The 72089-nt window shown below is 46.5% G+C and overlaps 2 protein-coding genes across 2 annotated transcripts; one reads left to right on the top strand and one right to left on the bottom strand.

Annotated features, from left to right (window-relative positions):
* Window positions 1-30538: 30538 nt before the first annotated feature.
* On the bottom strand, window positions 30539-31390 carry LOC123059826 (probable glutathione S-transferase GSTU6). The gene has a single exon (XM_044482341.1). It carries the CDS (start codon window positions 31388-31390, stop codon window positions 30671-30673), a length of 720 nt encoding a protein of 239 aa, XP_044338276.1. The 3' UTR covers window positions 30539-30670.
* A 3185-nt stretch (window positions 31391-34575) lies between these two features.
* LOC123059825 (DExH-box ATP-dependent RNA helicase DExH3) lies at window positions 34576-44218 on the top strand. Its single transcript, XM_044482340.1, has 19 exons — window positions 34576-35268; window positions 36138-36295; window positions 36373-36460; window positions 36549-36794; window positions 37532-37627; window positions 38174-38362; window positions 38637-38796; window positions 38875-39005; window positions 39310-39477; window positions 39552-39824; window positions 40563-40757; window positions 40950-41153; window positions 41247-41316; window positions 41426-41574; window positions 41670-41978; window positions 42299-42358; window positions 42479-42631; window positions 42709-42819; window positions 43435-44218. The coding sequence occupies exons 1-19, from the start codon at window positions 34804-34806 to the stop codon at window positions 43942-43944; spliced, it is 3735 nt and encodes a 1244-aa protein (XP_044338275.1). The 5' UTR covers window positions 34576-34803; the 3' UTR covers window positions 43945-44218.
* The last annotated feature ends 27871 nt before the right edge of the window (window positions 44219-72089 follow it).

Consider the following 72089-nt stretch of genomic DNA (forward strand, 5'->3'; position numbering starts at 1 on the left):
AACAAGATGGAGCCAGGCCTCCCAACAATTTCCAACTAGCGTCCGCCGAAAACTAGTATTGAGGGGAGTGGATTGTAAAACAGTTGCAACATAGACTTCTCTACGTCGGACAATGTTGTACAAAGTAGGATATTGAAGTGCAAGGTGGGTCTCCCCAAGCCACGTATCCTCCCAAAACCTCGTAGTGGCACCATTCCCGACAATAAATTTTGTCTTGTTGAAAAAGAGTTGTTTGACTCTCATCAAACCCTTCCAAAAAGGTGAGTCGGAAGGGTTCACATTCACCTGGGCCAAAGCTTTAGCATAAAGATACTTATTATGCAAAATATGTGCCCAAGTAGCCTCCGTCTCAGACGACAGTTTAAATAGCCACTTGCTAAGGAGACATATGTTTTTGACTTCCAGATTTTCAATACCTAGACCTCCTTGGTCCTTCGGCCTACAGATTATATCCCACGTAGCAAGCCTATACTTTCGTTTAAGCTCATCACTCTGCCAAAAGAATCGAGATCGGTAGAAATCTAATCTTTTCCTGACACCCATCGGAACCAGGAAAAAGGATAAGAGAAACATAGGCATACTGGTAAGGACCGAATTAATTAGAATCAATCGTCCTCCGTATGACATGAGCTTCCCTTTTCAACAGCTTAGTTTCTTTTCAAAACGATCCTCAATGCATTTCCACTCAATGTTAGTCAGCTTATGATGATGAATGGGTATACCTAAGTACGTAAACGGTAATGAGCCTAATTCACATCCGAACAATTGTTTATACGTCTCCTGGTCATCATTTGCTCTTCCGAAGCAAAACAATTCGCTCTTGTGGAAGTTGATTTTGAGCCCAGACATGTTCAAATAAGCATAACAACAACTTCATGTTTCTTGCTTTCGCCAAGTCGTGCTCCATAAAGATGATAGTATCATCAGCATACTGAAGAATGGAAATCCCGCCGTCAACTAGATGTGGAACCAGGCCACCTACCTGCCCTGCATCCTTTGCCCGACCTATTAAAATAGTCAGCATATCAGCCACTATGTTAAACAGGATCGGTGACATCGGGTCTCCTTGCCTTAGCCCCTTGTGTGTTTGGAAATAGTGTCCTATGTCGTCATTCACCTTAATCCCGACACTCCCTTTTTGCATAAAGGAATCAATCTGGTTTCTCCAGACCAGATCAAAACCTTTCATACGCAAAGCTTGTTAAAGGAAAGGCCATTTAACTTTATCATATGCTTTTTCAAAATCCACTTTAAAAACTACGCCATCAAGTTTTTTTGAGTGGATCTCATGGAGCGTTTCATGCAAGACAACAACCCCTTCAAGGATGTTTCTATCAGGCATGAAAGCAGTCTGGGACGGATGAACTACAGAGTGCGCAATCTGCGTAAGTCTGATCGTCCCGACCTTGGTGAAGATTTTGAAACTCACATTAAGCAGACATATAGGCCTGAACTGCTCAATGCGAACAACCTCTGTCTTCTTAGGAAGAAGAGTTATCGTCCCAAAATTCAGCTTAAACAATTGAAGCTGTCCCTCAAAAAACTCCTGAAACATGGGCATCAAATTTCCCTTGATAAAATGCCAGCACATTTTGTAGAACTCCGCCGAAAACCCATCCAGTCCTGGAGCCTTATTATTCTCCATTTGTGCAATGGCCTCAAACACCTCTTTCTCCGAGAAAGGAGCAGACAGGAGCTCATTCTAGGCAGTCTCAGGTTGAGGAACATCCTCAACCCTAGACTCATCTAATGACACAAAATTCTATTTCGGGGGACCAAACAACTGCTTATAATAATTGGTAATGTAAACTTTCAGATTGTCTTGACCAACTATCGTCCCTTCGTCTTGTTCTAGTTGGAAAATTCTCTTTTTACGATGCTTCCCATTAACAATCATATGAAAGAATTGAGTATTATCCTCGCCTTGTACTATTTTGTGAACCTTAGCTCGCAACGCCCACTTCAATTCCTCCTCGTGAAGAAGCTTTTAAGTCGCATCTCCGCCTCTATCTTTGTTTCCAACTCACTGGAATCCAAGATAGAAGTTTCTACTTTAACTTCAAGATTTTGAATAAGTAGAAGAAGTCTCTCCTTCTCCGCCTTATAAATTCCATGTGTGTGCTTAGCCCAACCACGAAGGAACCTTCGGAGATGACGAATTTTGCATTGCCATCGCTCGATAGGCGTCCTTCCTTCTGAGTCTTTAGCCCACTCACGAGCTAACAACTCGAGGAACCCTTCTCTTTCAAACCAGGCAAGTTCAAACGAGAAAATGTTCTTGTTGCCCACAAAAGTTTGAACTCCGGAATCGACTAGTAACGGTGTATGATCCGAGACACCTCGTGTCAATGCCTGCACAGTTACTAAAGGAAACTTCTGTTCCCATTCGACACTTGCTAGAACATGGTTAAGCTTCTCAAATGTCGGAACTGGTAACGAATTAGCCCAAGTGAATTTCCTACCCGAGAGCTCTATCTCTCTGAGATCCAAGCTTTCGATAGTAGTGTTGAACATAAACGACCATCGGCCGTCAAAATTGTCATTATTCTTTTCCTCTTTTCTTCGGATAATGTTAAAATCCCCCCCCCACTAAGAGAGGGAGCTGTTCGTTACCACAAATACGAACCAAATCCGCCAAAAAATCTGGCTTGAGCTCTGGTTGCGCAGCTCCGTAAACCGCAACCAATGCCCAATCAAACCCATCTGCCTTAGTTCTAACTCGAAACTTGACAGCAAACTCTTAGACAAAGCAATAAAATCTAAATGATGTTCAAGAGAAGCATCCGCTAGAAATCTTCTTTTAGCCAAGTCTCTAAGACCTCTGCTATTCCAGAAAATGCCTCTCATAATTCATCATGAATTTTTTTGGCAGTACGGATCCTAGCACTCCTACGCGCTGCCGAGACTGGACAGACCTTCCGTTTCCACGTCCGTTTTGGCTTTATGTGACCATCAGCCTGATCACCGCACTCATTCTCTACTTCTAGCACCAAGGGCTCATCTACATGAAGAGACGTCTCAGGATTGGTGTCCTCCTCCGTCTCAGGTAATGCAGGGTCAAGATTGGCACACAAGCCATCAAGAACCTTAACCCCAAGCGCATCTATCTCCGAGTCGTTCATGTTGGGGAACGTAGCATAAATTCAAAATTTTCCTACGTGTTACCAAGATCAATCTATGGAGTCATCTAGCAATGAGGGAGGAGTGGATCTACATACCCTTGTAGATCGCGCGCGGAAGCGTTCAAGAGAACGGGGTTGATGGAGTCGTACTCGTCGTGATCCAAATCACGGATGATCCTAGCGCCGAACGGACGGCACCTCCGCGTTCACCACACATACGGAGCAGCGATGTTTCCTCCTTCTTGATCCAGCAAGGGGGGAGGAGAGGTTGATGGAGATCCAGCAGCACGACGGCGTGGTGGTGGAAGTAGCGGGATTCCAACAGGGCTTCGCCAAGCGCTGCGGGAGGAGGAAGATGTGTCATGGGAGGGAGAGGGAGGCACCAGGGCTTAGGTTGTGCTACCCTCCCTTCCCCCCACTATATATAGGGCCAAGGGAGAGGGGGGAGGCGCAGCCTTGGCCCTTCCTCCAAGGAAGGGTGCGGCCAGGGAGGAGTCCCTCCTCCCCAAGGCACCTCGGAGGTGCCTTCCCCCTTTAGGACTCTTCCTTTCCCTTGATTCTTGGCGCATGGGCCTCTTGGGGCTGGTGCCCTTGGCCCATATAGGCCAAGGCGCACCGCCTACAGCCCATGTGGCCCCCCAGGGCAGGTGGCCCCACCCGGTGGACCCCCGGGACCCTTCCGGTGGTCCCGGTACAATACCGGTGACCCCGAAACTTGTCCCGATGGCCGAAATAGCACTTCCTATATATAATTCTTTACCTCCGGACCATTCTGGAACTCCTCGTGACGTCCGGGATCTCATCCGGGACTCCGAACAACTTTCGGGTTACCGCATACTATTATCTCTATAACCCTAGCGTCACCGAACCTTAAGTGTGTAGACCCTACGGGTTCGGGAGACATGCAGACATGACCGAGATGACTCTCCGGTCAATAACCAACAGCGGGATCTGGATACCCATGTTGGCTCCCACATGTTCCACGATGATCTCATTGGATGAACCACGATGTCAAGGACTTAATCAATCCCATATACAATTTCCTTTGTCTAGCGGTATGATACTTGCCCGAGATTCGATCGTCGGTATTCCGATACCTTGTTCAATCTCGTTACCGGCAAGTCCCTTTACTCATTTCGTAACACATCATCCCGTGATCAACTCCTTGATCACATTGTGCACATTATGATGATGTCCTACCGAGTGGGCCCAGAGATACCTCTCCGTTTACACGGAGTGACAAATCCCAGTCTCGATTCGTGCCAACCCAACAGACACTTTCGGAGATACCCGTAGTGCACCTTTATAGTCACCCAGTTACGTTGTGACGTTTGGCACACCCAAAGCACTCCTACGGTATCCGGGAGTTGCACAATCTCATGGTCTAAGGAAATGATACTTGACATTAGAAAAGCTTTAGCATACGAACTACATGATCTTGTGCTAGGCTTAGGATTGGGTCTTGTCCATCACATCATTCTCCTAATGATGTGATGCCGTTATCAACGACATCCAATGTCCATGGTCAGGAAACCGTAACCATCTATTGATCAACGAGCTAGTCAACTAGAGGCTTACTAGGGACATGGTGTTGTCTATGTATCCACACATGTATCTGAGTTTCCTATCAATACAATTCTAGCATGGATAATAAACGATTATTATGAACAATGAAATATAATAATAACTAATTTATTATTGCCTCTAGGGCATATTTCCAACAGTCTCCCACTTGCACTAGAGTCAATAATCCAGTTCACATCGATATGTGATTAACACTCAAGGTCACATCCCCATGTGAATAACACCCAAAGAGTTTACTAGAGTCAATAATCTAGTTCACATTACCATGTGATTAACACTCGATGAGTTCTGGGTTTGAACATGTTATGCTTGTGAGAGATGTTATAGTCAACGGGTCTGAATCTTTCAGATCCGTATGTACTTCGCAAATTTCTATGTCATCTTGTAGATGCAACTACTATGCTACATTTGGAGCTATTCCAAATAACTGTTCTACTATACGAATCCAGTTTACTACTCAGAATAATCTGGATTAGTGTCAAAGTTTGCATCGGCGTAACCCTTTACGACGAACTCTTTTACCACCTCCATAATCGAGAAAATTCCTTAGTCCACTAGTTACTAAGGATAACTTTGACCGCTGTCTTGTGATCCATTCTTGGATCACTCTTGTACCCCCTTGACGGACTCATGGCAAGGCACATTTCAGGTGCGGTACACAGCATAGCATACTGTAGGGCCTATGTCTTAAGCATAGGGGATGACCTTCGTCCTTTCTCTCTATTCTGCCGTGGTCGAGCTTTAAGTCTTAACTTCATACCTTACAATTCAGGCAAGAACTCCTTCTTTGACTGATTCATCTTGAACACCTTCAAGATCATGTCAAGGTATGTGCTCATTTGAAGGTATGTGCTCATTTTGATCTATCCTTATAGATCTTGATGCTCAATGTTCAAGTAGCTTAATCCAGGCTTTCCATTGAAAAACACTTTCCAAATAACTCTATATGCTTTCCAGAAATTCTACGTCATTTCTGATCAACAATATGTCAACATATATTTATCAGAAATTCTATAGTGCTCCCACTCACTTCTTTGGAAATACAAGTTTCTCATAAACTTTGTATAAACCCAAAATCTTTGATCATCATCAAAGCATACATTCCAACTCCGAGATGCTTACTCCAGTCCCTAGAAGGATTGCTGGAGCTTTGCATACTTATTAGCATCTTTCAGGATTGACAAAACCTTCCGGTTTGTATCACATACAACCTTTCCTCAAAAAAACGTCGAGGAAACAATGTTTTGACATCCTATTTGCAAGATTTCATAAATAATGCAGTAATCGCTAATATAATTCCAACAGACTCTTAGCATCGCTACGAGTGAGAAAGTCTCATCATAGTCAACTCCTTGAACTTGTCGGAAAACATCTTAACGACAAGTCGAGCTTTCTTAATGGTGATACTTACCATCATTGTCCGTCTTCCTTTTAAAATCCATCTGTACTCAACAGCCTCACGACCATCGAGCTGTTCTGTCAAAGTCTACACTTTGTTTCCATACATGGATCCTCTCTCGGATTTTATGGCCTCGAGCCATTTATCGGAATCCGGGCCCACCATCGCTTCTCCATAACTCGTAGGTTCATTGTTGTCTAGCAACATGACTTCCAAGACAGGATTACGTACCACTCTGAAGTAGTACGCATCCTTGTCATCCCACGAGGTTTGGTAGTGACTTGATCTGAAGTTTCATGATCACTATCATAAGCTTCCACTTCAATTGGTGTAGGTGCCACAGGAACAACTCCCTGTGCTCTGCCATACACTAGTTGAAGTGATGGTTCAATAACCTCATCAAGTCTCCCCCATCCTCCCACTCAATTCTTTCGAGAGAAACTTTTCTTCGAGAAAGGACCCGATTCTAGAAACAATCCCTTATTGCTTTCGAATCTGAGACAGGAGGTATACCCAACTGTTTTGGGTGTCCTATGAAGATGCATTTATCCGCTTTGGGTTCGAGCTTATCAGCCTGAAACTTTTTCACATAAGCATCGCAGCCCCAAACTTCTAAGAAATGACAGCTTAGGTTTCTCTAAACCATAGTTCATACGATGTCATCTCATCGGAATTACGTGGTGCCCTATTTAAAGTGAATGTGGTTGTCTCTAATGCCTAACCCATAAACTATCGTGGTAATTCGATAAGAGACATCATGGTATGCATCATATCCAATAGGGTGCAGTTATGATGTTCGGACACACCATCACACTATGGTGTTCCAGGCTGTATTAGTTGTGAAACAATTTCCACAATGTCTTAATTCTGTGCCAAACTCGTAATTCAGATATTCATCTCTATGATCACATCATAGATCTTTTATTCTCTTGTCACGACGATCTTTCAACTTCACCCTGAAATTACTTGAACCTTTCAATAATTCAGACTCGTGATTCATCAAGTAAATATACTCAACATCTACTCAAATCATCTGTGAAGTAAGAACATAACGATATCCACTACATGCCTCAGCACTCATTGGATTGCACACATCAAAATGTATTACTTCCGACAAGTTGCTTTCTAGTTCCATTTTACTGAAAACGAGGCTTTCAGTCATATTGCCCATGTGGTATGATTTGCATGTCTCAAGTGATTCAAAATCAAGTGAGTCCAAACGGTCCATTTGCATGGAGTTTCTTCATGCATATACACCAATAGACATGGTTCGCATGTCTCAAACCTTTCAAAAACGAGTGAGCCCAAAGATCCGTCAACATGGAGCTTCTTCATGCGTTTTATACCGATATGACTTACGTGGCAGTGCCACAAGTAGGTGGTACTATCATTACTATCTTATATCTTTTGGCATGAACATGCCCGTCACCACCACCACCCCCCTCGCCGGACGCCTCCTCGCCTCACCCCGAGTCGCCCCGGCGCCCGTCCACGCGCCGTCCTCGATCTGGAGTTGGGACTCGGTCCCAACGCCACCACCGCTTGGAGTCCCCCCCCACCGGACTGCCTACTCTACGCCGTCGTTGCCGTCTTCCTCCTCAACCCCCCGCTGCCTAGACCCCACCATCCCATGGTGAGCTCCTGTGCCGAGCGCGCCACCCCTCTGTCCCGTGTCCGCCCCGCCCTCACTGTGGCCCTCGCGCCCCCTGGTCGTGCTCCGACCGGCTCCGGCCGCGCCCATGACCGCGCCCCCGCGCTCCCTCTCGTCCTCTCCCCGCACCCGTCGTCCGCCCGATGCTACCCCGTGGCCGCGGCCTTCGCGCCGCGACTGGACCGACGTCCCGCGCGTGCCCACTGTGGCCGCGCCTAGCACGCGCCCCTCCCCGTGCGCGCCCACCGTGGCCGCCTCCCCCCGCTGCTACCCCCGAACGCCTCCACCGCCCCGTCCGCTTTCGCCCCTGCCCCGCTTGCGGTTCCCGCAGTGGCTGCCGCCGCTCGCCGTCCCACCTCCGCCCCTTGGTCACGGTCTGGCGAACACTCGTCGCGCCCTGGGTCTCCCTTCGGGCGCCCACGCCCGAGCGCCCGCACCGCTGCCCGTTTACCCGGGCCACTATGGCCTCTAAGCCAATGACGAAGGGGCCCCACGCCCCCAGAGAACGTGTCTGTTAAAAAAGGAGTAAAAATATATAAAAAAAATAAATCAATAATAAATAATAAAAATAATTAATTAACTTAACTAATTCTGATTAACTTAGCTAATTAAGATTAATTAATCTAATGACTAATTAACCTAATTAACTACTGTTAATTAGCTAACAGAGTATGACAGTGGGGCCCACCCCTATTAACACTAATTAGGTTAATTAAAATGTTTAATTAAAAATGTGTCACTGACCAGTGGGACCCACTGGTCAGGTTGACCAGTCAACCCTGTTGACTGCTGACGTCAGCATGACCTCATGCTGATGTCATAAATCCATTTTCGAATTAAATAAAATAATTAATTAAATTCTAGAAATTAATAAAATCTTTAGAAAATCATATCTTTTAATCCGTAACTCGGCTTAAATTATTTTCAACATGAAAGTTGCTCAGAACGACGAGACGAACCCGGAATCGCAGCCCGTTCGTCCGCCACACGTCCCTAACCTATCGAACTCACAACTTTCCCCCTTCGGCTCCTCTGCCCGAAAACGCGAAACACCGGGGATACTTTCCCGGATGTTTCCCCCCTTCACCGGTATCACCTCATACTGCGTTAGGGCACCCCTAGCACCGATACTTATCATATCATGCATCGCTATGCATCTGTTTGCTTAATATTTATTGTTTCTTCCCCGTCTTCTCTCGCTAGACACCGAGACCGACGTCGCTGCTACCCAGTACGACTACGGTGTTAACGACCCCTCTCTCTTGCCAGAGCAACCAGGCAAGCCCCCCCCCCTTGATCACCAGATATCGCCTATTCTCGTCTATACTGCTTGCATTAGAGTAGTGTAGCATGTTACTGCTTTCCGTTAATCCTATTCTGATGCATAGCCTGTCATTGTTGCTACAGTCATTGATACCCTTCCTGCAATCCTAAATGCTTAGTATAGGATGCTAGTTTATCATCATTGGCCCTACATTCTTGTCAGTATGCCTTGCTATACTATTGGGCCGTGATCACTCGGGAGGTGATCACGGGTATATACTATACATACATACATACTATACAGATGGTGACTAAAGTCGGGTCAGCTCGATGAGTACCCGCAAGTGATTCTGATGAGGGGGCTGAAAGGATAGGTGGCTCCATCCTGGTAGAGGTGGGCCTGGGTTCCCGACGGCCCCCGACTGTTACTTTGTGGCGGAGCGACAGGGCAGGTTGAGACCACCTAGGAGACAGGTGGGCCTGGCCCTGGTCGGCGTTCGCGGATACTTAACACGCTTAACGAGATCTTGGTATTTGATCTGAGTCTGGCCATTTGGTCTATACGCACTAACCATCTACGTGGGAGTAGTTATGGGTATCCCGACGTCGTGGTATCAGCCGAAGCACTTCAGACGTCAGCGACGGAGCGGCGCGCGCCGGATTGGACTGGAACGCCTCCTAGGCTAGGTCTGCTTCCGGTCGCCCTCGCAACGTGCAGGTGTGCTATGGGCGATGGGCCCAGACCCCTGTGCGCTTAGGTTTAGACCGGCGTGCTGGCCTCTCTGTTGTGCCTAGGTGGGGCTGCGACGTGTTGATCTTCCGAGGCCGGGCATGACCCAGGAAAGTGTGTCCGGCCAAATGGGATCAAGCATGTTGGGTTATGTGGTGCACCCCTGCAGGGAAGTTAATCTATTCGAATAGCCGTGATCTTCGGTAACAGGACGACTTGGGGTTGTACCTTGACCTTATGACAACTAGAATCGGATACTTAATAAAACACACCCTTCCAAGTTCCACAGACAACCCGGTGATCGCTTTTCCACAGGGCGACGAGGGGAGGATCGCCGGGTAGGATTATGCTATGCGATGCTACTTGGAGATGCTACATGGAGATGCTACTTGGAGGACTTCAATCTACTCTCTTCTACATGCTGCGAGACGGAGGCTGCCAGAAGCGTAGTCTTTGATAGGACTAGCTATCCCCCTCTTATTCTGGCATTCTGCAGTTCAGTCCACTGATATGGCCTCCTTACACATATACCCATGCATATGTAGTGTAGTTCCTTGCTTGCGAGTACTTTGGATGAGTACTCATGGTTGCTTTCTTCCCCCCTTTCCCCCTTTCCTTTCTTTCTGGTTGTCGCAACCAGATGCTGGAGTCCAGGAGCCAGACGCCACCTTCGACGACGACTCCTACTACGCTGGAGGTGCCTACTACTACGTGCAGCCCGCTGACGACGACCAGGAGTAGTTTAGGAGGATCCCAGGCAGGAGGCATGCGCCTCTTTCGATTTGTATTCCAGTTTGTGCTAGCCTTCTTAAGGCAAACTTGTTTAACTTATGTCTGTACTCAGATATTGTTGCTTCCGCTGACTCGTCTATGATCGAGCATTTGTATTCGAGCCCTCGAGGCCCCTGGCTTGTATTATGATGCTTGTATGACTTATTTATGTTTTAGAGTTGTGTTGTGATATCTTCCCGTGAGTCTCTGATCTTGATCGTACACGTTTGCGTGCATGATTAGTGTACGATTGAATCGGAGGCGTCACAAGTTGGTATCAGAGCCGACTGCCTGTAGGAATCCCCCTTTCCAACTCCTTGGCCGAAGTTGAGTCTAGTCGTTGAAAAACTTTTACTAACATGGATGTGTGGCTTACGGGCCCACGTCGCCATTGGGTGGTATTAGAATCTTTTATTCCTCGACCTATACTCTGGGACTCTAATCTCTCTTCTATTCGGGTTAAATGATTTTTGCTAAATCTAACATTAGGATCTCGTTATCACTTTCACCCGGAGAGCCCCTTATTAATGATGATCGTCTGCGGCACGTGAAGACCCTGAAGATACTCTCCGCTGTTAACCCGAGAACTTATGTTCATCGCATTTGCAATTCCCCTTCCACCGTCAACCCTTATGGATAACTACTTGCAGTTGTTATTCTTACATTCATCCCCAGTTGGTCTTGTTATTACCAGATACCTCGAAACACTCGTCGTTGTTTCGATAATCCTTTGAGCTTACTGCCTTGCTGTTCTTTGTCACCTGAATACCCCTACGGTTGATTCTCGCACTTATCGAGTATCCGCTCATCCCCCAGTTGTTCATGTGTTACACAAAAGTCTTCGAAATACCATTCGAAATTCCAAAAATCCTCAGCAACCTATTGCTCTGGAATTTCTTGTTTGCTTTCATTATGATTAATCCCATAAGTATAGTAATCATATTGGCATCCTTTGTCACCATCATTTTTGAGTCCGTTGATTCAATACGTTGTGAATGTTCGCAATCATCAGTCGAGTCCTAGGATTATCTTTCCGGCTCAGACGTCATTTTGAACATGAGCTGGTTCTCGACCAAACTATCTGTCGTCGAATTGTGCCTCTGGTATATTCAATTGATCCATCCTTGATCAGAACGTCTGCTTCTGATCCTCTGTTTTGGAAATCATAATTCCTTTGCATCTAAGCTTTGGATTATTCAGATGATTCCATAACCTGTTGCATTTGCATTCCTTCCTCTTCTGGTTGAGTATCGTTACTCACATCAGATCCTTTGTGGACCATCAAGTCCTTTGTTGGATTGTTATCCGACAGTGTCCTTCACATTTGATCACTTTGTGAGTTCTTCCCCTGATACATAATGCCTTTGTTAAGTTGTATCCTCTGCTTGGCCAACCATGCTCTGTTTTCGGGCTTGTGTTATTTACTCTTGAAACTTGTGGTATATGTTTCTAAGAAGCCCCTATGGGTTGAACATATGCCTTCTCTAAACCGTGTGAACCCGAAAGTTTTCACGAATCATACTCTTCTGGTGCTTCGCCAGATAAAATTTCAAAACTGCAACTTCATCGAACGTGAGAAGTGAATGAAAGGTTATGCATTGGAGAAGTGGGAGTCGACCTTGAACTTGTGTTCATGCCCATGGACACGATGTAGATCTTATCATTAAAGCTTCTCTTAAATTAATTATTCCTTTGGTATAAGTTCATCTTATATCAGGGATCTGGCCTTTTGCAATCGTGGTTCCGATCATGTTCTCTTTTAAATACCATTTCTCGTGCAAGTTTTAGCACTTGTCTTCTGTAGAGCAATACCCCGGTCCAACCTCTACTTTGATATGTCATCGAGTATTACCCCCTGGTATCTCGAGATTATCATGGAACTGCATAACTTCTCATGAGTTCTTCATCAAGTGCTACCTTCCCACTGATTCCAATTGTTCACGGGCTCTGAGTTATTAAACACTCATAGACACCGATAACTGAACCGAGTCCGCACTGTGGTTCAACAGCTCTTCAGTAAGCTTCTATAAGTACGAGTTTGTACCCGATCACGCCATTCCTAGCCTGTTTGGCTATATCGTTGTTGTGATGATTCTAACTGTGCTACCCGGTCCTTATTCTCAGAGCACCAATTTGCGATGATAGCTAAGCTTACGTTGATTTTCCTCGTCATACCCTTTCACCTTAAACAACAAGCTTGAGTTCGAGTTTGTGTCGTAACTGTGGTTCCAATAACCTCTTGCTTCATCATTCCCTTGACTTGATGTCATCGCTGATCGATTACATGTTCATGAAATCTCTCGACAAATGTGTCGTGATCATCATCAACCTTATGAGCTCTTCCAGAATATCAATCGGAGTCATGATGAGAAATACCATCCTTGCCCTCGATGATTTGTGTTGTCATCGACTACTTTATTGCCTTCCGTTCAACACAAACTTGTTCGTGTTTTGTGTTATACCTTAAGATGCTTGCTATCCAGCATTTGTTCGTCTTTACCTTGGAGTATTACCATCCTTTATGACAAGAATGTCGTGAGAATTTCACCACCTCTTAAGAATTCTTGGTATGGTGATACTTCTCACTATCACCATTCTTCTTGGGTCCTCGTGTTGATTCCAACCAAGGTACCAACAAGTGAGCGGTGCTGTTTGGATTCCGCCCTTTTAGCAACCCTATTGCTTTGAAGTTAATGGTCGGCCGTTCATTCTTAGACTATTGATTATTGAATCACCATTCCAATGTTGGCCGTGCAACCCGGCCCATATTCCGGGTACACCTTTCAACCATCGTTAAATTGTGTATGTTTTCCTCAAGCATACATCAATATATCATTTTGATCGGACAAATGTTATCTCCTTGTTCACATAATTGTGGAAATCCATCCTTTGGAAATTTTGATGAATTGTCGTTGAGTTCATCAGCCACCTCCTTGTCCTCTCCTTGGGTTAATGATGAACTCTTGTTAACGGAAATTACTTCATAGTTCATTTCCTAAGAATCTTACAGTGTCATCTCGTCAATTTGTGTTGCACCTTTCTTCTCAGGCATCCTGAGTCTGAGGTAACCTGACACCAATCAGATCTGAATCTCGGTCAGATATGATGGTTGGAACATGTTACCAAGAGTTATAACATTGGTCTTTTATGACCCGGTAAGGTGGTGTCTTTGCTTAGCACCCCTGGCCAAAGGCCCTACTGTTATAGTTTCCTTATTAGCAAGGTTATCCATTCTTCCACGAGGAAATTGTAAGCCTTATTCCATGAATTGTTCCTGATGGATCCTTTGTGCATCCAGTCTGACCTTTGCTTGAATCCCTTGCCAATGCTACCTTGAAGCATGTCTGTGGTACTCCGGTTTTCAATAAGTACATCTGAAGCACAATGCTAAATTTTCTTTATCAGTTATCCAAACACCGTGGTATGGATAATGTCATGAAAATTCTCTCCCCTCACCTAGAGGCTTTTCTACTTAATATCATGTCATGATTAACATGCTCTGTTTGTCCTTGGGAAGGAAATACCCCTGAAATATGTGTTTTAACACATTTTCCTTTCCGTTGTTGTTTAATCTGATGATCACATTTTCCCTTCCATTGGGCTGTTTAACCTTTCTTGTGATCTATATGATCTAAGCAGTACTATTCTCGTACTTATGTAAACCCCTCAGTGTACAGTTCTGTCAGCAAGACCCTGTTACTATTGTTGATGACATTCTGGTAGCCACCGATGGACGAGAACTTTGCCTATTAGTCTGCCTCGTTCAACGAGCAGGAAAATGGTTCTCTTTGACCCTCGCCCTTGGTACCAACATTGTTGCCGACATAACTGACATGGTACTCTCTGACATGCCTTGCTATCATGACCGTGCAAGATGTCACTGCTCCTATTAAAAAAACCACATGGTGGGCCCATAACCCACAGTTCCACGGGATCGAAACCTGACTCTCCTGTACAACCTGATGTCAAAGTTATTCCTCGTGCTTGACTTTGTATGTAATTCACGGGCCACTTGCCTGTTGATCTATTCTGGTATCAGACACAATACTTATTCCCATTGCTCTGAACCCCTTTCGCACTCTGCTTCAGGCAATGAATGATTGCCTATCCGCTTGAAACTTCTTATTACACCGTCTTACTTTGCTCTCGATGTGTGTCATTTGTTCAACTCGAGAGATACTCATATGTTCATTCTTGGGATACCCCCAGATGAATTTCCCTTATAACATCCTGTCATTGTAGAGCTGCCCCTTACCTATTCGTAAGTACGATGGAGTTCCCCGAAGAAAGGACGACAACTTCATCATGATGCTTTGGAATAAAGAATTGAAGACATCAACGAAAGGGATTAACTTCTTTGAGAAGATCCATTAGAATAACCAGGACTTTCCCCCTTACTCCCCTCTTAAATCTCGGGACGAGATTTCTTGTAGTGGAGGAGAATTGTGACGCCCGGATAAGCAAGCTACAGTAACCTCTGCTAATGACGCCATGTCACCTCCGTTACTGTCGCTAATCTCGCGTTAGTTCAAAACGATTCGAATTCAAATTTGAATTTTTGGCAAACAAACAAAGTTTTCAAACTTTAAAACAAAATGTTCGGACCGTGTCAAATATTGCATAGATAATTATGGTGAAGTAAACACATTTTTAGAAAATGTATAAATATTTTAAATTGAATAAAACAGAAATGAAAATAAATAAAAAGAAACAAATGAAAGGAAAACAAAACAAACCAAAAACAACAGACCCCCCCCCGCTGGGCCAAGTGGCCCAGCTGGCCTCCGCCGCCCGAACGGGCCGGCCCAACCGGCCAAAGGCCCAATCGGCCAACCCCACTCCTCTCCTTATCCCCCCCGCAACCCTAGCCGCCACCCCACTCGTCCACTCCCCCCCCCACTCGCTCCTCCCACGTTCCCCTCTCTCCCTCGTCTGGATCGAGGTAGGGGAGCCAGATCCCGCGTCGCCGGCGTCGCCCGTCACCACCCCCCCCCTCGCCGGACGCCTCCTCGCCTCACTCCGAGTCGCCCCGGCGCCCGTCCACGCGCCGCCCTCGATCTGGAGTTGGGACTCGGTCCCGACGCCACCACTGCTTGGAGTCCCCCTCGCCGGAATCACGTCGCCACGCCGCTTGTCCCCGCCGCCCGTCGCCGGCGCTCCCCCACCGGACTGCCTCCTCTACGCCGTCGTCGCCGTCTTCCTCCTCAACCCCCCGCTGCCTAGACCCCACCATCCCATGGTGAGCTCCTGTGCCGAGCGCGCCACCCCTCTGTCCCGTGTCCGCCCCGCCCTCACTGTGGCCCTCGCGCCCCCTGGCCGTGCTCCGACCGGCTCCGGTCGCGCCCATGGCCGCGCCCCCGCGCTCCCTCTCGTCCTCTCCCCGCACCCATCGTCCGCCCGATGCTACCCCGTGGCCGCGGCCTTCGCGCCGCGACTGGAATGACGTCCCGCGCGTGCCCACTATGGCCGCGCCTAGCACGCGCCCCTCCCCGTGCGCGCCCAGCGTGGCCGCCTCCCCCCGCTGCTACCCCCGGACGCCTCCACCGCCCCGTCCGCTTTCGCCCCTGCCCCGCTTGCGGTTCCCGCAGTGGCTGCCGCCGCTCGCCGTCCCACCTCTGCCCCTTGGTCACGGTCTGGCGAACACTCGTCGCGCCCTGGGTCTCCCTTCGGGCGCCCACGCCCGAGCGCCCGCACCGCTGCCCGTTTACCCGGGCCACTATGGCCTCTAAGCCAATGACGAAGGGGGCCCACGCCCCTAGAGAACGTGTCTGTTAAAAAAAAGGAGTAAAAAATATATAAAAAAATAAATCAATAATAAATAATAAAAATAAATAATTAATTAATTAACTTAATTAATTCTGATTAACTTAGCTAATTAAGATTAATTAATCTAATGACTAATTAACCTAATTAACTACTGTTAATTAGCTAACAGAGTATGACAGTGGGGCCCACCCCTATTAACACTAATTAGGTTAATTAAAATGTTTAATTAAAAATGTGTCACTGACCAGTGGGACCCACTGGTCAGGTTGACCAGTCAACCCTGTTGACTGTTGACGTCAGCATGACCTCATGCTGATGTCATAAATCCATTTTTGAATTAAATAAAATAATTAATTAAATTCCAGAAATTAATAAAATCTTTAGAAAATCATATCTTTTAATCCGTAACTTGGATTAAATTATTTTCAACATGAAAGTTGCTCAGAACGACGAGACGAACCCGGATCCGCAGCCCGTTCGTCCGCCACGCGTCCCTAACCTATCGAACTCGCAACTTTCCCCCTTCGGCTCCTCTGCCCGAAAACGCGAAACACCGGGGATACTTTCCCGGATGTTTCCCCCCTTCACCGGTATCACCTCATACTGCGTTAGGGCACCCCTAGCACCGATACTTATCATATCATGCATCGCTATGCATCTGTTTGCTTAAATATTTATTGTTTCTTCCCCGTCTTCTCTCGCTAGACACCGAGACCGACGCCGCTGCTACCCAGTACGACTACGGTGTTGACGACCCCTCTCTCTTGCCAGAGCAACCAGGCAAGCCCCCCCCCTTGATCACCAGATATCGCCTATTCTCGTCTATACTGCTTGCATTAGAGTAGTGTAGCATGTTACTGCTTTCCGTTAATCCTATTCTGATGCATAGCCTGTCATTGTTGCTACAGTCATTGATACCCTACCCGCAATCCTAAATGCTTAGTATAGGATGCTAGTTTATCATCATTGGCCCTACATTCTTGTCAGTCTGCCTTGCTATACTATTGGGCCGTGATCACTCGGGAGGTGATCACGGGTATATACTATACATACATACATACTATACAGATGGTGACTAAAGTTGGGTCAGCTCGATGAGTACCCGCAAGTGATTCTGATGAGGGGGCTGAAAGGACAGGTGGCTCCATCCTGGTAGAGGTGGGCCTGGGTTCCCGACGGCCCCCGACTGTTACTTTGTGGTGGAGCGGCAGGGCAGGTTGAGACCACCTAGGAGACAGGTGGGCCTGGCCCTGGTCGGCATTCGCGGATACTTAACACGCTTAACGAGATCTTGGTATTTGATCTGAGTCTGGCCATTTGGTCTATACGCACTAACCATCTACGTGGGAGTAGTTATGGGTATCCCGACGTCGTGGTATCAGCCGAAGCACTTCAGACGTCAGCGACGGAGCGGCGCGCGCCGGATTGGACTGGAACGCCTGCTAGGCTAGGTCTGCTTCCGGCCGCCCTCGCAACGTGCAGGTGTGCTATGGGCGATGGGCCCAGACCCCTGTGCGCTTAGGTTTAGACCGGCGTGCTGGCCTCTCTGTTGTGCCTAGGTGGGGCTGCGACGTGTTGATCTTCCGAGGCCGGGCATGACCCAGGAAAGTGTGTCCGGCCAAATGAGATCAAGCGTGTTGGGTTATGTGGTGCACCCCTGCAGGGAAGTTAATCTATTCGAATAGCCGTGATCTTCGGTAACAGGACGACTTGGAGTTATACCTTGACCTTATGACAACTAGAACCGGATACTTAATAAAACACACCCTTCCAAGTTCCACAGACAACCCGGTGATCGCTTTTCCACAGGGCGATGAGGGGAGGATCGCCGGATAGGATTATGCTATGCAATGCTACTTGGAGATGCTACTTGGAGATGCTACTTGGAGGACTTCAATCTACTCTCTTCTACATGTTGCGAGACGGAGGCTGCCAGAAGCGTTGTCTTCGATAGGACTAGCTATCCCCCTCTTATTCTGGCATTCTGCAGTTCAGTCCACTGATATGGCCTCCTTACACATATACCCACGCATATGTAGTGTAGTTCCTTGCTTGCGAGTACTTTGGATGAGTACTCACGGTTGCTTTCTTCCCTCCTTTCCCCCTTTCCTTTCTTTCTGGTTGTCGCAACCAGATGCTGGAGTCCAGGAGCCAGACGCCACCTTTGACGATGACTCCTACTACGCTGGAGGTGCCTACTACTACGTGCAGCCCGCTGACGATGACCAGGAGTAGTTTAGGAGGATCCCAGGCAGGAGGCCTGCGCCTCTTTCGATTTGTATTCCAGTTTGTGCTAGCCTTCTTAAGGCAAACTTGTTTAACTTATGTCTGTACTCAGATATTGTTGCTTCCGCTGACTCGTCTATGATCGAGCATTTGTATTCGAGCCCTCGAGGCCCCTGACTTGTATTATGATGCTTGTATGACTTATTTATGTTTTAGAGTTGTGTTGTGATATCTTCCCGTGAGTCCCTGATCTTGATCGTACACGTTTGCGTGCATGATTAGTGTACGATTGAATCGGGGGCATCACAACATAGTTATCAAGATGTGTATGTCAGGTGTTCGCAACATCCACAGACGACGTTTGAGGTTCAGCACACTGAGCGGTGCATTAAGGACATAAGCCTTCTATGAAGCAATGAGGACAATCCTCAGTTTACGGACCTAGTCCGCATAATTGCTACTATCAACTTTCAACTAAATTTTCTCTAGGAACATATCTAAAACGTAGAACTGAAGCGCGAGCTATGACATAATTTGCGAAGACCTTTTGACTATGTTCAGGATAATTAAGTTCATCTTATGAACTCCCACTCAGATAGACATCCCTCTAGTCATCTAAGTGATTACATGATCCGAGTCAACTAGGCCGTGTCCGATCATCACGTGAGACGGACTAGTCAATATCGGTGAACATCTTCATGTTGATTGTATCTTCTATACGACTCATGCTCGACCTTTCGGTCTCTTGTGTTCCGAGGCCATGTCTGTACATGCTAGGCTCGTCAAGTTAACCTAAGTGTTTCGCATGTATTCCGAGGCCATGTCTGTACATGCTAGGCTCGTCAACACCCATTGTATTCGAACGTAAGAATCTATCACACCCGATCATCACGTGGTGCTTCGAAACAACGAACTTTCGCAACGGTGCACAGTTAGGGGGAACACCTTCTTGAAATTATTATGAGGGATCATCTTATTTACTACCGTCGTTCTAAGTAAACAAGATGCAAAAACATGATAAACATCACATGCAATCAAATAATAGTGACATGATATGGCCAATATCATATAGCTCCTTTGATCTCCATCTTGGGGCTCCATGATCATCTTGTCACCGGCATGACACCATGATCTCCATCATCATGATCTCCATCATCGTGTCTTCTTGAAGTTGTCTCGTCATCTATTACTTCTACTACTATGGCTAACGCTTTAGCAATAAAGTAAAGTAATTCATGACGTTTAAGTTGACACGCGGGTCATAAATAAATAAAGACAACTCCTATGGCTCCTGCCGGTTGTCATACTCATCGACATGCAAGTCGTGATTCCTATTACAAGAACATGATCAATCTCATACATCACATGTATCATTCATCACATCCTTTTGGCCATATCACATCACATAGCATACCCTGCAAAAACAAGTTAGACGTCCTCTAATTGTTGTTTGCATGTTTTACGTGGCTGCTATGGGTTTCTAGCAAGAACGTTTCTTACCTACACAAGAACCACAACATGATATGCCAATTGCTATTTACCCTTCATAAGGACCCTTTTCATCGAATCCGATCCGACTAAAGTGGGAGAGACAGACACCCGCTAGCCACCTTATGCAACTAGTGCATGTCAGTCGGTGGAACCAGTCTCACGTAAGAGTACGTGTAAGGTCGGTCTGGGCCGCTTCATCCCACAATGCCACCGAATCAAGATTGGACTAGTAACGGTAAGCATATTGAACAAAATCAACACCCATAACTACTTTGTGTTCTACTCGTGCATAGAAACTACGCATAGACCTAGCTCATGATGCCACTGTTGGGGAACGTAGCATAAATTCAAAATTTTCCTACGTGTCACCAAGATCAATCTATGGAGTCATCTAGCAACGAGGGAGGAGTGGATCTACATACCCTTGTAGATCGCGCGCGGAAGCGTTCAAGAGAACAGGGTTGATGAAGTCGTACTCGTCGTGATCCAAATCACCGATGATCCTAGCGCCAAACGAACGACACCTCCGCATTCAACACAAGTACAGAGCAACGACGTTTCCTCCTTCTTGATCCAGCAAGGGGGGAGGAGAGGTTGATGGAGATCCAGCAGCACGACGGCGTGGTGGTGGAAGTAGCGGTATTCCAACAGGGCTTCACCAAGCGCTGCGGGAGGAGGGAGATGTGTCATGGGAGGGAGAGGGAGGCGCCAGGGCTTAGGTTGTGCTGCCCTCCCTTCCCCCCACTATATATAGGGCCAAGGGAGAGGGGGGAGGCGCAGCCTTGGCCCTTCCTCCAAGGAAGGGTGCGGCCAGGGAGGAGTCCCTCCTCCCCAAGGCACCTCGGAGGTGCCTTCCCCTTTAGGACTCTTCCTTTCCCTTGATTCTTGGCGCATGGGCCTCTTGGGGCTGTTGCCCTTGGCCCATATAGGCCAAGGCGCACCCCCTACAGCCCATGTGGCCCCCCGGGGCAGGTGGACCCACCCGGTGGACCCCCGGGACCCTTCCGGTGGTCCTGGTACAATACCGGTGACCCCGAAACTTGTCCCGATGGCCGAAATAGCACTTCCTATATATAATTCTTTACCTCCGGACCATTCCGGAACTCCTTGTGACGTCTGGGATCTCGTCCGGGACTCCGAACAACTTTCGGGTTACCGCATACTATTATCTCTATAACCCTAGCGTCACCGAACCTTAAGTGTGTAGACCCTACGGGTTCGGGAGACATGCAGACATGACCAAGATGACTCTCCGGTCAATAACCAACAGCGGGATCTGGATACCCATGTTGGCTCCCACATGTTCCACGATGATCTCATCGGATGAACCACGATGTCAAGGACTTAATCAATCCCGTATACAATTTCCTTTGTCTAGCGGTATGATACTTGCCCGAGATTCGATCGTTGGTATCCCGATACCTTGTTCAATCTCGTTACCGGTAAGTCTCTTTACTCGTTTCGTAACACATCATCCCGTGATCAACTCCTTGATCACATTGTGCACATTATGATGATGTCCTACCGAGTGGGCCCAGAGATACCTCTCCGTTTACACGGAGTGACAAATCCCAGTCTCGATTCGTGCCAACCCAACAGAAACTTTCGGAGATACCTGTAGTGCACCTTTATATTCACCCAGTTACGTTGTGACATTTGGCACACCCAAAGCACTCCTACGGTATCCGGGAGTTGCACAATCTCATGGTCTAAGAAAATGATACTTGACATTAGAAAAGCTTTAGCATACGAACTACATGATCTTGTGCTAGGCTTAGGATTGGGTCTTGTCCATCACATCATTCTCCTAATGATGTGATCCCGTTATCAACGACATCCAATGTCCATGGTCAGGAAACCGTAACCATCTATTGATCAACGAGCTAGTCAACTAGAGGCTTACTAGGGACATGGTGTTGTCTATGTATCCACACATGTATCTGAGTTTCCTATCAATACAATTCTAGCATGGATAATAAACGATTATTATGAACAATGAAATATAATAATAACTAATTTATTATTGCCTCTAGGGCATATTTCCAACAGTTCATTGGTTTAACAGCAGCAATGTGATGAATCATATCTACCGCATGTTCAGCTTCCAAATCAAGAATGTCGTTAACCGACTTGGATATCTCAAAATCATTATTACCAACTAAAATGCAAAATGGAATTCGACTTATTAACAGACATACCAGTGGAGATCTCGACGTCACGCAACTTGGCAGCCCTCAAAGCACACCTCAACTGCATGTCATCAACGTCAGGCTGCTCCTGCAGCCTCCCGCTGACCCGCCTCCCCTGGGAGACAGGATCCGGGATACCGCCAAAGGCGATGACCTCCTTGCGTGAAGCTCTGCTAGGGGAAAGGCCTCCTGCCCGTCCCCCAACAGCGGCGCCCCGGATCATAGCCACCGGGGCAGGAGAATAAAGCGGCGACGTCGCCCGCGGCCTGTCCACGGGCGACCCGCCAACAGCAGGGTCCGGGGAAACCCTCGCGCGGTGCTCCGGGGAGGAAGCCGGTGAGACGGCTGCGTCACCCGGCCCTCCCACCATAACGGGGCCCGATGGGCCGGCGGCCTCCTGCACGGCCACACCCCCGCCCGCGCGCGGTGACGTGGAGATGAACGTCGTGCCCGCCGTGGGTGTTGCCGGCGTCAGCATCCTAGGGGACCGGGCCTCCTGCCCGGCACCTCGATCCATGGCCACAAGCGCAGCGCCATCCACGGTAGTCAAAAGCGGGGTAGGAGACGTGTAAAGGGCCACCTGCCCCTCGGTATCTCCCAACTCAAGAACCGTCGGCGAACGAATGGGAGCCACAGGATCCACGGAACCCGGATAGACACTCCGAAGACGAGGCGGAGCAGAGAACGATCCCAAGGACCCAAGCTGCAAAGTGGACGTCGGAGCCACACCAGATGACCGACCTGGAGCAATGTCACTAGAATCCGACGGACCCGCCGGCTCCTTGGCCACATCATCATCACCCTTAGCCGAATCATCCTGGTTCCCCGGGGCTCCTCCTCCCTCAGACGTGTCCACAAGATCATCATCCTCAAACTCATCAAACAAATTAGGATCCTCATACAGAATGTCTAGCTGATACAGAACACCTTCATACGAAGGCACCACGTTCGGCAAGAACTCAATATTAGCAACACTGACAAGTAAACGCGCCACACCATTAGCCCGAGTGAAGGGCATATCCACCTGCTCAGTCTTGCCAATCAAAGACCTCAAGCTCCACGTCACCAAGAAGCTATCCAGTGGATCAGATGGCGCCCCGGAGAAACGAACCCAAATCTGCCTCAACGGCGTGCCCTGCGGCTCCTTCATTTTCCACTCATCAAACTGTAACACAAAACTAGTGCCTGTGACCCTACTCATACCGAACTTGAGGATTCGCAATTGATCCTCCTTAGATGGGAAATCAACTTTGTAGGATGTATCATTTAGCTTGAGCAACGACCACTGAAAATTACCCGGAGCGAGTTCCTTCAGCTGCTTAATAATTTGCGCCTCGGTCAACGGTCCATGAACTACCTTCACCACCCCGGGGAAAGAAGTCTCTATCGTTGGTGCCACAGGTGCCACACTGGGAGACTCGAAGAACATCAACTCTGAGCAGCAGACCCCGTATATCTGAATAGTAGGCTTAGGCCCAAGCATAAGAGGACACTCGGCAGCAGTATGTTTAGGTTTCCGGCATAGGTCACATAATTCCGCAGTGCATTCAGCCATAAAGTGTCCCGTGTCACCACAGCGGAAACAAGTGAGCTTCTTCTTCTTTGCCGCCCACTTGGACAACTTGTCAGCCTCAAATTTATCCGAACCTTGCTCAGAAGCAGAATCACCAGTCTGCATGGGTTCCGGCAACGTGACTTTGGCGAGGGCCTGAACCATCTTCACCGCCACCTGCGGTAGAACCGATCCTCCGTCGGCCACCACCTCAGTCTCAACTGTAGTCTTCGGATGCCTAGGCGGAAAGTTTCTCCTGTTCCCGCCCCGACCTCCGCGAAAACGGCCCCGGAAAGAGCGGTTATTAGGAGCGACCGCCCCCTCCACGAAGTTACTTGGCGGACCCTGAAAACCCCGGTTGGCATTGTCGTTGTCCGTCCAAGCATATCCACGGCCACCGCCGGAAGACGACGAACCCCGATGCAGCCCAGCACCATAAGCGTCATACCCATCATCGCCCCAATGACCACGCGGAGGATTCCGCTCATCTCCCGCTGACACACCTGCCCCGCGGCCGAGCAAGCCTTGGCCAGGGCCACCGCGGCCGCCCGCCATTTGCCGCGGCCAAGGCCTTTGGGTCGGCTGCGGCTCCGCCCTAGGCGGGGGCGGCGGATCAGCCCTAGGCTGCTGTGGCGGTGGAGGGAGAGCCCTAGCCGGCGGCGGCGCAAGTGCTCCCCGAGGCGGCGGTGGAACCGCCCGTGGCGGATGGGCCGCACACGCGGGGCCCGGTGCAGCAGCACCCGCAGCCGGCGTGGCCGAGCCTCCCGCGACCCCGGTCTGGTTTCTTGCCACTGGGGGCACCCGCTGTGGAGGCGGTTTGGGCGGCATGGCCAGCCGACCCGAGGCAGGAGGCGGGCGCCGGTCAGCTCCGGCAAAGCCCGGGAAAGAACGGCGCGAGGGGGCAGATGGGAATCCAACACGCCCGTGGCGCCGAACCCTAGCAGAGACAGGCGAAGGGAGAGAGGAAGTACGTGCATGTAGAGGCGACCGAACGAGGCCTCCTCATGCACGTCGCCCGCCCCCGCTGCATCGTTTGCCTGGCCAGCCCCCTGGGCCTGAAGCCCAGTACTGCCCAAGCTTACGTCGCAGGCTCCCACAGGCAGCCCAACTGAGCCCAATAAAGCATTCAAACGCTCAGATCTGACCGCCCGAATGTCACACGGCACGGCAACCGCCGGCGATCTCTGTGACACCATAGGACCACCTTTCTTCTTTCGCCGAGTCACTCTCGTCCAACACTCGGGACGGAAAAAATCTGACAAAGTGATGGCCGACGGCCCATCCTTTGGCAACGGTCCCCTCCAAGGTTTCATCTTCAACTTCTGCGAAGGAACCGGAGTACCCAACAAACCCGATTTCGTAGAACTCACCTTAGGTTAAGACCCCGAGGTAGATGTAGTCAGCCCAAGTGTAGATGGTGACCGCACCAGCGCTTCCGGCAGATCATCATCGTCTTCATCTTCATCTTCATCGGCTAGAATCCAAAAACGTCCCCCAACCCGCTGCGCAGGCTTAGGTTCCTCGGCGTCCTTCGTAAGATCCACGACCTCAATATGCTCATCACATTCTATGGGTGCCTGCACACACTCAAGAACCTCGATATGGAATAAATCGATAATAAAAATCTTACCAATTGCAATATCTTCGCCAACGTTGAGATGTCGTCCGGCCAATATGTCTCCTTCTTCGTCATGGATCGTCATCCAACGGGACGGATGCGAATAGATCAGCCCATTGATCCATCGTCCGGCCTCTCTATCGTCCTGAAAACGCACGGACCATTTCGAATGATTCAAGAACCCCCAATCCCGATCTGCCGTCGAGGGATCCGGGCTGGACGACGTGGAAGGGAGAAGATCGGGCTCCGCCATCGACGCCGACCGCCACTCATCAGGTTGGAGCAGATCCGGCGAAAGTCGCCGGGGCGGCGGCGGCGGAAGATCTGCTCCGCGGGACGAGTCAACCGGGTGAAGCGGCGGTGAGGCACTCCCGATCCCATTGGCACCCGATCCCACCCCGTCCGCCGTCCCATTCGATAAATATTGATATGAATATACTCGGACAAAGGTATCTAAATGAACTAAAAGTCTGAAAAGAGATGTGCTCTTAGATGCCACATATAGAAAAGGAAGCAGGTCATTAACTCCAGGTTTCATTTAAATAAAACAAACACTGGTTTGCAGGTCTGATCTGCTTCACAGAGTGTCTGCTTTATGTCTTGTAACATGAACGCAACCAATCCAAACTCTTGGACTCCCGTCGACGACGTCCCCAGGACATCCACATCGCTGCCGCAGATTTAAACGCTCCCAGCTTCAGCGCCGCTGCCAACTCATCTAAGTGTCACCAACCCTAGGCTGAAGAGAACATAATGTTTATTACTCCCAATAATGAATGGAGAAAACACACAAATCATCAACTTCTAAGGCAGATGATAATGATCTTTGGTGCTGAAAGTAAGGAAGTCAGAGGTGACTCTTCACAAAAAAAGGAACACCAGCATTGCGAAAAGGAAAATGAAACAGAAAAAAAAAACTAAGCACACTCAGCCCTCAAGCAAACCATCTACGCCGAAGTAATTGATTCGCCAACGTTGCCGCCGGCGATTCGTCGCCTTGCCCGTGCGTCCGTGGGCTCTTGGTCGTCCGTGTCTTTGCTTGGTTGACGGGACGATGCAAGCTGCTACTCTCTCCGTTCGGAATTACTTGTCGCAGAAATGGATGTATCTAGACATATTTTAGTTCTAGATACATCCATATTCGAGACAACTAATTTCGAACGGAGGGAGTAGGTCGGAGGAAAGCAGGAAAAGGGGCTCGCCATTAGCGATAGTGATGGGCGACCAGGTCACCAGAGCACCAAGAAGCTGGTCGATCGAGGCTGGCAAATTCCCAGCAGCAGCTGCAGCAACACATATTTGATTTCGTCAATCCGTGCACTGCAAATATGGGTTTGATATCTGCCTACCGGAGTTGGAATTCGCTGCTGTGAGTTGCGGCAGGAAGAGCACTGGGAAGGAAGCCGTATGGGGACGCAGCCCTATATACTATGGCGTAGTCCCGCTGGCCGGCCGTTCGACTGCCTCGTCGGTTAATCTTTTGGATTAAACATGTGAGACAGTGGAGGGTGAAACGGAAGGACACAATTGATTGATGGATGGTGGCTTGAAGAAGAAAGGAAGGGACATGTTGGGAAAATCTTTCCGTGCAAAACGACTCCAGCGAGCGATACAACATAGACGGTGCATGCATACACAGATTTTTTTTTTTTTGAGTAACGCATGCATACACAGATGGGATGGTTGTACATGCCTGTGGGCTCAAACAGAACACGATACACACAGTGAGATGGTTCGCAACTCGAGGAACGACACGTCTTGGAGTTAGACTCGATGGTTATGAAGACAAATTGATGCGTACTATAAGGAGTAATTAACTTAAGGTGGCCAACCATGTGACACATATGGTAAGCAACCCAAACAATTCCAAAAAAGAAAACCTCAAGGTGGGCACAGGTTGGAACCTCACCTTAGAAGTAAAGGATTGAGAATAAAATTATGACATGGCAAATTTGATGACGTGGAAGGCTGCATGTTGAGAAAATTGAAGTAGTGGGGATCTTTGCAAACTGAACGCTTACGTGGCATGATGCTGATGTAGACAATGTGCATGTTGAGAGAATTGATTGGAGTGGGAATCAACTTCTTAAGAATGTAAGATTCTCTATGACTTTTTCGTGTTAGGGTTCTTTAGGACATGTGGCTTTACGGAGTGTGCTTACGTGTATGTGTGTTGTACTTTCTCGCATCAAGTTTGAACGAGTTATTATGGTGTTTTTTTTGCGAGAAGTTTTGTACGTAAGTTAACATGTTGGTAGTCTGTAAAATACCATGCTATTTACGTAGAAGGTACCGGAGGTACGTTTTAACAACTTTTTTCTTCTGGGCCCAAGTTACCATGGAGTTTGGAGTTTGTACATAATTATCATGTCTTTATCATGTCTTCAGCGCATAAAATACCATGATATTGACACGGAATTTACTGAGGTTTGTTACAATGACTTCTCCCATGGGTAAAAGTTACCAGGTGTTTATTCCGTAAGTTATCAAGTCCGCGATGCGTAAATTATCACGAAATTTAAACTGAACTTAGCACGGGATGTTTTAATAACTTTTTCCTCCCCGTCAATTTTTCCATGATGTTTGGATGCAAGTTATTAGGGATGCAGTGCGTAAAATCATCATAAAATTTACACATAAGTTATGGGGTATGTTTCAACAACTTACCACCCTCCTCCTCCACCATAAAAGTTTTCGCAGAAGTTACCGGGGTATGTTTCAACAACTCCCCCACCACCCCACCCTTGGGTAAGGGTTAGCACAGTGTTGATTATGTAAATTATCATGTCTGTGATGCATAAATTACCGCTATTTGCACAAAAAATAATACGGTATTTTGACAACTTTTTCCTCTAGGTCAAAAGTTTTCATGATATTTGTACTTGAGTTATCAGGAACGCGGTGCAAAATCACCATGAAGTTTACAAGGAAGTTACCGGGGTATGTCCCAACAACTTTTCTCCCGGGACAAAATTACCATGCCTAGAGTACCTAAGTTATCAGATCAGTGTTTTGTAAATTAGAGTGCTAATTACACATAATTTACCGTTGTGTGTTTCAACAAACTCTGCTCCCATCAAAGTTACCAGACACGAGGATACATATGTTATCAGGCATGTGACGTGTAAATTACCATGTTATTCACACAGAAGTTATTGGGGGTATATTTCATCAACTTTTTTTCTCGTCAAAAATGGTTACTGTGGTGTTGGCGCGTAAGTTATCAGGTCTACGATGCCTAAATTACCATGCTATTCACGAAGTAGTTACCGCGGGTATATTTTATTAAGAAAAATCTGGGCTAAAAGTTACCAGGGTGTTTGCATGTAAGCTAGCAGATCTGCGATGAGGAAATTATCATGTTATTCACACATAAGTTACCTGGGCTATATTTTATCAAAAAAAGTAGGATCAAAAGTTTCGGTGGTGTTTGCATGTAATTTATCAGGTCTATGGTACTTAAATTATCACGCTATTCACATATAAGTTATCAGACGGTATGTTTCAAAAACTTCTTTCGTCTCAAGCCAAAGTTATCATGATGTTTGTACATAAAGCAATCATGCTTGCGGTGGGTAAAATTCCATCCTTTCGAGATGACCTGCCACCTACCCTTCGCCAACATCTACTATCTCTAGGACAACATATCATGTAGAAGCCTCATTGATTGCATCACCAACATCGCCGTCATCATCATCTAAGCATTGGCAGATATACCTACTTCCGTGATGAAGTGGAACCACAACCGTGCACTAGAGAAAAAACTCATGATAAAAATCGACATATGTAAACTGCGAAGCATGCTTGAGTGGTTAGTAATGTAGTACTGAAAACCAGGGCCAAAAACTTTAGCTTCATACTACAGAACAAAAAATGAAGGGTGCTTGAGTGGTTAGTGCATCACCCTGTTTGACATTGTCCTGTGACGTACCAAGTTTGATTCCCATTTTGCCCCTTTTTTCTTGCGATTTTTAGTAGATGCTAAAAAAAGGCAAGTGTTTGGCGTGATTTCCGGCGAGGACAAAGGGAATATAGGTTGTTTCCGCGTAAGCGCCTCGGACGTACAATTGGTCTTTCCTAAAATCGCCACCGCTCGATCCGGATCGAACGACGTGCAATGGGTTTGAACTTTTATCGGGTCCCTGAGCCAGATCCGTCGGATGAAGATCAAACGGTTGGCGGGTCGTCCAGATATGACACTAATTTTCGACCGGCAGGATTTTAGCTTTGTCGTTTTCAAAAAGACGCCAACAAGGCGGATGTGGATAAACTGAGCTCGAGCTCATATGAGCTGTGAACAGTAAAATTCAAAAAAATGAAAAAAATTTATGGCAATATTTAACGAATGTTTTATATGCTTGCAAATTTTCATCATAAAATGACATTGTGTAAGTCATGATAAAAAAAAGCAAAATCAATGCTTGTTTTTTTTTCGAGTAATACGGGCCTGGTGCAGGGCGCCCGCGGAGATAGGAAGCACCAAAAAAAGCTCAAGCTCCCATCCAAAGAAACAAGTGCTTATTACAAGTCGCGGTACACAGACCTGCAAACCAATCAACTTTGTGTGCTGAATGTGCACATAGGACCGATCACCACAGTTACATGGCGGCATAGCAGCGGACGACGCGTGCCCAATAAAAAACACCATATAGAGGTGGCCCAAAGCATGCTCGCGCCTTCGCGTCCCACGCATTATGGACTCGAGGAAATCTGACCGGGTGCATAACACGGAGATTGGAAGCACCGAAAAAGTTGAAGCTTCAATCCAACAAAACAAGTGCTTTTTACTGCCATTTTGTTAAGTCTCAGTCGATTGAGACTTGGTTATGTCCCAATCGATGCTATATTCATATATTTTTGCTAGGTCTCAGTCGACTAAGACTTTATTATGTCTCAGTCGATGCCATTTTCCTTTGAGTTTGCATGGTGATTCGTAAAAAACATTATTTTCAGCTTTTCTTTTTCTTCTTATATCCTATATCATTTTTTTTTGCCGGATATATCCTATACCACTTGACTGAGACTTGGTTAAGTCTCAGTCGATTGAGACCTAGCCACACCCATATTCATAAGCTCATACATTGAGATTCGTGCAATTTTTTTCCTAAAGGCTTTTCTTTTTCTTTCTTACATTTCATGCTATATGTCACCTGCGACCGAGACGTAGCCACGCCCTTATTACAAATCACGCTACAGGTAGAGTTGCAAACCAATCAACTTTCTCTGCTGCAAGTGCACATAACATTCAGTTCCTCATTTCGCCGTCGACAGTCCATGGACGCGCGCGTGCTGATACATGGAGCCGTGGTTAATTCGCAGGAGGTGCCTTGCCAGCGTTCTTGGCGTGTATGAACCTGACGTAGTCCACGACCCGGTCCACGTCCTGGAGCAGCTCCCTGGCGACGCCGAGCTCGCCGAAGCGCCGCAGCCACGCCGCCAGCAGCGGCGTCCTGGCTTCATCCTGGAACACCCTCTCGCCGGAGACCCTCGCGGTGGCGTGCACGTACGAGACCACGCCGCCCACCACGACGTCGACGTACCCGACACGCTCGCCACCGAAGAAGCAGCCCTTCCTGCCGCCGCCTGTGCACTCGCTCAGCCCGCGCTCCAGCCCGTCCGCCGCCTCCACCACCTTCTGCATCCACGCGGCCCGCTCCTCCTCGCTCCCGGCCCTGAGCGCCCGGTCCCACGGCGCGCCCATCTCCTCGTCGAAGTATGCCGCCCAGAACCTCGCCACGGCGCGCTCGTGCGGGTCGGCGGGGAGGAGGGTGTCGCCGGGGGAGCCGAAGGCCTCGTCGACGTACTGCAGGATGACCCGCGACTCGCAGACGGGGCGGCCGTCGTGGATGAGGACCGGCACGGAGCGGTGGACGGGGTTGCAGCGGAGGAGGAGGTCGCTCTTGCTGCGCAGGTCCTCCTCCACGTAAGAGTAGCTCACGCCCTTGAGGCGCAGCACCAGCCGCACCCGCGTCACGAACGGGCTCCCCCAGTGGCCCAGCAGCGTCACCTCGCCGCCGTCTCCGGCCATCGTCGATCTCAGGCTATCTGACTATGTGCTCGTGGTGTACGGCGCGGTGCTTGAGTTATGCTTGTAGTTGACATCGTTTGCTTATGGATGAATCTTCTTGCCGGCTCTGTCTTCGGAAGAAGAAAGATTAAACAATGTGATCTTCCACGCTAGCTGACGGCCCCAGCTGTTAGACTCTAAGAGAGCATCAGTGCACACCATTACGTATGTGCTCATGATCACATGGCACGTTCAACGTTTGACCAGACGATCTGATTTTAGTAATAGGCTAAACTATAATAGATCAGTTCATGTATACTTGAATGAAACACATACGAACATCGATGACTTTCTAATAAAAATAAGACAGAATACCTTCAAAGCTGTCATCTCTAACTTCGTCGTTTGCATTTGGACATTTCTCCAAAACACTGGTGAACCGCGAAAGACCAAATCTGAACACGTCGAACTAACCTCAAATCTTTTTGATAGTCTCTTGAGTCGACCACCCGGTGGGAATCTAAGATCAACGACCCCGCCGCCGGGACATGCTCCTTTGCAAGGCAGATTGCTGAACCGCCGATTTATAGGCAGCCTTGTTTTCCAAATACATCGTTAACATTAATCAAAACAGTTGTTTTTGAATGCTTTTCTAAAAAATATTTAACATGTTTTAAATACACATTGAAATACTTTCTGAAGGGTAAAACATTATTTAAACTATGTGCACATTTTTAAAAAAAATAACAACATATTTTTGAAACTTGCGAGCATTTTTTTGAACGATGTGAAATTTTTTTTAACAGCACAAATATTTATTATAAATATATATTTTAAATGATATGTTCACTTTTGGAAACATGTGAAAATTTTAAATCTCATAAAAAATTAATGCTATAATTTTGTTTAAAAAATTAAGCTACTCCATTTGTTCCATATTAATTTTATTTTTTTTGCGGGGAATTGTTCCATATTAATTAATGCTCAAATGGTTGTATCTAGCACAAGGTCGGAGGAAGTGACAACTTTTTACACTGTGTTCACATTTGTTTTACTTCTCAAAGTAAATTAAGTAACTTGTTTTTTGAAGTACATGTATTTAGATGTCTCAAACTATAAACAAAAAAAAAGAGCAAACCTAGTGAACTAACATTAATGGGCCGGCTGCACTTAGCGCGTTCCCTAAGGTGAGGTGGACCATTGTCTCGCTATAAGCGAGTCGAAGATCTGTTCAGAGAAGCAGGGCTGGAAAAAATGTTAGATGCGGTGGGTCCTATTCCCCCATAACGCGACAAATACCACACAAACACACACCAGGCTAGAGTTTGCGCTGCTTCATGAGCTGGCCATTATTTTTGTGGTGGGTCCTATCTCCCCAAAATGCGACGAATACCATGCAAGCACACACCCAGCTAGAGTCACGCTGCTACATGAGTTGGACATTTTTTTCCTTCTCATCGGCTTTGCGAATATTACAGAGCCTTTTTCGAGTCAGCTTTCCCTTTTTCATGTGTTTCTTTTCTTTCGGTTTCATTTACTTTATTCGGGCCTTCTTTTTTCCTGCTTTTTTTCTTTTGATTTTTTTCGTGATTTTTTGTGAAAATTTTAAAGTTTTTTATAATTTGTACTGTTTTTAAAATTTAAGAACATTTTCCATATTTGAGAAAAATACGGTTCAAAATTACGAATAGTTTTTTATGTCTATGAACCATTCTTGTAATTCAAGACAAAATTCATAAATATTTTTTAAAATTAAAAACATTTTTTCTATCTTGGACCATTTTAAAAAATTCGAACATTTTTTAAATCTAGAACGTTAATGAAATCACAATAAAAGAAATCTGTGAATGCTTTTTTTATGTTTAAAAGAAAAAGAAAAACCATAAAAGGGGCACATGTGGGTTGGGCCAAAGCATGCGTGGGGTTGCAGGTCCCTCCTCCCGGCACCGCCACGCCCTACGCGCGCGTTAGTAGGACTCCTCTACCCTCGTGATTCGGAGGCTGAATGATATGAGCCCGAAGCTCTAGTCATTGTCTTGATCGACTTTTTGTTGCCAGTGGTGAATGATTCATAAAAAAAATTCATGCATAGAAAAGATGTTTACATATATTTAAAAAAGTTAAATATGCATAAAATATTTCTGATGTATACGAAAAATATACAATATGTATGAAAATATAGACAATGTTGAAATAAGAAAAGAAAATAAAAAGGAAAAAGTAAAGAAAGTTGGTGAAACCAAGGAAAGAAACAAAGAAAATCAAAGAAAAAACGAAAAATGAAAGTAAAAACCTGAAGAAGACCAGACAAAAACTGATGCAAACCGTATTTTTTTAATAAAATTCCATATAGATAGAAAAAGACGCACGAGAGACAAGCCGGCTACGGCTTGCAGTAAGCGAGGCATAGCTCCGACACACTTCTCTATGTAGATAATTCGATAGCTGAAATGCTTTAATAAAAATCGCATGGCTTGTTTTAATAGTTGCCTACTTTCTCCGTTCTAGATACATCTATTTCCGAGACAATTCCGAACGGAGGAAGTACATTGTATTAGGTACTAAACCATATTGTTTCTGTTAATGGTGATCGGAAAGGGAGGCCCTTCTTTTATTATTTTTTAAAGCTGGTGGAATGCCTTATGGGCAGTTTTTTTAGACGACCTTATACAACATTAGATGTTTAGGGAGGTACTTCAAAAAGTAAATCAGATTTTTTTGAAGCACCAGTGCCTTCTACATAAGAGACGCCTAATTAAGCGTCTACCCTAAACACTAATGCTTAAGAAAAAACTGGTTTATTTTTCTAAGCACCTCTCCTAAACACCTTGCATTGTACTAGGCCTAATGAGCAGCTTGGGCTGTCGCTTAACAATGCTCAGGTTCATTCTCCACGCAGCTGGGCCGAAGAGCCCGCTGAAAAGCGCTAAAAAATCTCGCGCACTGTTTACGGTCCCACACAGCTAAACCAACCAGAGCACACCACGTCGCGGCCCCGCGGGCCCGAACAACCGTCCATCCACCGCCGACGCAGCTGCGGCCACGTCGCCCTCTTCCGGATACGGGAGGACGCGCGCCCGCACACCGGGCCCACCGCTCAGTGTCACACACCCTCAGGAGCCGACCCCACATGTCACTCCCAGTGCTTCAGCTGCCTTTCCTTTTGTCACCGCCATTCGCACCCACTCCACCCTAGCCCATCCCCCCCCCCCACCCCTGCACAGCCGCCACGCCCCGCCCTCTCCACCGCCGCCGCCGCCGCCGCCCCCTCGCCGGAGCCGGAGCAGGAGCCGGAGCTCGTCGCGCGGACGGATTCGGCGATCCCGCCCGGAGCCTCGGGCCCGCGGAACAGCGGACGCGGAAGGGGACGCGGACGGGGGGTTTGATGAGATACGGGAGCCTGCTGCGGCGGCGGCGCGGGCGGTGAACTGGTGATGCTCCTGGCCTCCTCGGTGCTGCGGGGTCGCCTCCGCCCCCTCCGCCGGCCCCGGCCCCTGATCATGCCCTCCCCTCTCTTCCTCTCCCGAAACCCTAGCCCCAGCACCAGCAGCAGCGCGAGCCCCCAACTCCCCTCGCCTTCCGCCATGAGCACCAGCGGCGTCTACGTGCCGCCGATGCGCCGGCTCCGCTCCGTCATCGCGTCCACCAACGGGAACCTCGCGCCGCCGCCCGCTGTGCAGCCCGCGTGGACGCCCGAGTGGCGGGCCGACGGGCGCTCCCTCAGCCCGCCGTCGCCGCCTCAGCCGCAGCGCCGCACGGCTGCCCTCCCACCCCGGCCGCCGCCGCCCCAGACGCAGCCCTTGCGCCAGCAGACCGCTGGGTATTCTCGGTACGCCTATGACGACTTCTCCGAGGAGGAGTCGGACCGGGAAATGGACCGCACGTCAGTTTCTAGCAAGGTAGATATACATTACCATGCTCTGCTTTTGTTGTATTTTAGTGTGATGAATATCTTAAGCTTGCATGTATGCTGTGTCCTTTGGTGTGCTGAAGGACTTCGTACAATAAGTAATTGAGTATGGATGAACCAAGGATTGCTGCATCTATGTGCTGTGCATCCATGGACAGGGAAATAATAAACTCCGGTTGAAACATGAGTTTTTTTAACTGATGCTGCAGGAAATGAAACGGTTTACACACAATTTCTGTCTTCCAAACATGCAGTAATGTAGGCTTCTCTATGAAATTATTTTAAGATCATAAAATTGTGAGGATCACATGAAATTGTCATGCCCTGCATATTCAGTTCAGACGTTTTGCGTGTTTGGCTTCTACTGAGATTCTGGTACCATTTGGAGAGTATAATGTCAGACTTAAGGATTTTTTTTTACAAAGACCTTTGTTGGTTAAGTTTGAAAAAATGCAATGTTTTGAGTATTAAAGTGAAAATTCAATATATCTACAAAGGTAGTACTGCTTATGTGGAATTTTAAACAGCAACATTTTAAAAATGAGAAGTACTAGTTTTTTCTGAAGGAAGGAAGACCTTGACAAAGTATTGCAACTGCAAATATCTTTTATGTTAAGGATCTTGAGATGGCATTTTTCTGCAATTTTTTGCCTGTCAAAAATATTTGCTATATAGTTCTTTTCTGGAAAGAATTAAGCTTCCTTTTGGTTTTGAGGTCAACTCTATTTAGAATTGATGATTATGAAAATAAGGAAACATTTGGTGTTCCCACATAACAATGAAACACCAGTCTATTGGCCATGTTTTTTTTTCGTGTCACGTTAAGTTCTTTACAGTTATACTGAACAAAAATTCCAGGGGGGTGCATCTACTTTAGAGAATGTTGACGAATGGAAATGGAAACTGCACATGCTTCTCCGTAACGACAATGAACAAGAGATTATGTCGAGGGAGAAAAAGGACAGGCGTGATTTTGATCAACTTGCCCAACTGGCAGATCGAATGGGTTTGCACAGGTACTTCATGGCCCCTCTAATATCATTGTGTTGCATATGCTTTGCCCCCTGTCTGATGATAATTTATGTTATGGCAGCCGTCAGTATTCCCGAATCATCGTGTTTAGTAAGGTTCCCTTGCCTAATTATAGATCAGACCTTGATGACAAAAGACCTCAAAGAGAGGTATGCTGAACTGCTGATTGTCCTAGTAGCTTAAAGATTGAAGTGTGTATGACTTGCGCATTTGTTGGCTGAAATATTTGCATTATAGGTATCTATACCTTCTGGCTTGCAAAGAGAAGTTGATGCATTGCTTGCAGACTATCTTGCGCGGAAGAGAACAGACAGTGGGAACTTTCCTAATGCTGCCTTCTCAAGGTCAAGCAGCACGGACAGTTTTGCGACTGATGAAAGCTTCTATGAGCAGCAGGATAATCAGACATCAACCAATGTTGTGATGGAAAGAATCCAAAGAAGGAAAAGCTTACAGTTGCGTAACCAGCAAGCTGCTTGGCAGGTTTGATTATATGCAGTAGACCACTTGTCTGTTTTTCCCCGTGGGTTGGGAGTTCTATAGTACACTGAAGATATACACATGAAGTGAAAATTATGTTAATATTAAGTCTCAAAACTTGTATCACATTTTTAACTTCACCACAATATCCTTGCCAATCATCGTTTTGTATAATTTCCCCCAGTTTCGTATTGTACTTCACTAACTATCATCTCCACTCATCTGTTGTAAATGGAATAAATTGTATTTGCGGAAGTACTTTAGATAACTGATATATCATATTATCTTCATATGACCAATCTATTGGTATGTCATGAAATGAAGGGATTATTAGTTGTTTACGTACATCATCCTATGCAGATACGCTATTGAGTTTGTGATTGCATATGTCACTCCGTTTCACGGCGTTCTTTTAATTTGCTTACTAATTTTCTTCGGGATTATGTTGCATGGTAAATGATACTTTACTTTGTGTAATACCGTGTCAATGTTCAATGTTTGATTATTGAATTGATCATCTAATTTAGGATTGTAGTTGCATAACTAGCCTAACATGTTGGTCCTAAGGGCCAGAATTTTAACTTGACAAATGGGCAGGACTTTGATGCCTTCTGAATTGTTAGTTCTGCCAATTTGATATTTCTTTTCTTACTCATGTTTGCGCTTTAATATAGTTTTGAGTGGATCAATGACCTTTTCGGATTATTGCACCCTGTTGATTAACATTTTCTCTGTTTCAGGAATCAAATGATGGTCAGAGCATGATGGAGTTTCGTCGAAGTCTTCCTGCCCAGAAAGAAAGGCAATCACTATTGGAAGCTATATCTCAGAATCAGGTCCTGTTCTTCTCCTTGCAGGGCATTTTGGTCACAGTTTGGTAATGTTTGGTTTTCTTGGTATTTGTGGCAAGTATTTAAGAGCAAAGCTAAATATGGTTTATTTTTGCTTTTGCAATACCCCAACTCATTTGTTTGTGAAAGCAAATATGAAGTGATCTTATCATGACATAGAAAAACAATCATTAAACTAAGTGATCTAAAGCCAACCTGTGTGCTTTTCATGTGAAAAAAATGCTATGTTGTGCACAACCTCTGGATGTTGAATAACTATTCAAGAAATGGATATGCCCCTTGTTTCTTAAGTGTCACACATATTTATGATTTTCAGTTCTGTATTTCTCAGATATGTAATCCTCCATTTGTCTGGGAAAGTTACTACTAATTGTTTCGTTATCTAACGTTTTTTCAGTTAAGAGTGTTTCTGCAAACTATCTGAGAAATTTGATAGTTTTTACTACTCAGCACATGGGTTAAAAGCCTAATACTTGTGAGTAGCTATATTGAGATAATCAAGTATTAACGGTGCTTTGCTTTATTGAACAGGTGGTTGTAGTTTCAGGTGAAACTGGCTGTGGTAAGACAACACAGTTGCCACAATACATTTTGGAATCTGAAATAGAAGCCGCTCGTGGTGCTACTTGCAGTATCATTTGCACTCAACCAAGACGAATATCAGCTATTTCTGTTTCTGAAAGAGTTGCTGCTGAAAGAGGTGAAAAAATTGGGGAATCGGTGAGCTACTTGCACCTATACAGTGAGAAAGTTTTCCATGCTGAGGTTTCGATTTTGTGGTTGCCGATGGGTACTCATGGTTATTTTAGTCATTGGATGTTGTCCATCCATAGGTTGCTGACTGGCAAGTAATCCAGTTGCTGTAGAACCTTTTCTTAACATCTTTTACTTTGGTTATCTGATGAAATTGGTTTACACTATGCTAAACAGTTTGTGCAAATTTGGTGAGATTATTCTGTTCTTTTTTATTTTGATAAAAGAATTGTTACCTTAGGTTGGCTACAAAGTTCGGTTGGAAGGAATGAGAGGAAGGGATACACGCCTTCTGTTCTGCACTACTGGGGTCCTGTTGCGAAGATTGCTGGTGGACAGAAGCTTGAAAGGTGTCACCCATGTTATTGTGGATGAAATTCATGAACGGGGCATGAATGAAGGTTTGCATCACTCATAATAATTCTGAACTGGGTATCCAGGAGGTAAATAGCGTTAATTTTGTTGGGTCTCTGTGCTAGATTTTCTCCTTATTGTCCTAAAGGACCTTCTTCCTCGCCGACCGGAGCTAAGGCTTGTATTGATGAGTGCGACCCTCAATGCTGAGATGTTCTCTTCATACTTTGGTGGAGCACCCATGATACATATACCTGTAAGATATTTCATTAAGACTTCTTCACTCTTGTATTTTGCTATCATATCAGTCTGCTCATCAAGTCATTCTTTCATTTGAATCAGCACAAATGTATATCCATAATATGAGCTGAATTACACCAATGTTGTGCATGGCTGCTCTTATCAATCTTAGGAATAGCTTTTGAATCACTTGCAATTATTTAGTGCTTTGTGTATATTGAGTTAGCCTGAAATCTTCTAATTTTGTTTTCCTCTCTAAACCTGCAACTTGCTTGGGTGTTCTTTGCGGTCTAAATGAGCTGCATGCTATCTCATTGTAGGGTTTTACATACCCTGTCCGGAGTCGTTTCCTAGAAGATATTCTTGAAGTTACTGGCCACAGATTGACTCCGTACAATCAGATTGATGACTATGGCCAAGAGAAAAGTTGGAAGATGCAAAAGCAAGGTCTACGGAAGAGAAAGAGCCAAATTGCTTCTGTTGTGGAAGTACGAGAGTCCCTATTTTTTAACCATTTATTTTCTGCTTAAAGCTTTGGTCTCTAAGCTTCTCTTTTTAACAGGATGCAGTTAAAGCTGCAGATCTAAGGGATTATAGTCCGCAAACTCGTGACTCTCTATCCTGCTGGAATCCTGATTCAATTGGTTTTAACTTGATAGAAAATGTCTTGTGCCATATTTGTCAAAAGGAAAGAGATGGTGCTGTACTTGTATTTATGACTGGGTGGGATGACATTAATACGCTAAAAGATCAGCTACAATCCAACCCATTGCTTGGCGACCCTAGTAAAGTTTTGCTGCTTGCATGTCATGGTTCAATGGCTAGCTCAGAGCAGGTATTACCTCTTAGATGTTTCCATTTCCTCTTTTGTAGTTACTAATACAGCCATGGTTAGTTCTTTTGTTTAATACATATACCTACACGGAACTACTTTGTTAAGTCATTTGAATTTGTACTTGCTACATCATACACGATTTTGATAGTGCTGGCAGTTTGAGGGAATTCTTCTCTAGGCTGATGTGTTGGTTAAATTTGATATATTTAAGCAATCATGATTCTGTCCATTTATGTGTTTCGATGCTCCTTTGATTCATAGAACTTTCTCCAGTCACCTATTCCCTCTCTTCTGGTTGGTAAATCTTGCGGGTATCCCTAGGTTGTCAATTTGACCAATGAAATATGAGTTATAGGCCACAAAGTGCATACCGTTGAACTTTTCATTAGAAGTTTCTAATGGTGTATATTTTTATGATATATAACTCGTGTTACGTTGGTCACATTGATGATTTAAGGGATACATGTAGGCCTTACAAACAGGAAGGTAGCAAGTATTACTTATTTACCCTGTTCTGCAGATATACAGTATGAATTTCCGTGACCTTATTGAATTGTGAATCTATTGCAGTTTTGTTATCATCTATTACAGTTTTGTGTAAAATCAGATGTGTTCAGAATTCTGCTATAGACCATATAGGCTATGCACAGGCTGTAGCCATGGATAGCAAACAGTACAGATTTATGTCTTTTGATATATCAATGATTTTATTCTTATATTGTATTCTTTGTTGTGCAGAAACTAATATTTGACAAACCTGAGCCTGGTGTAAGGAAAATAGTTCTTGCCACCAATTTGGCTGAAACTAGTATTACTATCAATGACGTAGTTTTTGTTGTTGATTGTGGAAAAGCAAAAGAGACATCTTATGATGCACTGAACAATACTCCCTGTCTGCTTCCGACCTGGATCTCCAAGGCTTCTGCTAGACAAGTAATATTTTCTATCTTATTGGAATATGATTAATTTTATTTTTTTAGTGCAACTCACTTTTGATTAAATAATTAATTCTGTGTGTGTGGATATGTTAAGCAAGCTACTTGTGATTTACCTTCAGTAGCGTGTTTGGTCATCACACTTATATCATGTCTTTCTGTTTTGTTATTTTAATGTCCGGTTATTTAGAGACGAGGAAGAGCTGGCCGTGTTCAATCAGGGGAATGTTTCCATCTCTATCCACAGTGTGTATATAATGTGTTCGCCGACTACCAGTTGCCGGAACTTTTGAGAACTCCTCTCCAATCCCTTTGTTTGCAAATAAAAAGTTTGCGGCTTGGGAGCATCTCAGAATTTTTATCCAGAGCTTTGCAGTCACCTGAGTCTCTATCGGTACCTTTCTTTTCACTCTTTGTTGCCACAATCACAATTTTTGTCCTTTGGGCCTTCAGATGATCTGATAATTTATTCCAATATTTTTTTCAGGTACAAAATGCCATCGAATATCTCAAAGTCATTGGAGCATTCGATCAGAATGAAGAGTTAACAGTTCTAGGTACCAGATCCACCCTTTAAATTTATCTGTGAATTACCACCTCTTTACTGCATCATTCTGGAACTTTTGCAACTTGTGTGCTATAATACTTGCTGTTTGTCACTCTCAGGAAAACACCTGTCTATGCTTCCAGTTGAGCCTAAATTAGGCAAGATGCTTATTTTTGGGGCTATATTTAATTGCCTTGATCCCATATTAACCATTGTTGCTGGACTTAGCGTAAGAGATCCATTCATGACACCATTTGACAAGAAGGATGTAAGTATGCCTCTTCCATCTCTAATGCATCTAAATATGTCTGTTGTGCTGTATACTTGGTATTGAACTTCAGCGTTTTGCCTTCCTCCATGCAGCTTGCAGAGTCTGCTAAGTTGCAGTTCTCATGCCGTGACTATAGTGACCACCTTGCGATTGTTCGTGCTTATGATGGATGGAGAGATGCTGAAAGAGATCGCAATGGCTATGACTACTGCTGGAGAAATTTTCTGTCAGCGCAAACCTTGAAAGCCCTAGATTCTCTCCGGAGGCAGTTCCTCTTTCTTTTAAAGGACACTGGCTTGATTGATGAAAACATGACTATGTGCAATAAATGGAGTCGCGATGAAAATCTTGTTCGGGCAATCATTTGTGCGGGTTTATACCCAGGTGTTTCGTCTGTTGTGGTGAGTTGCTTCTATATAAATTTCTGTTCCATTTTATGCATCTAACTCACCTGTAGCTCTGTTGTAGTACTCCCTCCGTCCGAAAAAGCTTGTCCCTCAAATGAATGTATCTAGCACCAAGTTAGTGCTAGATGCATCCATTTGGGAGACAAGCTTGGGACAAGTTTTTTCGGACGGAGGGAGTAGTAGTATAGCTTTGGTTTGCCTAGGACAAAGGTCATGTTTGGACCATTTTTTTTTGCATGTGAACTTCTTAGCCACACTATTAGAGCACTTATAATTCTCTGATCTGGATCCTAATGTGCTTCTTGGTAATTCAGAACAAGGAGAAATCAGTTTCTCTCAAGACAATGGAGGATGGGCAGGTTATGCTTTACTCGGTAAGTTAGTACATTCATTCTATCTATCATGATTGTGATCATGTCGCCATTTTACTTCGATCAGGCGGTCAGGGACTGTACATGCTGAAGTTTCATCTTGATCTTCGTTGTTGTTTCCAGAGCTCAGTGAATGGGAAAGAAGCCAAGATTCCATTCCCCTGGCTAGTGTTCAATGAGAAAGTGAAGGTGAATTCAGTGTTTCTCCGGGATTCAACAGCGATATCTGATTCTATATTGCTGCTCTTTGGAGGAAACATACAACAAGGAGGCTTGGTAAGTTCCTTTGCATTGCTTATTTGACTTTTGGTCTGGTAAATGGAGATTGAATATCTTCAAACTCCATGCTGCAGGACGGACACTTGAAAATGCTCGGGGGATATCTGGAGTTCTTCATGAGTCGCGATCTTGCATCGACTTACTTGAATCTCAAGGGTGAACTTGAAAATTTAATCCACTGCAAGGTATAATTATTGATCTTAAATATATCATTCTAGATGAATACTCCTCATTCTACATTTTAGTGTTGTTTAGTTACTTGCTGACATTCAAAACAGACCTCCAATTAAATATCCTGTAAACACTTTATTTCTACAGCAGAATAAACATGTCTATCTATATGCACTAGATAGATTACGCTGTATGCTATTGGTTCCCCTGCCTTTTCCTATGTGGACGCTGTTGGGTTGCCAAAATGGTAGTTAGCACCTTTCAGTGGTAACCATCCGTTTGAAACCTTTCATCGTGGTTTCCGCTTATGCACATTGGGTTTTCAAGTTTGGTCCGCTTTCAGCTTCGCCCAGAAGTCGATCTTTTCTGACTTGATCAGATAGTTTTTATCTGACAGAGCATGCTTCTCCCCATGAAAGTGGATGTTGAAGTTGTTTGCATGAGCTAGTTTTTGGGATTTCCCCCCTTTAGGTCTGTTTGCTTGCTAAAATGCTGGGGGATTAAGATGTAATCTTTAGGAACTGAATTCTATACCATTGTCAGTTCATTTGCCAACTCTTATTGGACTTTCCCTCATTTATTCTGATGCTCTACCTAATATTGGCCAACCAATTCTGTGTTTTTGACAGCTTCAAAACCCAAGGATTGACATCCAAACCAGCGAGGAGCTGCTGTCAGCCGTACGGCTGCTGGTCACGGAGGACCCATGCAGCGGTCGGTTCGTCTACGGCCGTCAAGAACCAAGATCAAAGAAAGCAAAGACGATGATCTCTTCCGCCTCGGTGGCCTCCATGGACCGCGGAGGCGGAGGCGGGCACGGAGGGGACAACCCCAAGAACCAGCTGCAGACCCTCCTGACAAGGGCGGGGCACGACAACCCGTCCTACAAGACGAAGCAGATCAAGAACACCCTCTTCAGGTCGACCGTGGAGTTCAACGGCATGCAGTTTGTGGGGCAGCCGTGCGCCAACAAGAAGCTGGCGGAGAAGGACGCGGCGGGGGAGGCGATCAGCTGGCTGACGGGCGGGGAGGCTCCTCCGGTGACGGCCAACGCGAGAGACCGGCAGGACGCCGACCACATGTCCATGCTGACGAAGCCGGCTCCACGCAGGAGGCGGCACCACCATAGGAGGAGCTGATTAGCGCAGAAAGGTTTTGTTCGTTGCACTCAGTCAGGCGAAGAGCGATAAACAGAATACATACGGTAGATTAGCTTGAGAAACACAGCGATTTTTGGTACGATGCCCGAGTTGTTGAAACTGGCTGCGATCGCCCAAGATGGGGTTGTCCTGGTCTTCATTCTTAGATCCTGTTCGTACGGTGACCTCGATACTCATTGTGCAGTGCTGTGAGAGACTATCCAGTACTACGTATAATGGAAGAGCATGGGATGGTACAACTGCAACAGAGGAACTACTCCTTCCGTCCTCAATTATTTACTGCTCAAATTGATGCTAGTGCTAGATATGTCCTTTTGAGCCACAAGTAATTCAGGATGGAGGGAGTATAAGATTCTCACTGCAGAAAAAAGCATAAACAAAAAATATAGTTAAAAATTTCAAAAAATTCTGTTTTTTTGTGATTAGTAAACAAAAACAAAATATGTTCTGTATGCTTGTCAAATTTCAGCACAAAATGACTTCCGTGGAAGTCATGGCGCAAAATAAATAAATAATATTTGATGCTCTAAAAATGCTAGTTTTAAAACCATTTTGGAGTATTGATTTTCTTTTTCTAAGATTTTTCATGAATGTCATTTCGTGCTCAAAATTTGCAGGCATATAAAACATTTGTCAAAGCTACAACAAAAAATTAGAAGTTTTTTTTTATTTTACAGTTCACAAAGCTGCATTTGAGCTCAGGATTGAAATAGGACTTTTGCCATCGACATTGAATTTAAGTGCCGGCATTTAATGTGTTGTGGGGCTTTAGGTCTAATCTAGCTAGTAGGCACCGCTTACGATTTTGTTCGGTTTTCCTTAATAAGCCGAACACCCATTATTTTTCTTTTTTGGCATTTGCCTTTATGCAGTGCATTCCTTCGTTTAGTGTGTGTTTGTAATACATCTTTCTAATCAATGTATTTGGCAGCTCTTCTGCTAACTTTCATTTTTCTTAAGTGTGCCATCTACCGGAGCCACTCTTTTGACGTCTTTCACACTTTTTTCCCTTTTCACATTGCTCGACATGTCTATAAACTTTGCATTTGCTGATATTGCTGGATGCACGATTTCAGTCGAAGACCATATCTCCTCTCCTCTCCAGAATCGGTCTCGGTTGTTCCACCATCAGTAGCGCCGATAACTACTGCTGCATGAGATTTTTGAAGGTTTTAGCAAGTTTGCGTTTGATACAATCCATAGCCGTGGCGTAGCCAGGATTTCGAGTCAGGGTGGTCCAATTGCTATAAAAAAATGTTTACACCATGAATATAACATACCAACATACTAGTAGAGGCCGAGCTATTTAGCTGAGGGGACCAATGCCCCGCTCCTATGTTCGAACCAATCTATGAGGAGTTAATTGGACAGGAATTATTTAGCCTTTGCCCCCACACCCCTAGGCCCAACCCTCGTTTTTTAACCTTCTTCAAATACATGATTATCATCTTTTCAAAGACATTTTCTTAACATGTTTCATATAATATAACAATTTATTAATGTCAAGATTTTATTTAATGTTATCGATATATTCTGCAAGTTATGTGAGAATTTGTTTTCACACTAGGTCAACATTTTTTGACCGACTATGAACATTAAAATTATGATATTCTTTATTTCAGAAATATAAATAAAAGTAATAAAACCAAAAAGGCCAAAACACGAACGACGTGACAAACATACAGAAAGAACAATAGGAGAAACTACCTGGCCCGGACCAGTAGAACCTCTCTTTAGGTGACGCGACGGTTCGCATCGCTACGAGCAGTGTATAGCTAAGCCCCATTGCGTCACCTACATAGATGTCCAGTTGGGCTGCCGAAATTAGCTTCAGGTTAGTTCGTTTTTATTCGTATTTTCATTCGCTTTTTTATCATATTTTGAAAATAATACACAATACATCTATGTTGAAAGTTATATTTACTTAAATTTTGAAAAGAAAATGTAAAATTGAAAAATGTTAACACAGTGTACAAAATTTGTTAGCGTAATTTTTCTAAAATGTTGATAGAATGAAAAGAGTTGTGTGACATTTGAAAAAATGACAAATTTCCAAAACATGCTCGTGTTTTTTAAATAAACAATGTAAATAAAATTTCCTGCAATTCATAAATAATGCCTTGTAAACTATTAAAAAAATGTACATGAAATTTAAAAAAGTGTTCGTGCATTTCAAAAATATATTCATGATGTTAAAAAGATGTTAAACAAATGTAAGAAAATGTGTAGTTTTAATAAAAAGTGTTTCTTATCATTTAAAAGAATCATTCAACGTGTATATGTAATATACTCTTTAACACATACTCCTTTTTTAAACCCATGTACTAAAAAAATGTGAAACGCGTGTGAAAAATGTTTGAGAAATATACAAAAAAATGTAGAATGTGTATGAAAAAAAGCAGACACGACACCATATATTTTTTGCGGGGTATGAAACCATATATTTGAAATATTAGAATCGTGTATCTGAAAAATGTTAAACATGGATAAAAAATGTTCCAAACGTAGGGGAAAAATGTACAACCTATGTGAATCATGTGTTCAAAGAAAGAAAGAGAAAAAAAGAATATGGTTAAATAACATAGAAAATCAGGACCCAAAAGAAAAGCATTGAAACCCGAAAGAAAGATAAAAGAAAATAAAAAGAAAGAACTGAGAAAACTGCTAATGAAACATATAAAATCAGAAGAAGAAAAATCTGCAAGGAAAAAACCACGCCTAAAACCCGTGCCCGCAAGAAACCATGATGGGCTGGCATAGTAGCGCGTCGATGCGGAAAAGCTTCAGGCAAGACGGAAGGTACCATCGGACCAGGCGATGTATAGCCCTGGCAGACAAACATCTACTCCCTCCATTCCAAAATATAGTGCGCCCGCGCTTCCTGAGATCCAACTTTGACCATAAATTTAAGCAACGAGACCAACTGCGACGGGAGAAAAAATTATATAATTGAAAACTTCTTTCGAATACGAATTCACTGATATAATTTTTGCTCCTGCCGCAATCGGTCTTGTTAGTTAAATTTACGGTCGAAGTTAAAACACGGGGATAGAGGAAGCACTACATTATGGAATGGAGGGAGTACCTCTATTGCCACCCTCAGAAAAATTAAACACATGGACCTATATAAGCGTTGAATTGGAATTGGCTCCCCCACTTGGCAGTGGGCACCTAAACATGTGGCGTAGTGGTGTCACTCCCGCCCCACGTTGGATCATTCAGGAACCACCAACAATTAGTCCATGTTCCCGAGTAATCTCCACATATACTACGCTCTCATGTGTACCTCCGGTCGGCAGCTAAGTGCGTGTTTAACATGCAACGTATTGGAATCTTGTTAGCTAGCTTGCTTAATTACGTTGCTTGCATGGCAATGGCGTGTGCCGCCATTGGTAGGTCAAATGTACTTACTGTGGTAGTACGTGATGGAGTGCTGGTTGCCTGTTAACTAGTGCCTTCGGCTCGTTTCAGTGATTGTAGTCGTCGCTAGGTGGTCTACGAATCTGAATGTAATTTTTATTATTTTTAGTGTTCGTTGTACTACCGTGATAGAAGATGAATAGTTCGAAAGTTTTCAAAAAAAAAAACACTAATGCCCGTCGCGTGGAGTTTGGATCATATGCCGCCACGCATGCATGCATGTTGGTGCATCATGCATGCGTGAGAGATCTGAAATACTTTCTTTATACCGAAATACTTGTAGAGTAGTTAGCTATATATTCCCGCCGTTCATTGAACATGCAAGTTAGCCTAGTCAAATGCGTGCGTTATTCTTGTATATTATTTTAAGGATTATTCTTGTATATCTTGATGTCATCTTTTCCTCCATCGCCGGCGTAATTAACCACTGGGAGTAAGGGCATCTCCAGCCGCGCCCCCAACAGGCCCCCCCAGGCCACTTTTTCAGCGCCGGCGCCGAAAAAACGACCCAGTCACGCTCCCAGGACATCGAAAATCGTCGGTTCGGACCTCTTTTCCGCTCGGCGGTCATAGGCCGAACCCGGCGTGCTGGGGAGCAGTTGGGGGCTCCGGCGCTAGGGAAAAGCACGCCTGGCCCACACCGACAGGGGAAAAGTCAAGGTTTTCTTCCCCCGACTCGCCTCGCACCCCCCGTGCCCTCGGCCACCACTAGCTATATCCCGGCGACGGCCACCGCCCTACTCCGCTAGATGGCCATTCCCCGCCGGAAAATAGCAGCGCTTCGCTGCGGCAGCCCCTCCCACAGCAGCTGGGCGTTACCGGCCGCCGTTTCCGGCCGCGGAGGCGCGGTTTAACGGCGGGTACACGCCCACCGAGCGCAAGGTGTTCGGCGTTTTGCCTGCCTCGGTGATGGACTCGGATGAGGAGGAAGAGCTCGCTGCGCTGCTGGAGGAGGAAGCCGCGGCCGACGTTCAGGAACAAGAGCATCTCATGGTGCTCGCCGCCCTCACCCAGCTGCTGGCGAGCAATGAAAAGCCGCGGCGAGGTGGCTCGGCGCCGGGGCGGATGAAAGCAAAGAACCGGCATCGTCTCCATGGCTACTGCATGCTCTACTCCGACTACTTCGCCGATGCTCCACTTCATGGCGAGAGAACATTTCGGCGCCGTTATCGGATGAGCCGAAAGCTCTTCCTCAGGATTGTGAATTCCATCCGGGAGTTCGACAACTACTTCAAGTGCAAGATGGATTGCACTGGCGCTCTTGGATTAACCTCCATCCCGAAGTGCACGACAACGATGAGGATGCTTGCATATGGAGCTCCCAGTGATTCACTCGACGACTATGGGCGCATGGCCGAGTCCACCAGCATAGAGTGTTTCTACAAGTTCTGTCGGGCAGTGGTGGCAGTGTTTGGACCACAATACTTGAGAACACCCAATGCGGAAGACACTGCTCGGATCCTAGCTCAGAATGCAGCAAGAGGATTTCCTGGGATGCTTGGAAGCATCGACTGCATGCATTGGAAATGGAAGAATTGCCCATTTGGGTGACAGGGGATGTACAAAGGCGCCAAAGGCGGTTGCAGTGTGGTGCTTGAGGCGGTAGCCACACAGGACCTCTGGATTTGGCACTCCTTCTTTGGTAATGCCAGAAACTCACAATGACATCAACATGCTGCAGTGCTCTCCTATTTTTGCCAAGCTCGTTGAGGGCCATTCTCCTCCGGTGAACTTCGAGATCAATGGGCACCAATACAACAAGGGGTACTATCTAGCTGACGGCATCTATCCGAGATGGTCGACATTTGTGAAGACGATCTCAAACCCTGTGGCAGGAGGCAAGAACGCCTGGTTTGCGAAGCTTCAAGAGGCTTGCAGGAAGGATGTCGAGCGGGCATTTGGTGTGCTCCAATCTCGATTTGCTGTTGTTCGGTACTCCGCTCAGACCTGGTCCAAAGATCAAATGTGGGAGATTATGACTTGCTGTGTCATCTTGCACAACATGATCATCGAGAGCGAGCAAGAAGACCCAGTGTTTGACACTGAACCATACTACAGACAGGGTCCTCTAGCCGAAGTTGATCACCAGCTACCGACAACTTGGACTGCCTATCTCAGTATGCGTCAGGAGATCCGAGACCCACAGGTGCATCATCAACTGCAGAAAGATCTGATTGAGGACCTATGGAGGCTCAAGGGGGACACCGTGTGATAAAATACGAGTTTTTATTTGTTAAACTATATAATTTGTATTGAACTATTTGTTGTTGTACTATTTTGTTGAAATATTTGATTTTTCTGTGATGAAATATGTGATAAGAAATAATTGTGTTGATAATTGAACGCCGAGACACGGCGAAACCACGCCGAATATGGGCCTATTCTCGCCCATATGGGCCCTTTATTCGCCGAAATTAGGCTGCAAAGTGGGCCAATTTTGGCGCCTAGGGCCGAGCTGGGGGCGACGACTAGGCACAAAACCGCCCCCAGCACCGATTGTATCGCCGACTCGCCCCCAGGGGGCAATTTTTATGCGTCCTGGGGGGGGCCAACGGCTGGAGATGCCCTAAGAGTACCAGTGTGCATGTTGTGCTACTCTCGCAGGACCGTATATTTTTCCATTGTAATGAATGACGAGCTGGTTGGTTAGGGCATCTCCAACGCGGACCCTTTAATCACCCGTAACCGGCTGAACCACACCGTCCAGATGTGTTATACCATCCAACTATCTCTATATTATTGATATGTGGTTGCTGAGGAACCTACTACGGCGTCACCCGCCGTGTGTCTCCCATCCACCATTAACCTCACCGCCGCAGCCCAGCCATTCGTCCACTATATAAACTCCAGCCCCGGCCATAGCTGTAGTCATCCTCCTCCAGTCTTTTTATCCTCTCCGCACCACGCCCGCCATGGTCTCCTCGTGCTTCAAAGCCCTCTGAGACACTCTCTCCTCGGAGCAGAAGAAGGAGATGGCCGCCATTGATGTCGCCAGGCAGGCCAGCCAGCAGACGGAGGCCGCTGATGCCCCAATGGAGGACGAGCCGACGCCACCATCCTCGCCGGTGCGTGCGTGCCTCACCATTGGCGAAGCCCGTGCGCACTACACGGACATGCTACGGGAGGAGGAGGAGGAGATCAAGTTTCGGTAGGCGCAAGCCGACCAGTCCTACAACCTCGGCCTCCTCGAGGAACACCGGCGTGCGGAGGAGCAACTCGCCACCGGTAGGGCCATCGTGCCGGACATGGACGTGACGGAGCAGGAGGCGCTAGTCGACTCCTATCGCCCCACTCATGACACCCGCCATGACCATTGGCAGCACTGCCTCCATCAAGCGAAATTGGCGGCCGCCTACAGGGAGTTCGACAAGGCGGTGGATTAGGTATGGGGCAAGAGCGATGAAGAGGAGGACATCGTCAGCTCTGCCCTGGTCGCGCCCCGCCGCCACGACCACAAAGCTAGCACGCCCGCGGTCTGTCGACGAGCGAGGAAGAGTAGTGCATGGTAGGTCGCTGCCGCTCGGGGCCCAAGAAGGCCACCGCTCTTCCGCTCCCATTGAAGCCAAACTTGGTGGGCCGAACATTGTCGGCCGATTAGCCACTTGGTGGTGACGTGGAGATGGACAACTTAACTTCCCGGGGCTCCGGAGGTAGAGGTTACGAAGGCGGAGTTGGAGAGGCCCGAGGCGGAACTAAAGAAGGCTAAGGCAATAACTGGAGCATTAGTTCTCGGGGCTCATGACCAGACACAGGGAACAAACACCAATGACCATTAGATTAGGTTTAGAGTAGGGTTTTTTTAGTTTATATAAAAAATGTAATAAATTTTGTTTGGTTTATAATTAAAAAGTTCGAAATGTAATGATGCATGCCAAATGCCAGAGGTTATCGACAAGCTAGTGTGGGAACAAAGCAAGCGGGTAATTTCAAGTAAATCAAGCAACGAGGACGTTCTGTGATCGCATCAATCTTGTTCAAACTTGGCGGTCGGCGCAGACGTACGTGCAGTGCAGGTGCATCCGTACCAGTACAGTACTGCCAGCTAGCTGCTGCGCGGGCTGACCGTCACTGGTCCGCCTGCGGCACGATACTTGCCTACTCCTCTCGCATGTGTCTATTCATACTCCTGCGTACATGGTTTGATTTGATTGGAATAAAATAAGATCCGGGCTCACTTTTTTAAAATCAAAGAAAGAGATGATTAAATTAGAAAGGAAAAAAAGCAATCATAAAATTAAGTGGAAGCACGGATGAGAGTATGAGAAGAGAGCAGACAAACGGAATCCACCAATGACTAGCTAGCGCCTGGTGCTATAAGTGCGGTATTTCTTACTGATCCGTCAGCCACCAGGTCAGACTCTCCTGACCCCTACTTCCAAGGGACGTGCCGCGCCTTACTACTTTGGTAAACAAAACAAAAAAAATCTGAATGAAAGAAACTTTCGATGAAAATAGATGTATCTAGATACATCCATTTCCGCAACAAGTAATTCGGAATGGAGAAATATGTACCGAGGTAATATACATTCCTACAAACGGTCTTTGCATCGAAGATGCACACACCCAAAATGGACAGGCGTGGAAACAAGGACCAACACATACGGGGAAAGAAAAAAGATATAATAATAATAATGTAATGTACGTGTTAAGATGGCAGGAAAAAAACACTGCAAGCAATCCAAACTTGTTGCAATACCCACTATGGATAGGACGGCCTACGCTGTAGCGGTGCAAAGACCCGGCCCCGTGCCCAGAAATCGAAGATAAGAGGGTGTCATGGAATGTTGGGAGAGGCCAAACCATGTAAACCTACCGAAATTTCACTCACGGGGTTACGGTTAGGGAGCAAGAATGGACGTATTCCAAACTGCTTCTGATTGAAAGAATATCACTGGTACTACGCGCCTCCATTGCCGGCATTCGCGCTAGTAAGGGCATCTTCAACGTCGATCTACAAACTGTCTGTATACATCGGGACTATGCAGTTTAAACCGCGGAAGCCATCCAACGCGTGTCTGTATCGGTTTGCAGAGCGACTCAGATGCGTTTTCTTCGCAAACCAGAGATAAATATGAAGACTTTGTGGGAGTCCAGATCGCTGTCACGCCCGCTTCTGATCGCTGTCACGCGCGTTCCTGCCCGGTGACAGCTGCACACATTCATGTCGTTGTAAAGCGCGCCGCCGCACATTGAACACAGCTCAGGGCAGATGCGACCTCTCACTGCCTCCGCCATTAAAGTAGCGCGTGGGCTAGGTGTCGCCCGCTGCACGCCCAGCTGAACACGCCTCCTCGTCACATTCAAACACCTACTTTAAACCCATGTGGAAGTCGAGAAATCTACTCCGACCACACCTCTGTTCACAAGCGGGCCGATGTTAAACACAAGCCGACCAAGCTCCTCCCATCGGCTCGCTATTTAAAGGAGGTCAGACGCCAGGCAAGAATCGCAGCACTCCGCCGCTTCCCATCACCTCCTTCCACCATTTTCTCCACCTTTTCGATGGCATCAGACGAGCTGGAAGAGCAGTTCTCTGGCATAAAAGCTGACTGGGTGGCCCGCCGAGCCCGCCAAATACGAGCGAGGCAGCGAGCTGCTCGACCTCCTCTCCAAGCCCGACGAAGCAAATTGCCACCCCAATCTGGTGCGTGCTTCACCAACTTGCGGAGAAGCGGCGAGTTGCGCCAGGTCGGCAGGGCAGAGCACGCCGGTACGGGCATCGTCGCTGCCGTGGACGACGCCGCGTCGTCCCGCGCCTCCCGTGCCTGTGACCGTGCCATCCGCTGTCAATGCACGCGTAGCCGCGCCCCGCTAGCGGAGAAAGAAGCCGGCTATGCGGTCCGCGTCCGCTGCCAACATTGAGGAAATGTAGAACACGGGAGGCCGCCGCCGTTTGAGTGCCAGGAAGGCCACCGGCGGCGTGTCGCTGGGTTGTACAGCCGGCGACCTGTCCGACTCTTTATCTCAAACCATCTTGGGCACGCGTCTGGGCTCCATGAAAGCACCCTTCCCCGCCGGGTGAAGCACCCTCTTTGCCACTCTAACGAGCGACGCAGACGGACATAGGGAAGATACGGACGAAGAGTATGCCTCTGGGACTCCCGGCAGTCCGATTAGCGAGCTGTTGGACATGGGGAAGACAGAGGGATCCACCACAGCCGGCCGTAGACTAGTGTAGTGTATCCGTGTTGTGGGAGTGAAACTCCATACGTACGACCGTACGTGCACATAGGTTTACCTTTTTAGTTAAAATATGTCCAAGATGTTACCGTTTTCATCCAGTTTGTATGAAGTCCATCATTTTTATATGAAATTTGCCGTGTTTGCATAAATTATATTCGATTTGTTGAAAAAAGAGTTTAAAATGTATACGGCTAGCAATGGATGATGGCCTTCGGCATCCGTATCCGTGGACTGATCCCCTTATCTACAAACAGATACGGGAGAAAACTTACAGGTGGCCGCTGAAGATGGCCTAAAAAGGCTAAGACAGACAAGCAGATAGATTCATCACAGTGGAGCTGTTGGGTCGTCCAAGCCAGCTGTGCACTGTGCTGCAAGGATTAGACAGAGGATAGCATTAGTAAATCCAGACCAATGTTTCATAGATCAGGCTGGTTGTAATGGGGAGTATCATATACTCTCTCCGTCTTAAAATTCTTGTCTTATATTCATCTAGACATGAATGTATCTAATACTAAAACGTGACTTGATACATCCGTATTTAAACAAATTTAAGACAAGAATTTTGAGATGGAGGGAGTACTAGTATCATGCATATGATACTAGTCTATGATACTACATCCCTAATGCATAGTATCATAAGTTGATATCATATAGGACTACATTTATTGTTATGCATGACACAAATTAGCACATCATTTAATATGAGACGGTATCATGATACTCCCTCCATCACAGTTTAAAGGGCGTACCTCACATCTCTCTCGGCCCAAGATTGCTAGCGATTGGCAGGAATAACTGATGCGCTGGAGCTGCGGTAGTTAAGGATATGCGCCTAAGTAATCGCCAAACAAACGCATAGTAACCTCCTCGTCCAGTAAAAGAAGGAAACCATCGCATGCATTGGTGGAGTAATTTCAGTTCAAACCATGCATGCGCACCAGGAAGGTAAGCGGAAGGAGCTAATTCCTCCCAAAACGATGCACTTAATAGGCTAATTAATGACGTGCACCCTATTTTTCTCTAATTGTGAAAAATTCTGGTTTTGGAGATACGCCCTTTAAATTGTGATGAAGGAAGTATGATACTCAAGCCTCTCTTTCTTCATTTAATTCTATGTCACATCATCAAACTTGCTTAGTTGACATGTATGATACTACCTATGATACTCCCATTACGGGCAGCCTCAGGGGCGGCCGGCCGGCCTATCGGGACGATTCTGCTTTATTACTGCATACACCACGTTTTGTTTATTCAGTAATTCTGTCGTGTTACGGTTAATCGTCGACCATAAGGGAGTACCAGTTTATTAGTCCTCCGTTTGAAGCTAATTACTCCAGTATATATATAACAATAATTTTATTTTTACTATATTAAAGTTGCTAAGCTAGGAGCCCCCTCCTTTTTTGAATTTTTTAGTGCTTCACGAAGTTGACACTCACACGTGACAGCAATGAAACAGTACCCCAAGAATGAATAGTACATCCACATCCGCCTCTACCCGTCGCGTTGTCCATCGGCCCGCGGCAATCGCTGGATTTAGCTGCCATCACTCTCCCTCGCGCTTGGTCGGTCTGCAGCAAACCCTTTGTTGCAGCCGAGCCAGATGAAAAAAGGTCCAAATTGAAAATTTTGAACTGGGTAGAGATTGCTCGTCCACAGAGGGGGTCAAGACATGCAGAAAAATCAATTGGTTGAGCCATAGTCTTTCCGTTATTGTATAGAAATAGAAAGTTGTGTTGGCGTCCTAGCATGCGAAGACACATCCATCGTCTATTTCAGGTATGTCGTTGATCAGCTCATGAACACCCGCTCCCAGCGTAACCATGGGGACGGTGCCCAGCCACACAAACCGAGCAGCCTCCGCAACCATCGCATCTCTCGGCTAAATCCAGCATCCCATCGCCGCCTTTTAAAGCGCATGCCGCCGCGCCTCTCCTCCTGCTCACCAGACACGCACCTGCATCTGTGCCGCCTCCACACACCACCCGCCGTGCATAGTAGAACCAACATGGCCATGGCGCCATCCGCGCGAGTGTCGCTGATGCTCGCCGTGGTGCTCGCGTGCGCGCTGCTCGCCACCGGCGGCCTCGTGTGCAATCCGCTCCAGGACAAGACGTGCAAGCCGGGGGACCCCAAGGCGCCCGAGAACACGGAGGAGGGGGGCGGGTTCGGCGCGAGGCTGTCATCGCCGCCCATTCCGGGCCACGGTATGATCGACGGAGACATCGACGACGAGTTGCCGTCGTTCAGCACCCACAAGACCATCCTCGGCCACTGGGAGGATCCGGTGCTCGAAGTCTGACATCTAAGTGCATGCTTGTGTCTTCTTGCATTCCCATTGCTTGTGTAGTTGTGTTGTTGTCCGGAAGAAAGAATGGGACAAAGGAAGAGATGAGAGAGTGAGCGTGTCACGATAATCGATCCACGCTAGCTGATGACTAAATTTGCCAGTTGTCCCTGTTAATATCGTGGACATTCAGGAAGAAGCTATAGTTTCTAGTAATCGATTTGGCCTAGTTTTGGTCTTCCTATTGTTGGCCTTGTGATTTTTGGAGTGGGAGTTACCGACTCACTGTTTCGCCTTGGTCCTTCATTTCTTCAGTTTTATTTTGTTTCCTTTTAGCTTTTACTTGGTTTTTCTTTTTTACTTTTTTATTCAACACATGTCTATGTTTTTTTCAAACACGTAGCTTTTTGTATACATCAAGAACAAATTTTTGTATATGTTTAATATTTTTTGAATACGCGCTTAACGTTATTTTAGAATAAATGTTTTGATGTCTACTCCTATTTTCAACACAAGTCTATATTTTCATACATATCGTACATTTCTTATATACGTCAAGAACATGTTTTTATACTTCAAAAGGTTCAAGTGCATAAATAGAATGCTTGTTTACATATATGTATTGATGTATTTTCATACACATTATACAATTTCCGTAAACATAAGGAGCATTTTTTAAGGATATGACTAACATTTTTTAAGAACATGATGTTTTGATTTCTACCTTTTTCATATATATTATACATTTTTCGTTTACATATGAAAAATATACACATTATTTAAGTATATGTTTTGTTGTCTAATCTGTTTATACATATTTTGTATATACGTGAAACATTTTTATACATGTTTAGCTTTCTTTCTTCATATAAATGATTAAAAAGTTTCAAACACATATTTTTTTTACATTTTCTGAATGCTATCGATATTTATTAATTGTAATAAACTTTTAAAAATGTTATTGATATTTTTAAAAGTTATGCAATGATATTTTTAATGTACGTCAACATATTTTAGACGTTCTATGAACATTTTTAAAATTAAAGTATGTTTTTCAGAAATATAAATAATAGAAAAGAAAAGAAAAAATGAACAATGGGATAAATGTAAAGAAGTACAACACGAGGAACTACCTAGGTCGGCCCACATATTTGGACATTGTTGAAATACATGTGCAAAATGTAAAATGTGTATGAAAAAAGTGCTTGAGATGCATATGAAAAATGTGTATGAAAAAAATGGTTGAGATGCATATGTAAAATGTGTATGAATAAAATAGTAGACATCAAAGCATATGTTTGGAAAATTGTTAATCATGTAGTTTAAAAATATTAAACTTGTATAAATCAATGTTGCTGATGTATATGAAAGATTTACAACCTGTTTATAATAAATAGAAGTATAGAAAACAAAGAATACCGGTAAAAAACAAAGAAAATGAAAAACGCAGAAAAAACCAATCAAACTTGGACAAAAATAAGAAAATGTAATACCGAGAAAACTGAAAAAAGAACTGGCAATGAAATGTAGAACACCGAAAAAAAACTTCAAGAAAAAAACCACACATAAGAACCCCACCAGCAGGAACCCATATTGGCCCGGCCAGTAACTGCGGAAAGCTTTCAGGCGAGACGGAAGGTACCATCGCAGTAAGCGATATATAGCCCTGGCGGACAAACATTGACCTATATGACACTCAAAAAAATTAAAACATGGACGTATATATATGCGTTGAATAGGAATTGCCCACCTAAACATGTGCCGCAGTGCTGTCACTCCTGGACCACGTTGGTTCATTCAGGAACTACCAGCAATTAATCCGGTTCTCAAAACAAAAAATTAAAAAAATCCTCAAGATGCGGTTTGGTGGGCTAATCGCCATGCAGCATGCGTCCATGTTCTGGAGTGATATCCTCCAGATTTCGCGCGAGCAACTCAGAAGTTGACCCGGCCGGCATGCGGATCTAGCTAAGCCGCGCCCGCGTGGTTTACTTTGCTCCACAGATCGGTTGATATATACGGGTGGATATATGCTATACTAATTAAGATATCATGTGTACCTCCGGTCGGCCGGCCGGCCGGCTTGGCAGCTATATAAATGTGTGTTTAACATGCAACGTACTGTTACTCAAAAAAAAAAAACATGCAACGTACTGGAATCTTATTAGGTTGCGTGCGTTGCTTGCATGGCATATGGCGCAACTGGTACTAGGTCAAATGTACTTACTGTGGTAGTACGTGCGTGCGCCGAGATGGGGTGGTAGTTACATGTACTCGCTCCGTCCGGAAATACTTGTCATTAAAATGGATAAAGATATATCTAGAACTAATATACATCTAGATACATCCATCTCAATGACAAGTATTTTTGAACGGAGGGAGTACTTGTTAATAGCTAGTACCCGTCGCGTCGAGTTTGGATCATATGCCGCCATTAATTGAAGAAACATGCATCATAGCGGTGCGTGCATGAGAGATCTAAGCTAGTATGTATTCTTGCCAATGCTGGTCTGCCGTTCATTGAACATGCCCGTTAGCCCGGTCAAATGCGCGGCGTGCGTTATTCTTGCATATCTTGATGGCATCTTTCTTTTCCTCCAACGCCGGCGTAATTAATTACCACGATCTATTGGTCTGCATGTTCTGGCATTCTCAGGAACGACGAGCTGGCTGGTCAGACCAGCTGGACGGGTGCCATGCCATGCATGATGCATATGCATTGCTAAACCAAAATGCCAGAGGTTATCAACGAGAGGTAGTGCATACGGGCAAGCGGCGCACAGAGACAGAGAGCAGCAGGTCCTGCCTGCACCTCGGCGTGGGTTAATGAGTAACGACGACGACGACGTCTGCGATCATGCATAGCGTCAGCATGCACGCATCAATCTTGTTCAAACTTTGGCTGTCGGCCGGCGCAGACGTGCAGTGCAGCCGTACCAGTACGGCCACCCAGCTGCTGCCCGGGCTGACCGCATCGCATGCATGCAAGAGATGAGAGGTACGTTGACCGGCTGGCCGCCCCACCAATGGCCAGCGCCTGGTGCTAATAAGTGCGATGTCTTCCTGGTCCGTCTGCCACGAGGCCAGGCTCTCCTGACTCCGGACCCCTACTTCCAAGGGAGTGCCGCGCCTTACCACTTTGGTAAAAGAAAAACTAAATGTGAATCAAAGCTTCAATAGGTTCTTACTTTCATAGGATGTACAGTACCCAGGTGAGGTGATAGTCCTACACCCAAAAAAGGACAGGCATAGAAACAAGGACAAAACACTGTGAAAGAAGAAGAAGAAGAAGAAGAAGAAGAAGAAAAGGTAATAATGTGTTGGAAATGACAAGAAAAATACACTGCAAGCAAACCAAACTTGTTGTAACACTGTATGGATAGGCCGGCCTACGTTAGCGGTGCAAAGACCCGGCCTGCCGGAGCCAGGAATGTTGCTAGCCATTTTTATGGCGACCTATGATGTCGATCTCATGGCCAAACTGCTCTATGGCCTGGATCAGGACCAGAGGGCGTTGTAGACATTGCCAGATGTGATTGTAATTCCTAAGTTTTGAGTAATTCAAGAATTATTATTCTCGCAGAAAAATAAGGTGTCATGTGATGTTGGGGAAAGCCAACAAAATACTACTACAATTAGGAAGCTCGTACCACTGCTGCACTGATATTCACTGTGTACTAGTGCTATATCTAAGGAATTTTCTCTCACATATTCGGAAATGTCACTGGTGCTACGCGTCTCCATCGCCGGCATTCGCCGGTAAATAAGCGCGGCGTGTGCCAGACGGACTCATCACACTGGACCTGGCCAACATGCATGCATGCATGCATGCTGTTGGGTCGTCCAGCTCACCAGGGCCAAGCTAAGCTAGCTAGCTACAGGGATTAGATAGAGTATATAGCACTAGTAAAACCCATTATTCCAGATCAATAAACATTACAGATTCTGCATTACTGCATACATCACGTCACGTGCTTGTTTATTCAGTAATTAAGCTTGTCGTGTTACGGTTAGCCGCCGGCCACAAGGAAGTAACCATTCATTACCCGTACGTAGTTTGAACCTAGAGTTAGCCCGCCCTGCGCCCTGGCTGGCTAGCTCGCCGTCCCATCCATGTGCGGATGTGCCTCGATGGCCACCTATTGCTCTGCCTCTGCTATTTCCTCTGTCCAAAAAAAAAAACTTGCCCCTTAAGGGTGCGTTTGATTGCAAGGGTGGTCATGAATGGATTGGGATCGTTCAAAAAATAGACATGTTTGGTTATAGAGCACATAAATGGTTCAAGTCAAAAAAAGAGAATATGCCTTGAAGATGCTGAACCGTTTCACCCAATCAAATCGGTCGAATCAAATTGCCATCCTTTGCATACATGACTATGTGAGCATTACTGGTGGTCCCGTCCTAAATAATTAGCTCATCTCTTATATTCAGCCAAACGCATGAATTGAGTGGTTCAATCCCAAATAAATTGGACGGTCTCAACCCATTCATATGACACGTTCAACCAAACGCATCCTAAATAGATGCATCTAGCACCAAGTTAGTGCTAGATATATCCATTTGAAGAATATGGTTGGAACAAGTTTTTTCGGACAGAAGGGAGTATTACGTGCGCGCTTAGGTCACCCAAACTGTGTGTTTCACTGTAAGGATAGGTGCGCGCGTGCGTGCAGCACTATTTGCGCACTGTAACAACAGGAGCAGCAGCCAGCAGCTAATAATAACCTCCACGGACGGACGCATGGTGCGTGCGTGCATGCGCTGTTGTGCCGTGCGGTGGAGCAGCAGCCTCCTCGAGCCCCTGCCCCTCTCCAGGCTGTGCATGTCGACTCATCGACCTGATCAGGAGCCATGCCATTGCCATGCACACACGGCCTCGCGATCTCCAGTGTTTCTCGAGCAGACATGCATGGGTGTGATCAACCATGTCGTCCCGCCGTCCTGTCCTGTGCTGATTGAGTTGGTGACGCCGGTGCTAGGTACTCCCTCCATTCCATAATGTAGTGCTTCCTTTATCCTCGTGCTTCAACTTTGACTATAAATTTAACTATTAGGACTGATTGCGGCGGGGGCAAAAGTTATATCAGTGAATTCGTATTCGAAATAAGTTTTTAATTACGTAATTTTTTCTCCTGCCGCAGTCGGTCTCGTTCGTTAAATTTATTGTCAAAGTTCGACCTCGGAAAGCGTGGGCGCACTATATTTTGGAATGGAGGGAGTAAGAAACAATTATGAGTTTTTGGCTGCCATGGCAGCCTAACCGACAGTTCTTTTTTTTTTCTTTTGCTGTGGCCACAGCTGAGACATTTTTTTTTATTTTTGCCGTTGCGGCAGCAGTGTAGTTCATTCGCAACATACACCTCTTGGTCCTGAATATCAGAATAGGACGAATGAACCGGCCTTTGAGGATATCTTTGCTTCGGAACAAAACCCTGCAATCAAATAGATTGTCCCAAGGACGCCATATTCTAGGAGCCCAAGTTATGCTATTGAAAATTCGTTCCTCTAGCAGTTCCGGTTTGAGCATTCCGTTCCCTTTTTCAAACTCCACTTCTTTTCATATAGCAATCCTTGATCAAAGAGAGAACAATATCCATTTCAAAACATTTCTAACAGATTCCTTAGTTCGGACCGACGAAGTAATGTCACTCGACTGTTATCAACCTGACTGCAATCTTTTTCTGTCGGTAAGGATTGCATCAGAGCACCTTCTACTTCTAATAGACCATGAAGTATAGATAGAGAAGAATCATTCTGAGTGAGTACATAAGAAGCGATCCACTTTTTTTTCATCGGTTCCAGGGGAAGACCAAAGATCTTGCGCGGCAGGTCCGCCAGAAAAATTGAAAAGAGAAAGAAGCCTCATTAATCTCTTCATGCTCGTTCCAAGTTCGAAGTACCTTTTGACCTCCGTCCTGGTTTATTAGTCCCATTTGTATTTTGTGCTAAACTCTAACCTTAAATTTAACTAACAAGTTGTTAATGCATGTCATAATAAATAATATAATTGGAAACTATGTTCAAATACAATTCCAACAATATACTTTTGTGTGACATGCATCAATATTTTGTTACTTAAATTTATTGTTAATTTGACACAAAATACAATGAGGACTTATAAAGCAGTACTGCCCTGAAGCGTCGTTAACGTTGCATTGCCATACTAGCAAATCTGCCAGTGAGCATCTACCATGCATGCAACAGTATTTATAAGTCAGTGACAGTGAGAAGAGATGGATCTGTTACCGTTCGCTGTTCAGTTAATTGTTCATAATGTGCCAATCCAATAATCCTGTAGCATCGATCGATCCGTGACGATGTGCACACATGCATGTCCCCTAGCTACCGGCCTACCCTCCTGTCTCCAGTCAACTAGCATCTTCTAGCCTAGGCTGTCACACCCTCGCCTCGCACATCTCATCGGCTCTGCTCTACGTACGTACGCGCTCCACGGCGTCGCGTGCATGATGATGATGATGATGATAAACCACACGATTAAATGCATCCATGCGTGTGCACGCTAGCTTGATGCAGTAATAGTTTTATGAGGATATTCTCCATTATTGACTCCTAATGTTTGCACCGTGATCGACAGCAACTCATGGTACGTAGGGCACGCATGTCTTGAGCGCAGCAGAGAACCACTGCTGCTGCAATGTTTTTTTTTTCATTTACGTTCTTCAAATCTCTCTCATCAACTAGCCAGCCAGCTAGATATATGCTCTCGACAATGCTCCATCTACGAACGAAGCTACGAAAAGTAACGCACCCTTCCTAACAATAACAACCCCCCCCCCCCCCATTTCAGGGGGTGGGCCCCTCAATCTCCTACACCCAATCATGGTTGTCCATGCACTACTAGAAAAATGCATGCTAGTGGCGCACCGAATTTGCCTCCTAATGGCGCACTACCGGTGCGCCACTGGCATCACGCCATTAAAATTAAATTTTAATGGCGCACCATCGGTGCGCCATCAGTATCTGGTGTTCTAATGGCGCACCAGGTAGTGCGCCATTAGTATAGCCTGCAGCGCGTCATTAGAATGCCTCCCAGGGGGCCATATGTACCCATGTGCTTTGGCATTCTAATGGCGCACCAGCAGTTAATGCACCATTAGTGTCTTGTGTGGTGCGCCATTAGTATGAATATTAGGTTTTATTTTTTTTTCTTTCTGATTTTTGCACAGGTTACAAAATATATTATTGGACAGAATATAGACAGCAGCACACAGCAACATCAGATTCATCGAATACAATAGAAGATTAGTCTCCGAATACAATTCATCATATTAGTCCTCGAATTCAAAAGACCGAACAAAGATAAAATATTACAAGTCTCAAGACCGCGAGTATCGAGTTTGCCTTCACATTACAAGTCGATATCGATCATCTAAATTACCATCACATAGAAGAGAGCTGTGGTCATCACGATGAGCATCATCGCGATCAAACTGGTCTTCATCCGGTTCCTCCAACGCTCCCTCCTCTCTCCCTCTAGATAGCGGGCGTATCTACATTCGGCCTCCGCCCTAATGGTGTACCCTTTGTAACTGTTACCGCTGAAACGGTGAACCTGTCTCCGACACTCCTCCCAGTCGTCGTAGACTCCGGGAACCTTACCCTTGTACACGACATACGACGGCATCTCTATGCACAAGCCAAACAACAGACAATAGATAAGCAATATGTAAGTATGCAACAAAAGGATCGGAAGAGAAAAGCAAGACATTAATAGCACGATTCATGGTCCTACTAATAAATAGCATCGATTACATCTAAGTTGAACGACTGTCCAAACCAAAGAGACATACGAATTCATTAAAGTATAACTACAACATGAGCCAATCAATGTTTCAGAACTACACATCACTACTTTCGACTCGACTCATCGGACAGGAACGTGGATGAAGCCGCCGTCTGTCGTGATGGTCATGAAATCGCGGTCGTCGTCACCCTGCATTTGTAGCATTTCATCTATCTCACTGTTGTACGGTTGATATCTGAGGAAGAACTGCCCCGAGGTATGAAGGACATCTTGATGGATGATGTCCGCAAACTCCGACTGGATGCGAAAGAATTCTTGTCTGAGGTCCGCGTCCTGGACTGCTGACAAGCTCGCGGCCCAATCTTTCAGATTATCTGGTAGCAGAAGTTGATGATGGTCCCTTACGATCGCCCGCATGTGATGGAGGGCGTAGTAGGCATCCTTCTGACCGCCAGGCGGCTGCTTGACGCAGCAGAATTTCGTATTGTGTGAGAACATGTGCTTGTCGTACTTACGAACTGCCCTGGTGAAGGTGCCTCCAGATTTGGCGTAGGCGGGGAGAACATCATCAAGAACTTTCTTGACATTTGTGTAGTCTATCTTGGAGTTATGGTTCGGGTCTAAATACATGGCCATGGAATATTTCGGGCTTAAGAGAATGAGTGTGCAATGTGTGTCACTGCACAGAACATGGAATGTTAGAAAAAAAAAGAACGATCGAAATCTAAAAAATCATATGTTACGTGGCGGTTAAGGGATGACTTACTCGGGAAAGTAAGCCACAAGGAAGTTATCCTTATCTGGGTTTGCCAGAATGACGCCTTCGAGGTGTGAACTCGCAACTTGGCGGTCCCCAGCGCTGCTCAAGTGCTTGGCACGCATGTAGAAGGGGTCGACTATCACAATGTCCGGGGTCTTGTCTCTAATGATCCGCATCTCCATACTCAGCAAAAACAGCCGAACGAAGGTGTAGTGTGTTGGGGAACGTAGCAGAAATTCAAAATTTTCCTACGTGTCATCAAGATCTATCTATGGAGAAACCAGCAACGAGGGGAAGGAGAGTGCATCTAGATACCCTTGTAGATCGTTACGCGGAAGCGTTCAAGTGAACGGGGTTGATGGAGTCATACTCGTCGTGCTTCAAATCACCGATGATCCTAGTGCCGAACGGACGGCACCTCCGTGTTCAACACACGTATAGCCCGGTGACGTCTCCTACGCCTTGATCCAGCAAGGGGAGAAGGAGAGGTTGGGGAAGACTCCATCCAGCCGCAGCACGACGGCATGGTGGTGGTGGAGGAGCGTGGTACTCCAGTAGGGCTTCGCCAAGCACCGTGAGATATGAGGAGAAAGAGAGGTAGGGCTGCGCCAGGGAGAGGTCAAGAACTCATGTGTGTTGGGCAGCCCAAACCTCAAGTATATATAGGGGGGGGAGGGGCTGCGCCCCCACCTAGGGTTCCCTCCCTAGGGGTGGCGGCAGCCCCCAGATCCCATCTGGGTGGCGGCCAGGTGGAGGGGAGAGGGAGGTGCACCAGGCATGGGCCCTAAGGCCCATCTGCCCTTAGGGTTTGCCCCCCTCCTCCCCTTAGGCGCCTTGGGCCCTTGTGGGGGGCGCACCAGCCCACCTGGGGCTGGTCCCCTTCCACACTTGGCCCATGCAGCCCTTCGGGGCTTGTGGACCCCCGGGACCCTCTCGGTGGTCCCGGTACGTTACCGATAAAACCCGAAACTTTTCCGGTGACCAAAACAGGACTTCTCATATATAAATCTTTACCTTCGGACCATTCCGGAACTCCTCGTGACGTCCGGGATCTCATCCGGGACTTCGAATAACATTCGGTAACCACGTATATCTATTCCTTATTACCCTAGCGTCATCGAACCTTAAGTGTGTAGACCCTACGGGTTCGGGAAACATGCAGACATGACCGAGATAACTCACTGGTCAATAACCAACAGCGGGATCTGGATACCCATGTTGGCTCCCACATGCTCCACGATGATCTCATCGGATGAACCACGATGTCATGGACTTAATCAATCCCGTATACAATTCCCTTTGTCTAGCGGTACGATACTTGCCCGAGATTCGATCGTCGGTATCCCGATACCTTGTTCAATCTCGTTACCGGCAAGTCTCTTTACTCGTTCCGTAACACATCATCCCGTGATCAACTCCTTGATCACATTGTGCACATTATGATGATGTCCTACCGAGTGGGCCCAGAGATACCTCTCCGTTTACACGGAGTGACAAATCCCAGTCTCGATTCGTGCCAACCCAACAGACACTTTCGGAGATACCTGTAGTGTACCTTTATAGCCACCCAGTTACGTTGTGACGTTTGGCACACCCAAAGCACTCCTACGGTGTCCGGGAGTTGCACAATCTCATGGTCTAAGAAAATGATACTTGACATTAGAAAAGCTTTAGCATACGAACTACATGATCTTGTGCTAGGCTTAGGATTGGGTCTTGTCCATCACATCATTCTCCTAATGATGTAATCCCGTTATCAATGACATCCAATGTCCATGGTCAGGAAACCGTAACCATCTATTGATTAACGAGCTAGTCAACTAGAGGCTTACTAGGGACATGGTGTTGTCTATGTATCCACACATGTATCTGAGTTTCCTATCAATACAATTCTAGCATGGATAATAAACGATTATCGTGAACAAGGAAATATAATAATAATCAATTTATTATTGCCTCTAGGGCATATTTCCAACATAGTGCAGCGGATGAAGGTTAAACATAGCAAAGATGTCATCAAACCGCAGGACGATCGTACCCCCGATGTCGCCATCCACAAAGCCCTTGCCCTCTGGCACCTTGGCCACGAAAACCGGGTATGCCACATCCTTCTCTTTGAGACGCCGCTTCTCCAAAGAAATAACACTATCGTGCAGACTCCGCATAGCACCGTTGCAGCATTCAGCATATTTGGCGGTAGCATCGCCCTACCCGCCACATGCACCCTCCTCGAGATATCTTTAGGTGAAGGTGGCCCGTCCTGAGCACGGATCGAACTCGGTGCCGGCTGGCTCGCACCGACACCCTTGTTAGTCTTTCGTTTCCGTCCCTTCTTCTTGATCTCCTGTAATGGGACCGAGTTCTGCTCACAGACCGCCTTCTTGAGCGTGTTGGGGCTGATAATATTTCGCACCTCAGCTATCTGAGGCTCGGTGAAGGCGGGAGCTGGAGGCGTGTCCTGAGAACTGAACGTCAGACGACGCCTGTTGCAATTGGATTTCTCCGCCGTACCAGCTAGATCGCGGTCGTCTTGGTTGGGTTCTTGAGAAAGAGGACCGCAGAACTCGTCAGCTTACCCATGTTCGGCAAAGTACTTATCAACTTTGGTAAATGTACCGTCGTCGTTGTCGTCGCCGTCCGGATCCTGTGCCATAGGGCTGTCCGGATCCTGTACCATAGGGATGTCCGACAGGTCCGGTAGCGTTGCGGCGTTCTTGCCATGGCTTGGCGCCGGCACGACTGGCGGTCTTGTCTGTGGGGTGGTGTCCCCCGCCCCCAAACGAATCTGGCTCTTCGGTCAAAGCAGGGGCCAGTTTACGCAGGTGCTGAGGGTCATCTCATCTTCTTCATCGGCCCCAGCGGGTTGAATCGGAGGTAACAGCTCATCGCAGCCTGGCAGCACCCGAACCACTTCAACCCTATACATTGTGGGTGGCATCGGATTACCGTGGAACATGGGGTTGCCCGGTTGAACGATTCTACCCTTGGCGACATCGACCAACTCGGCGCCCACGAAGTGCAGAAGAGTGCAAGGAACGTCGGCGGTGCCCTATGAAAACATGTACGGGGTGTCAGGGATGCCCAGTCAAAGGCAAGGAGATGAAATCATCGGCCGAGAGGCTTAGTTACCGTGATGCCATCGAGCTCAGCTAATGTCGAGGCACCGCCAACGGCGGGCGTGCAACTGACGGAGGGGGCCCTTGCTGGCGAGGTGCCGGACGGCGTACACCCGGGTGCATTAAGCACCAATGCCCGTGTCGGCGCCGGAGACACGAATACCACCTCCGCCAGAGACACTAATGGCGCCGCCGCCGGAGACACCAATGGCGCCGCCGGAGACACCAATGGAGCCGCCTGCGCGCTGTGCGAGTTGTTGGCCGTGAAGCTGGGAACCGGGGGAGGCCCCTGTTGGCCGCCCGCAATCCATGTCGTCAGCCCATGAATCAACGTACGCACCATGGCGTTGAGCGTCGTTCCAAGTTGTTGTTGCACTTGCTCTTGGACAAGCTCCGAAATCCATGCCACTTGTGCCTTGAGTTCTTCAACCTCGCGCGTCTGGCTTTTCGAGCTGGTCTTTTTATCCTTCCGCACACCAGCGGTATAGTATGACCCCCATTTTGTGGACAAGCCTTTGCCGGCCACACGACCAGCTGACGTCGGCTTAGTGAGTTTATCCTTGTTTTTCATTACGTTCAACACCCTATTTAAAGGGGTGTCGAAAGGGGAGCTCTTAGACGACCCCGCGCTACTGCTTTCAGTGTCCTGCGAAAGGAACGTGAACCATTTAGAAATATTGGGGATTAATTAGAGTGCAACCATATGGAGCTAATTACGCGGGGGTGAAGAGGAGGTTGCGCAAATTCCCTCGGTCCTTATGCCTAAGGTTCTCGGTGTTGATCGAGACGGTGCTCCGGAGAATGCACCCGAGCTGAACCGAGTACCCCTTGACTATATGTTTGGGCTCCGTTGGATTCCCGTCGGAGTCCACTTGAGTGAATTCCTCCTTGACGGTGCGGAGCGCATTCGGGAGCCGGTCCTTCCTTTGCTTCTTCGGTTGGCTGCCATCTGTGTGTGCGCCGCCATCATCAGTGGTGGCATCCTCGGCGGCACCATCAGTGGTGTCATCCCCGACACCACTAGGGGTTGTGTAATCAGGATCGGTGTCTTCCGCGGCGTCCTCATAGCGGTGAGGTTGTTCCTCCATCTCCTGGGACAGCTCCCAGAATTGCTTGTCGCCCGAACCACCAGCCTCATCATTGTGGGCCATGTTTCGCTCTAAATAGGAAAAAAGTTTGGTCAAAAAGTTGGTTATTGTCAAGGAACAAGATCATGGTCTCATCATTTAGGGTTTGTCGACACTGAGGCACCCTAAAAGCCTAAGCTTTCATCATTTAGGGTTTGTCGACGCTGAGGCACCCTAAAAGCCTAAGCGTACATTATTTAGGTTCTCATCGACACCGAGGCATCCGGGGCAGCCAAGTTAAGTTTTCATCATTTAGGGTTTATTGATGCCGAGGCACCCTAGGTTGGGCCTAATCACTTGGCTCTATTGCCACCTATGGTTTAATACAACAAGAATAAAGGGGCAGTTGATCCTACTTAATTAAGTACTAAGATACCCCGGCCCATGCATTAGTAGCAAGTACCTCATATGTCTGTTTTTTAGCAAAGTCATGCTAAAATTCACGGAAAATTTTAGCATGACCTTTGCTGAAAATAGGACATATGGAGTACCCGAATTTGCCGGAACGGAAGTTAATTGACATTCCGGCAAACTCAAGGGCCTCTCAGGGTACCTGCAAAATCATCACGACACGAAGGGCCTCTCAAGGGCCTCAAGCAGCAGCGGCGTCTCCCAGGACCCCATTTTTTTGCTAAATTTCTTTGAGCAACAATCAGAGCAGAAAATTCAGCATATTTCTATACAACAACACTGTAAAGATGAAGAACAGTTCTACAGCAGCCCATTTATATACAATAGCATCTTTGGTCATACCAATTTATGAAACAATTCAAATTTGAACTGTATCTTTGGTCATACAAATCTCTGAAACTATACAAATCTCTGAAACTATACAAATCTCTGAAAAAGAAAGAGCTCAATAAACAATCACAACAGAAAAATAATAAAAACCTAGTCCTAGAAGAAAATAAATCCTAAAAGAAAAGAAATCCTAAAATCTGGAGCAAGTCCTAGCAGTAGTAGTCCAAATAAAAGGTAACAATGATATTGCAGGAATAGACCTTCCTAAAATAGGAATGATAATCTACTGTCAATAACCATTGAATAAAACAGATTTACCAACAAAATCTAAAAGGACACCTGCCTATCAGATTCAAACAGTTTATCATTTTCTAAAGCCATAAGCACAACAATCATGATTAGAACTAACACTACTTCAGACAAATAACCAATTAAGCGCCAAAAAAAGCAAATAAACACTAATCAGCAGGCACTCTCCTACTACAGCAACCAAATAATCAATACTAATACAGCTAACAATGGCATAGCATGGTTAATAAGGCCACCGATTTACCTACCAGCATCCTTTGAAGCAAGGATAAGGACCCAAATAATCAGTACTAATACATAGGACAGTAGTTCGACAATTCTATCAAGAAATCATAACAGAGCACTAATTCCTTAGTCATCCTCCAGGAACACTACTAAACAATTTATAAGGACCAAAAACAATATGCAGGAGCACCAATTTGTATGACCAAATGGTAGCTACATGTATGGAAATCTTAACAACATGTGATTTGCACGCATCTATCTATAATGGCCATTACTTATATCTCTATCTGAGAAACCTTAGGAACCCTATGGTTAATTGAAGATAAGCGTGGCAGGAATTGAAGGTATTGCAGCAAACTGACAACAAGAAGCAGCAGCCGCGTGACGGCGGCGGCGGCAACGCACGAGCACGTGGGGCCCGGCGTCCGCGCACGAGCGCGCGGGAAAGGCGGCCGCAAGAAGCAGCAGCAGCGGCACGACGGGGCGGCGGCGGCGAGCTCCTGCTCCTAACCCTAGCTAGGTCACCGCCCCGTGGGGGCATGGGGATGAGCGGGGGAGAGAGGGAGGGGGGACAGAGACTAACCGTCGTCGATGAGCAGCAGCCATGCGGGGAGGCTCGCGCCGCCGTCGAGGAGCGCGTCCGTCGAGCAGATACCTCCACAGACGGTGAGGCCGCGGTGGCCGGAGGTGGAAGAAGGCGCAGACGGCGAGGAGGAGTCCGGCGAGGGTCGGGGCGGCGGGGGTGGGGGCGCGGGGGCGGCGGGGTTGGAGTCCGGTGAGGGTCGGGGCGGCGGCGTCGGGGGTCGGGGCAGCGCGCGGGTGGATCTGGTGGCGAGGGAGAGAGGGTCGAAGGGGATCTGGCGAGGGAGAGGGAGGATAGCTAGGGGTAGGGTTCTAATGGCGCACCTCCCCTCGGTGCGCCATTAGAATTTTGTTTTAATCTAGCCCACTAACCATATCTACAGCCTAACCCTATCTACAACAGAACCCACCCACTAGCCCGACTGGTCAGCACGCAGCACACACACCAGGAGGTCTTGGGTTTGATTCCTAGGCTCCTCAATATTTTTTTATGCATTTTAAATGCTGTTTTTGATATTTATTGGTGTTTAAATATGTTCAAACTTGTTTAAATCATAACAGTAATATTTTTTTATAAAAACAGTAATAATTTTTTAAAAAACATGTTCAAATTTGTTACTTGAAAATATCATCGGCGGCGGCGGTGGAGCGGGGGAGGGTGCGGGGGGTGCCCGTTGGCGGTGGTGGAGCGGGGGAGGGTGTGGGGGGCCGGGTGCTCGTCGGCGGCGGTGGAGCGGGGGAGGGTTGCGGTGGGTCGTCGGCGGCGGTGGAGCTAGCGGGGGAGGGTGCGGGTGGGATCGAGATGGAGGGGGATCAAGATCGAGATGGAGGGGGAATCGAGATCGAGATGAAGGGGGATCGAGATCAAGTGTCCTCATGAATTCAAAAAGTGCCCATGAAATTTAAAAATATTCATGATATCAAAAAGTGCCCATGAAATACAATCGAGAAATGAAGACTACGATTTAAATACAATCGATCTTAGCTAGCTATCTGTTCACAATCTTCTTGCCCTTCTTTTTCGCAAATGGAGTTCTTTTGTGGAACGGACGTCCTTTAGGTAGGGTGCTCCTGCTTCTTCTTGTGGTGTGTGCTGCTACTTCATCGTCGTCGTCATGTTTGATCTTCGGGTCGCCGTACTTGTCGAAGTCTTGCTCATTGGCTACTCCATCCATTCCGATGATCTTCCTTTTGCCTCTCCTCACGACAACACGACTGGGCTTTGACGGGTCGGTAATGAAGAAGCATTGGTCCACTTGGGAAGCCAGTACCCATGGCTCATTTTTCGCGGTGATGTTTGCGCCCGCGGTCTTGGATTTGGCTTCGGGTATAACCATGGTGGTGAAATACCGGTCTTCTTTTAGGACGCTCTTGGCCCATCTGACACGGAACATCGGGACCTTCTCTCCAGCGTAGCTCAGCTCCCAGATCTCCTTGATCCTTTCGTAGTATCTGTCCTTGTCGTTCCCGGTGTAGGATTCCATCGTTACCCCGGAGTTCCGATAACCATCGCTCTTCATGTCCTTGTCCTCGGTGTAGATTGTGTAGCCGTTGATATCGTACGCCTCATAGGTCATCAGGTTGTGCTCGGCGCCCTGTGACAAGG

The sequence above is a fragment of the Triticum aestivum genome, chromosome 3A, assembly GCF_018294505.1.
Source record: "Triticum aestivum cultivar Chinese Spring chromosome 3A, IWGSC CS RefSeq v2.1, whole genome shotgun sequence".
NCBI classification, from domain to species: Eukaryota; Viridiplantae; Streptophyta; class Magnoliopsida; order Poales; family Poaceae; genus Triticum; species Triticum aestivum.

Excerpts from the sequence above, each read along its gene's own strand:
- LOC123059826 (XM_044482341.1), bottom strand. The coding sequence starts at position 31,390 with ATGGCCGGAGACGGCGGCGAGGTGACGCTGCTGGGCCACTGGGGGAGC.
- LOC123059825 (XM_044482340.1), top strand. The coding sequence starts at position 34,804 with ATGCTCCTGGCCTCCTCGGTGCTGCGGGGTCGCCTCCGCCCCCTCCGC. Across the intron at positions 39,825-40,562 it reads CAATGGCTAGCTCAGAGCAG|AAACTAATATTTGACAAACC; the intron begins GTATTACCTCTT and ends TTTGTTGTGCAG. Across the intron at positions 41,154-41,246 it reads AGTCACCTGAGTCTCTATCG|GTACAAAATGCCATCGAATA; the intron begins GTACCTTTCTTT and ends TATTTTTTTCAG.